Here is a 72,089-nt window from a genome sequence, read left to right as displayed (position 1 = left end):
CTTTAGAAGGATTGTACACACAGCCACAACACCCATACCAAACACAACAACAAAACACATATCAACATGCCCAGCCACAAACCCCACACCACCCACAACCACAAACTCTTCACGCACAACAACCTGCACAGCGACAACTTTCCAATGTAAGATGTTACACATGTAACCAGAGAAGACACCTAAGTAGACACTGTCAAGAGAGGTATTGGGGGACAAATAATAAGAAAATGCATAAATTCACACCACAAAAATACCCACAGAATGCTGGAGATTTTAAGCAATCACCTGCTCACATAGTGGCCGTGAATACTTTACTGGAGAATGATAGTCAGCTCTAGAGGTTAGGTCATACCTGTAGTCTACAGCCAGTCAGGTTACCAGAGAGTACTAGGGAAGAGCCTACAGTGACAGTGATGTAGCTGGTACTAAGCAAACTTTTCTTGTAGACACAGGGGCGACCAGATCTGTTCTAAATTCTCCATCAAATTTACAGGTGACCAACAAGACAGTACCAGCAATGGGAGTAAGGGGTAAAGTGCAGCATTATCCTTTAACCAAATCTGCAGAAGTTACTATCGGGCCGCTGCATACCAGGCATTCTTTTCACCTGGCAGCAGCAGCTCCTACTAACTTACTGGGAAGTGATTTGTTATGTAAAATGGGATGTGTCATTTACTGTACCCCTGATAGTATATTCCTAGCTATCCCAGAGAAGGTTGCACAGGTAAGGGATATATTGGACACTCCCCAAAAGTTAATGCTTCACTCTACAGTTTCAGAACAAAGCCCATCCCAAGTTAAAGAAATGTTATCCCAAATACCGGGTTCACTTTGGACCAAGGATGGACAGGACACTGGATTGATGGCAAATGTATCTCCTGTAGTTGTAAATTTAAAAAGTTGTAGGCAAGCTCCAAAAATCCCTCAGTACCCATTAAAACTAGAGGTAGAGTTAGGGGTTTATCCCATAATTGAGAGGTTGTTACAACAGGGGATTTTAATTCGTACAGCTAGCCCAGCAAATAGTAACATTTTTCCATTAAAGAAGGCTGGGGGGAGGGGCTATAGGTTAGTATAGGACCTTAGGGGTGTAAACAAAGTTGTTGAGAGCCAATTCCCCATAGTGCCAAATCCAGCTGTTATCCTTATGCAAATCCCACTATTTGCAACCCACTTCACTGTCATTGACCTGTGTTCTACATTCTTTTCTGTCCCTCTTCACCCTGACTGTCAGTACCTATTTGCATTTACATACAGAGGCGTACAATACACTTGTACACAATTGCCCCAGGGCTTCATCATAGACAGCCCCAGTATTTTCTCACAGGCCTTACACGACTGTTTACAATCTTTTCAACCTGCCAATGGATCTGTTCTAATACAATATGTGGATGATTTATTGTTATGTTCTGATTCATTTATGTCATGTTTGAATGATACTAAACTATTGTTGCTTCATCTCTCACAAACAGGGCACAAGATTGCAAAGGACAAATTACAGCCATGCCAGACTAAGGTTAAATACTTGGGACACTGTCTAACCCAGGGGCTACGACATTTGACAACTGACAGAATACAGGCCATACAGACTGTGAAAAAACTAAAACAAGAATTTAACCAATGGCGCTACAAAAATAACCTCAATCAATGTACAAAAATAAAAATGAAATAATATAATATTGGAATTGTATCTGCAAAAAATATTAATAAAATATATATACACACAATATATTTGTATATATATATATATGTATATATAATATATATATATATATGTATGAAGCAGGTGTTCCACGCTGCTGCTGTGGTAGCTAGCCTTGAGAAGAAACAAAAAAGAAGAAATAACAGCGCTGTGGGACACCTGCAACTGAATTGATAATAAATGGATACAATAATGTCAAATATAAATGTTATCTTTTATTTTACTAAAATGCATATTCACATATAAACACACATCATTGGCCAATGAAACACTACTAAAAAATACACATATTAATAATCCACAATGAATGATACTGTAACAAGTAAGCACAGAGACTAAATGTCAAATGGCAGCTGACTACTGATAAGAATCAGCTGTGCAAGCCCGTGCTGAATATCTCATAAGGAATCCAAATGGAAAAAATAAAAAATACTCATTGAATAAAATGTTCCTCTTTAAATATAAATCTAATAGATCAACACTGTCCAGATCTCTCTGTTATCCACACGGAAGATTCAGTGGCTCCGTATAATAAAAAATGTGAGCTCTTACCACCGACTTCCCAGTCCTGATTACTGTCTGGCAGGGACCTTCCACTCAAACACAGTCCCGGCTAGCAGCACCCTGTAATTCACCTCCTTATGTTTGGTGACCTGGGTGGTGCCTGTGTGGTTCCACAGTGGTGAGAGATAGACCCCAACTCCACTGGCTTTAAGTGTGGTGGTCACGCTCCATGCTACAGCTCACCCAATACCACTCAGTGCCACACTGCTTCTCCGCGTGGTGTCCGGGGATATCCGTGACGCCCGGCAAAGGCACAACTGCACATGTGCACGTTTTGATAAACAGCAAACCTCCGACCTGGACGGCCCTGTCTGCAGTGCCCACTCTCCATGTCGCTGCTCTCCCGATAATCACTGGCATGCACGGCCGTGGTTTTCCGGAGATGTGGGGAACTCTCAGCTGCGGTGTGTAATTATAGTAATAAAATCACAACCTCTCCATTAATCCAGGACTGGAAATAATGGCAAAATAGTTGTAAAAAGTCCTGCTGGACAATAAAGTCTCTTGTGCTGTAGCTCAATAGCCACCGATGTAAAACCTGACGCGTTTCTTCCCATCGGGATTTCCTCAGAGGGGTGTGTCCAATACAGTGTCTATTCACCCTTTATATACCAGGTTCAATTAGAATTTTAAAACACCTGTATATAGTTAAATCAATCAATTCAGCTCAAATGCGGAGAAATACTGACATAGCTGATACTATCATAGAGAATTAGACCATGTTTCTCTATACACTCGTACAAGTAGTAGCATGAAAACAGAAAAATAAAAAAAATATATAAAAATATATATGAACAATATATACACATAAATATGTGTGTTTGTGTATATAGGGATAATAGTACCAATGTAAACATAATGTAGATAATTAAATAAAGAGACGCCTGCACCTAACACAATGGTCTATGAGGATAATAGCCTTGTGAAATCTAATAAAGGAATAAATGAATGAATAAATAAATGAATAAATAAATAAATTACCTAAAAAATGAAAAAATATAAATGTGTTAAAAATAATAATATAATAATAAATAATAACTAATAAATCGTCCCACTGCCTCGGTATGCCCCGTCCTTCACCCATCCCCGTATGAAATTTATTTGTGTATGGAGTAACTATCACACACACAGCGATCGTTCCCTAGCCTCCCGCTGTCCCTCATAGTCTCCCGTGAGTGACCATCCTGTACCCGCCGCCATCTTGTTTTGCTCGGCGGCCATCTTAGTTTCAGTCGCAATATTGCTGTGTTTAACGTCCCGCTGCCACGGTATGCCCCGTCCTTCACCCATCCCCGTAGACGTTTATTTGTGTATGGAGTAACTATCACACAAACAGCGATCGTTCCCTAGCCTCCCGCTGCCCCTCATAGTCTCCCGTGAGTGACCGTCCTGTACCTGCCGCCATCTTGTTTTGCTCGGCAGCCATCTTAGTTTCAGTCGCAATATTGCTGTGTTTAACATCCCGCTGCCTCGGTATGCCCCGTCCTTCACCCATCCCCGTAGACGTTTATTTGTGTATGGAGTAACTATCACACACACACCGATCGTTCCCTAGCCTCCCGCTTCCCCTCATAGTCTCCCGTGAGTGACCGTTCTGTACCTGCCACCATCTTGTTTTGCTCAGCGGCCATCTTAGTTTCAGTGGCAATATTGCTGTGTTTAACGTCCCGCTGCCTCGGTATGCCCCGTCCTTCACCCATACCCGTAGACGTTTATTTGTGTATGGAGTAACTATCACACACACACCGATCATTCCCTAGCCTCCCGCTGCCCCTCATAGTCTCCCGTGAGTGACCGTCCTGTACCCGCCGCCATCTTGTTTTGCTCGGCGGCCATCTTAGTTTCAGTCGCAATATTGCTGTGTTTAACATCCCGCTGCCTCGGTATGCCCCGTCCTTCACCCATTCCCGTAGACGTTTATTTGTGTATGGAGTAACTATCACACACACACCGATCATTCCCTAGCCTCCCGCTGCCCCTCATAGTCTCCCGTGAGTGACATCCTGTACCCGCCGCCATCTTGTTTTGCTCGGCGGCAATCTTAGTTTCAGTAGCAATATTGCTGTGTTTATTGTCCTGTTTGTCTCCTTCATACGGTAGATGCATATTTGCGTATTAAGGGGCATACTGTATGAAAGCTTGGTGTGAGATTAAATTGGGAAATATATATCACTAATTAGCTCAAAACTATCATTTATTAAACACAGCCTGCAAAATGAAATTTACTAGCTGGTTATACTGTACAGTACAGTATATACCGGTGTACACATGTTACGGCTGATGTACAGTAACAATGTAATACCCCCCTATGTTTTTTAAGATACTGAACATTAAATTATATACTGTATACTGTACTCAGTCTGTATACTCAGCAACAGTACTGTACCGTATTTCTCTTGTTCTTTCCACAGATTTTGTCGTCAAACATGGCAAAAATCAGCAAAGCCATCAGCAAGATAATTGCAAGCATGAAAAAAGAACACAAAACAACATGACAGATCCAGGCCTGGCTGAAACAGTGTGGTGTTCTTGTTAGTTTACAGACTGTGCGCTATCATGCATTTGAGAGAACGCGGACCAGATATAGATTTCCTTCTAAATGCACATGGTAAGTACTTTACATCAACCTTTTTTTTATTATACTGTATGTTGCTAGATTGCTACTGTATTGTGTTCCAATTTCAACACTAACTGTCCAATAATTGCTATATGCTCTGTATGTGTTCTACCGTAGGAGCGTCAAAAAGATTGTGCACAAATTGACTTGTGAGGATGATGAGCGTACAGCTTTACAAATCAAACGTATTCTAAAAGCAGAATGTGACCTGGACATCTCCTGTTCCAGCATCAAACGGATGCATAAGGAACTGGGATGGACTTTTGGCCCTACAAGGTACTGTACATAAAATATATATATACTGTATATTAATAATGCATTGATTTTACATGACAGTAAACTAAAACTTGTTTTTATTCCACAGGATAAATCCCATGATAAGGGATGTTAATAAAGTAAAGAGAGTTGAACAAGCACGATGGTGGATAGAGTGGAGAGAATTTTAATGACGTAATTTTCACAGATGAAACTTCAGTTTCTCTCGAGAGGTTCTCAAGACTGTCCTTCCGACACCGTGCACATCTCTCACTTAAACCATGTCCGAAGCATCCGTTAAAGGTCCATGTATGGGGAAGTATATCTCGTTGGGGTGCTGGACCGATCTATATTTTTGAAGGTGCAGTACAGTAATGTTTGTTGTAAAAATTATTTACAGTCCTGTACAGTGTATGCTTGTTACTGACAATTTCTCATCTCTTTAGGCATCATGGATAAGACCTTCTTCCAAGAAAAAATAGTAGATTACTGTATGGTGCCATTTGTGAAAAAATGCTTTCCATCAGGACATCGATTATTCCAGGATAATGATCCAAAACATTCGGCTTCAGCAAAATTCATGGAAGAGAGAGGGATAAATTGGGAACGCACACCACCAGAGTGAGTGTTGTCCTATAGTACTGTATTAACTGTTTATTGTACCAAAAAGTATGTACAGTACCGAGCAGTAATTATTCTAGTACACTTTTTACTAAAGTACAGTAGTGTGACTGAATATTTGATTTTTTTTTTACTTTCCTGTAGGTCACCGGACATGAATCCCGTTGAATTGGTCTGGGCCCAGTTGAAGAGGTTCATCAGGTCTGATGTGAAACCAACAACTAAACAGGAACTTTTGGATGGGATAATGACGTTTTGGAGAACAGTATTGACACGTGCCCAGTGTAACAATTATATTGATCATCTCCATAGAGTCTTACCAGTTGTCATCGAAAGAAACGGTCAAGCAACTGCTATGTAGCTTATACTGTACTGTATATAATTAGTAATGTGGAGGAGGGGTTTAACTTCCTCTTTTCAGTTTGTGATCCGGACTGCTAAGTACTGTACACTGTCTCCATACTGTTTGTACAGTATTGTGGTTGTGCTTTCTGTCCCTACATTATACAGTATACAGTGTTTTCCTAATTTATTTTATAAGCTCTTTATTTACAATAACTTTCCCTTACTGTACCTTATGTACTATACTTCATACTTTTCCTCTTTTCCTTACACCTACTTTTACTGTACATTGCCCCCTGTTCCAAGGCACACATTGGCATCGTCACAGATTGTGCTGCAGCTGCCAGTTTCTGCTACTGCGCTTGATGTTGCCGTTTGTAATGCAGATGTTTCAAGTTTTCAGGTTCCTTTGGTTCATATACAGGACAGTAGTAGTGCCTGCTTCAACATGCACATCCATAGTTGCAGACATACAGTACTGTACAGTAGTGGGTGCACCGTGCATTGAGAGACAGGCTTCTACTGTACATCTACTGTATGATTGGAGTGGCGGTCCCTTCGACATCAGGATAAGGTGAGAAAAGCATTTTTGATAATGTTAGTGCTCTGTTATCGCATTCAGACGAATCTTCTGATACTTCTAGCTCCCTGCCAGTTTGTTCTTTGGGAAACCCAGGGCCCCCTGCTGCTACAGTAGGGGGGGAGGGTTGGAGTTATTTTCACTTTTGACCTCAAAATGACAGCTGGTGTTCACCCAAATACTGTCTTGTTTCATGTATTTTTTTTTTATCGTTATATGGGCTGTGGGCCTAGGGACACTGCTTACAGTATTTCACCACCAGGCTTAATTATAATACAAATTAGTTAATAGATTTGTTAGACTGGTTAGTTAGGGTATATATATACAGTATATATACAGTATATTAATGTGGAGAAGTGGATTAGTGTGACACTGTTAGAGCAGGGAAGGGCCCTGCACAGCGGATTTTCTCTCCTACAGTACAGGGTGTGTGGGATCAAGCAGGATGAAGAACAAGAGCATCTCCGGTGAGAACCTGTGTGTCTGTCTTTTACTGTCTGTTTGTCTCTGCCTATCCTCCTTTCTTCAGGGCGTACAGTGGACCTTACACTCCGATGCAAGGTAGAGTCTGCACCTGGTATAGGTGAAACTCTGGATCTGAGGCCAAAAGTGCCAGTGATGATTTTAACTTAAAAGCCTAATCTTTTTGTGTACTGTAGTCCTCGGTCCAGTAGGGTCGGCATTGAGGAAGGACTGTTCTCACATCATCTCCTTCCTCCTACTGTAGGTACTGTACAGTAGTCATGTCCGTGTCCAGCTTGGAATTCCAGGACATGCCAGCGGTAGAAGAAGCGTGGGACAGTAGAGGACTACGGGGGTGGAAAGCTAAAGAAGTCACCCCCCCCTCTGTACAGCATGTTACTGTAGGTTAAATAAAAATTGTCATTCATTTATACAATTGGTGTTTGTACTGTATGTACTGTAATTCAGTCTTTAAGTGCGCCTGAGACCCAACACGTGCATCTGTCATTAAAAAGGTGCTAAAAGTCAATAACACACAGAGGCAGGGGTGTATCGTCCTATTGGCCAGGATTTCACTCACCAGGGGTGCGCCGGCCGTTTTCAATTTAGGGGTGGTCAATTTACTATTTTTTAGCCGGTCTCGTCTTTTCACTCCAAGGGGTCTATTTACTGTACTAAGCAGTGTTAGGAGACAGAGTGAAAAGTGATAAAACAGTGATAAGGTGTCAGTCAATCAGCTCCCAACTGTCAGTTTTCAAACACAGCCTGTGAGATGACAGTTGGGAGCACATTGGTTGGCACTTTTTCACCCATTGGAGCAAAAACACGTGATTGGCTAAAAAAAGTTTAGCAGATTACGTCATTTCGCCAGGCGTAAAATTATCGCTTTATTCAATTTGAAAGCTTTTCCGCCTACCGTAGGCGGGAAGACAATGCAATGTACAGTAAGACTGTATGTGAAAAAGTTTCGCCTACTGTATGAATAGCAGGCGGAAAAAATTGGTGAATTGGGGTGCAACGTTGCGGGAAGCCTTCAACGTGCAGCCTTAAGACAGTCCCCTAAAGGTACTGTAAACTCCGTAACATGTAGGGGTAAATTTACTAAGATGGGAGTTCTATTTAAGAAGTAACTGTACTGTATGTTGCCCATAGCAACCAATCAGATTCTACTTCTTATTTATCTACAGTAGCACCTTCTAGAAGATACAGTAATATCTGGAATCTGATTGGTTGCTACACTTCTTAATAGAACTCCCATCTTAGTACATTTACCACCTAATATATAAAATGTACTGAGTTTAGTAAGGGTTGGATAACAATACTGAACAAAAATAGCGAAGACTTTTAAAAAAAAACAAAGCGCTACATGGGTATACTGTAGATCTGGGCATGCACCTGAGATACGATGACGTACAGTATTGTAGGAAACACTCAAGCCAGGTGCAACCTTGGTATTGCAGGCGGCTGTAGTGTAATGGTAAATAATGAAACCAATACATTACGTTGCCTGTACAACCCTTTTGCGGGTTCGAAACTTGAAAGGTTACACTTTTTATTTTTTATTATTATTACACAGTCAAGGTTACACTTTTTTGTCATAAAGTACTGTGGCATAGAAATACCAGAATTTCTGGATAATGTATTAGTGAAGATTTAAAACAAAATAAAATTACCGTATACAGTATACCTTAAAGGTTTCTAACCAGCGGGACAAGAAAATGGTAGATGCAGTAGGGCTAGGCATTAGCCCCCTAGACTACTGCATCTACTGTACTACACCTCCTCCTGTCACTCATATTAGCAGGCATTCGCTATTTAGCGAAAAAACGATTTTTGCCCGCACTGACTGGTTCGCGCATGCGTATTACGATCCGTACGCATGCGCAGTTGGGCAAACATCACTCGGAACGAACGAGCGGTCACTTATGAGCGGCTCTGAATCAGGCCCCTAAGTCCACTACTGTAGCACTTTCTGAAGTCATGAATTTACTATTGTGTATACTGTACAGTAAGTCTCGGACAGTGCAGAATGGCACAAGTGTTCAAATTCACCAGTACTGTAGCAATACAGACAACTGGGCATGCGCCATGGCATAGCGCTACTTAATGTATGGCTTGGCTCCACTGGATATGCGGCACACATTCCATTGTGATTGAAACCCGACCACTGGGCATGTGCTGACATTGACGCAATTTTGCGGTTTAAACGCGCAGTCAGTTTGTTATACAGAGACCAGTCTCTTTAACAGGGCCCATTGCCACTTGATGGTCATAAAAAAATCACTATAATGTCCACGTCTATGTCAGCGCCGGCATTAACGCAAGATTGCGTTCTAAGGTACAGTACTGTATGTACAATAATAAAAATCCTATTTTCGCTGTTTGACTCCCGAAGCACTGGGCAGGCATGCGCTCCACATGTACTGTATTGCATACTGAATATTTTAAGTGAAGATTTTAAAAATAATTAAAAAAAACATACCCACGGAACAAGAAGAGGGGAGAAGCAGTGAGACTAGGCATTAGACCGCTAGGCCACACGCTTCACCCATTACTAGAGTTCTGTACTTTGTAAAGTCTAATGTCTAAGCCTGGGACAGTGCCGACAGTATTTACATTTGCGCAAACACAGTATGATTTCAACCGCACAGTCAGTGGGTAATACAGAGCTTAATGATTTCAAACTGGATTAGACATTCTTCTACCGCTTTATTATACCGTACATTCCTGATTCCATGTGGAAAACGCTGTATTACTGTATAGTGTACCGAATCACCGCTTCTGTCAAACAATCATCGGGCGGTGATACAGAACATACCGTACAGTACATTGGAAGTCACACGCATGCGCTATGTAGTTTAGGAAAAGTGACACCTGGTGGGCAAAATGTTGCATTACACGTAATGAAATCAGACGCATGCGCTATGTAGTTTAGGAAAAGTGACATCTGGTGGGCAAAATGTTGTATTACACGTAATGAAATCAGACGCATGCGCTATGTAGTTTAGGAAAAGTGACATCTGGTGGGCAAAATGTTGTATTACACGTAATGATTTTTTTCATTACTAAACTTTTTTGTGGTGCGACTCATGGCGTGGTGTGTGGCGCACCATGCGTGGCGTGAGAGATAACGCTGTGATGCCACGTTATAGCTGGGCATATCGGTATATGATATTTAAGGTATACAACATGGTAGACATGGCATGTTTGGTACTATACTGACACCCTGTTTATTTCCAGATATTCTAATCTATCAGCGAGGGAGTCGCATCCTGCGTTCAATGGTTATGGATTATAGGAAATTATTGGTTAGAATGTATACTCTGTATGTAGTGTCTTAAACCAGTTAAAGAAAGACAATGTCATCTCAAGACATTGTTGGAGAATTGGGACATACCCCTAGTGACAACATATGAACTGTCCTATGAACTACAGCGTACTACAAAGACCAAGAGCAAGAACCAAAGGAATTATGTTTGTCTGTCTACATTGTTGTTATCATGATCTGTAGGGTATATAACCTGTGCACTGGTCCCAGGGCGTGATTCAGAGCCGGACGCTATTTGTGCTCGCTCGGTCAGAAAAAGGGGCCGGCTATTTAAATTGAGCGCTCGCTCTTTGCGGTCTGTTGATGTCTCTATGTCTGAGCGAGTGCACAAAACATGCGCTCGCTATTTTGTAAAGACGCCCCCTGGCCGCTCGCATCATGCGTCATCTCCACTATTTATTTGATTAATCGAGTACATCGAAAGGCATCTGAACTGCTCTCAGTGCTTGTGGTAGGTTTATCCTACCGCAATCATGCGAACAGTTCAGGCTAAGAGACAACCAAGTGACGTGGTCGATGACGCTACTTTGTTAATTATGCACACCCTTAAAACGCCCGTTTTGACCGTTTGGCACGCCTGCGTTCGGATCTCCACTCCCCGTTCACAAGCACCTTCCCCTGTTACCACCCACAAACGCCTCATCCTGTCACTCAAATTAGCAGGCATTCGCTATTTGGCGAGCACTCGATTTCCGATCGCACTGACTGGTTGGCGCATGCACATTACGACCCATATGCATGCGCAGTTGTGCGAACATCGCTCAGAGCGAACGAGCGGCCGCTTACGAGCGGCTCTGAATCAGGCCCCCAGTCAGTAGCCATTCTTCTTGGATGAACACAGGCTTCTGGAGAGACGACTGTATACTGGGACCGATGCGCATGCGTCTGTATCAAGCTGTACCTTTTGTATTTAATTGTCTTTGCGCTAATTGTAATAGATCAAAGCATGTAACTTACTTTTTGTTGCAATAAGAACTTTTTGTGCTTTGGAACCACAATCAAAGTCTGGAAAGCAATCATTTCTCTCTAGCGATTTAGGGGTATTAATACTAACATTCCCCAATTTCCCGCCTATTGTGGATCTTCTCCCTTCTCTAGTTATGCTGTTCTTCCCCAACCTTTATAAAAATTGCTGGGTATTACCTGCTTTTCTAACCGGAGGTATATTCATCCAATATTTATATTATCTGTATTTTTGGTTTTATGCCAATTTGTATGGGCTTATTTTTATATGTCCACAGCTGTACCTTATATTATGTACTCGTTGAAAATTTCATAAATATTTTTCTCATAAAAAAAAAAGTGAAGCTTTCAAAGAAAAGAACACCATATAGTACCTACTGTGAAACATAAAGAAAGTTTGGTTATGTTTTGGGGCTGCTTTGCTGCTCGTATGAGGTGTCTGGAATCTATGCAGGGCACAACACAATGTCAAAACTATCAATGTATTCTGGAGTGAAACCTACTGCCAAGTGTCAAAAAGCTTTTTTCAGTCACAGGACATGGGTCCTCCAACAGGATAATGACCCAAAACACACAACTAAAAGCACCCAAGAATAGATAACACAAAACATTGTACTATTCTGTAGTGGCCTTCTATGAGTCCTGATATGAATCCTACAAACATCTATGGAAAGAACTGAAACAGTCTAGAGAAGGTACCCATCAAACCTAAGACAGCTGGAACAGTTTGCTCAGGAAGAATGGACCAAACTACAATACTTGTTGATAGCTGCAGACGTCTCATTAAAAGCTACAGAAATCACTTGATTGCAGAGATTGCCTCTAAAGGTTGTGCAGCAAAATATTAACTTAGGGTCCCATCTCTTTTGTCTATGCAATTATCACTTGTTTTATTACTTAAAAAAATAATTCATTATTATCAAAAATCAAATCCAAAGTCTGATTTATATTAAATATCGAATAAACAATGATGGATACTAATTACTTTGGTCAGTTTCAAGTCATTTCAGAAAAAAATATGGGTTCTTCTATTTTCTTGGAAGAGAACGAACAAATTTGTCCATGTCTGTATGTCTGATGTATGTATTACATAAACCTGGTGCATATGCAGCAAGTGTAGAGCTGGACGAACACCTTAGCATCTGTAAGCAAATATGCAACTTTTACCTTGTCATGTTTTAGCATAAATGTTGACCCTCTATGTATCCAACTCACAATCCGGTCCTTTTTGAATACCCAACAGGGTCTGTGAAGTATGCTACTAAATTCTGTAGTGTATTTGGCTTACAAGAAATAAGCTGTTTTCTGATGTGATTAGTCCCATTATACACAGTGAACAAAAAATTAAACCTTTTTGTTATAAATGTTTTTGAATGTGTAGTAAAGGCCTGAATAACCAGTGTGGAACTACGCATCCCAGCATACCCTGCTAGTTATCATTTGGCATTGTATGTTTCACAACATTTGGGGGGGCCTATTCATGATGTTAATTATCGGGGGGCCAAACGGACCCTGATAATTAACATTCTAATTCGCCACGGCCACCAGCGCGCTTCAGCATTGATCTGGTGCGGTGGCAGCTGATGTCAAATTAGCTGCCCCCGTGAACGGCTTCACTGCTCCTTTTCGGAGCAGTGAATCTTTTCACTGCTCCTGTCGGAGCAGTGACGGTGGTGTGCATGTGCGACCTACAGGTCACGCATGCGCACAAGAGCCCGACATCCGGCGGAAGGAGCCAGACAGGGGCGCAGGGATACGAAAGGATCCCTTCTTGCAACCCGGACCTACTTCCTATAGGGAAGAGCAGGTTGCGAACCCCAAGCGGGGGTATTCGCCATCTGAAGATGGCGAATGCCCCCGCAGTCAAGCTCCGAAAATATAATATAATATATAATATATATAATAGCTCAGCTACTGTGGCAAGAAAAGTAGTATATATATATATATAATCTACTTTTATTGCCACAGCAGCTAAGCTATAATATACTATATTAAAAAAATAATATATATATATATATCTGAGATTGTATATATACACACACACACGTCCAGTGCCGCCCAGTCATCTGAGATATATATATATACACACACGCACACACACATACGGCCCCCCTCCACAGAACCCGCCCCCTCAACAAACCCGCCCCCGGTAGGGCGGCTACCGGAAATTTCACAAGCTGGTTTTCGACCCCTATCCGCCCCCGACTTGGACCATTTGTTATATTTTATAGAGTGATTACGGGTAAGGTTTTTGGTGCAGTCCAGAGGTTTCCAAACACGGTCCTCAAGGCTCCCCAACAGTTCAGGTGTTAGAGATATCCATGGTTGAGCACAGGTGGTTAAATTAAATCGCCAACGGGGAATCATCCAGTAGATGTATGGTCGGAATAAGTACTAAATTATTGATTGTGCTATAGTATACATGCCTACACTCCCGGTTTTCACGAGAGGCTCGCGATTTTTTGGGTAACCCCCCCGCACTCCCGGAAGGGTAGGCATTTCTCCCTCATTCTGCCCACTTCCTAGTGAAGTGGGCAGAATGAGAATTCCCGTGGCTATAGCGGGTCTCCGTGTAGGGGGCAGGGTTTAATATGTGATTCTATGTAAATTCTAGCCAATCGCAGAAATTTTACCGCAAGGTGGCAGGGCTTAATGACGCGAATCATCAGGCCTACAACTATCAGTGTATTCCTATACCTTGTTCTGGTATGCAGGTTTATATTGTATTTACTTACATTAAATGATTTCTAAAAAAAAAAAAAATTGTATTACCAGAGCTGCACAAAGTATTTCTTAAGGGCCCTTAATCATTCTGATACTGGAATAAAAGTGGTATGTGAATGACAAAGGGTTAATTCATGCCACTAAACAATAGGCCTAATTCATTACGGATCGCTAATGCGATCGCAGCTGCAATTACGCACGCAGCAGCAGCTAAGCTGCAAAAATATGATTGCAATCACAATGCCGTCGCAGCCTAACATTAGGACGCCCACATCCCCTTACTCACATCCGTAATACTTAGCAAAATAGCAAAACCATCGGTAACATCGAGTATCATCGCATCCTCACGCACAGTTGCACAAGCTCTGACCTTACTCAGAAATTGCTAACCTCTATGAACGCAGTGAAAGCCCAAGCTGCGTATGGCATCGCAGTGGATAATTTATGCACGCTCCTGTAATGGCGTTCAAACGCACTGACACGCCTGCGTCTCTCCGACCACCCCGTCATCACCCCCAAACGCTCACTTACTGTCAATCACTCTGCAATGGGTCTGCGTGGTCACTGCAATCGCAGTCCGATCGCGTCAGACCTTCGCGCACTGCGATGCATGCTCATGTGCAGAACTCAACAGCCGGCTGTCTGCGTGCGTAATCACAGTTGTGATCGGTAATGAATCAGGCCCAATATCATCAAGATGAAATCATATCTTAATTTGTGTATTGCGCTTCTTATTCACTCTGCTACAAAAGGCAGAAATGCTAAATTTTATGGCACATACGGTCTCTCAATATCAAGTAGAATAAGTGATTTATGTGCTTCATGAAGACATTTTTTATTTTACTCCTTTTGTAGAGCGAACACTCCAAGGCAGTTACTGCTATTTACTACAGCAGCTGAAAAACATTATTGCTAGATACATTTACGCTGAGAGCTAATCTCATTCATAATACAGCAGCTCGTGTAAATGTAAAGGTTACAATATTGCACACATTGCCATATATGGGCAAAGATAATGTTTTTCAATTATATATTTCCTAGCTAAATGTTACACATATTGGGGGAAATGGCAGCTGTCCCTTCCCTTACACTTATTTTTAATCATACAGAATCCTCCCTGGTGGACACCGACAGCAAAGATGATTGCTTAAAATCACAGATAGATTAATATTACAAAGCTCTGCACACAAGCATTAGAAATTGCTTTTAATGTTTCAACAATACCTAAATTGTTGAGGTTTCCTGTCTCCACCCCACACGTTCTATCTTCTCTTTCCAAATGTTCCACACCTCTGTGATACCCCTTTTCAAATCTCAATGCCGGGTCGCACCCGGGATTTTGGTCACGCATCCATCTCGGGTGCGTCCCTGCTGAGACTGGCAGCCTGACTCGGCTTATTGTCGGGTCGATGTGTCACAACCATCACATGCAGAGCTGGTGCTTGAAAATGAGATTATCTCCAAGCGCCGGCTCTTCCTATGCAGTGAACGGGGCCTGGGTCGCATCGACCCTGGTAACACATTCACACTGCACCGCGAGCTGGGTTGAACACTTGTTCAACACTGCTCGTTACCAGGGTTGAAATGCCGGGTTAATTCAACTTGGCCTTTTCAAACTACAGAGTAACCCAGGTTGCTGCGCGTTCACGTGCAATAACCAGGGCTATTGCAGCAAGCGTGAAAGGGGTATGAGCTGCACAGAAATGCCACTCGTCACAATTGTTACCTTATGCATCAAGTGTTCCCACAGCACACCTCCTAGATTATGGGTTTATTTGGGTACAGCCATTTTTACCTTCTGAGTCTGTCATTGTATGATACATCACTATATATTGCTGTGTAAAATATCAACATTTTATAAATAAATTATAATAATTATTGCTTATTTCAGTCATGCATAGAAGCATATTTTTTTTTGAAACATCTCCCTACAAATTCCAAATAACTTCACAAGGTAATGCGAGACACCTGCTATCTCCTCCCACCCGGTGTGCTGGACTCACCTGTTATAACCTGCCCGGTGTGCTGTACTCACCTGCTATCTCTTCCTGCCTGGTGTGCTGGGCTCACCTGCTATCTCCTCCCGCCCGGTGTGCTGAACTCACCTGCTATCTCCTCCTGCCTGGTGTGCTGGACTCACCTGCTATCTCCTCCTGCCAGGTGTGCTGGACACACCTGCTATCTCCTCCAGGCTGGCGTGCTGGACTCACCTGCTGTCTCCTCCTGCCTGGTGTGCTGGACTCACCTGCTATCTCCTCCTGCCTGGTGTGCTGGACTCACCTGCTATTTCCTCCTGCCTGGTGTGCTGGACTCACCTGCTATCTCCTCCTGCCTGGTGTGCTGGACTCACCTGCTATCTCCTCCCAGTGGGCGTACTGGACTCACCTATCTCCTCCTGCCTGGTGTGCTGGACTCACCTGCTATCTCCTCCTGCCTGGTGTGCTGGACTCACCTGCTATCTCCTCCTGCCTGGTGTGCCTGGACTCATCTATCTTATCCTGCCTGGTGTACTGGACTCACCTGCTATCTCCTCCCAGTGGGCGTGCTGGACTCACCTGCTATCTCCTCCTGCCTGGTGTGCTGGACTCACCTGCTATCTCCTCCAGGCTGGTGTGCTGGACGCACCTGCTATCTCCTCCTGCCTGGTGTGCTGGACTCACCTGCTATCTCCTCCTGCCTGGTGTGCTGGACACACTTGCTATCTCCTCCTGCCTGGTGTGCTGGACTCACCTGCTATCTCCTCCTGCCTGGTGTGCTGGACTTACCTGCTATCTTCTCCTGCCTGGTGTGCTGGACTCACCTGCTATCTCCTCCTGCCTGGTGTGCTGGACTCACCTGCTATATCCTTCTGCCTGGTTAGCTGGACTCACCAGCTATCTCCTCCTGTCTGGTGTGCTGGACTCACTTGCTATCTCCTCCTGCCTGGTGTGCTGGACTCACCTGCTATCTCCTCCTGCCTAGTGTGCTGGACTCACCTGCTATCTCCTCCTGCCTGGTGTGCTGGACTCATCTGCTATCTCCTCCTGCCTGGTGTGCTGGACTCACCTGCTATCTCCTTCCAGTGGGTGTGCTGGACTCACCTGCTATCTCCTCCTGCCTGGTGTGCTGGACTCACCTGCTATCTCCTCCTGCCTGGTGTGCCGGATTCACCTACTACAGTATCTCCTCCTGCCCGGTGTGCTGGACTCACCTGCTATCTCCTCCTGCCTGGTGTGCTGGACACACCTGCTATCTCCTCCAGGCTGGCGTGCTGGACTCACCTGCTATCTCCTCCTGCCTGGTGTGCTGGACTCACCTGCTATCTCCTCCTGCCTGGTGTACTGGACTCACCTGCTATTTCCTCCTGCCTGGTGTGCTGGACTCACCTGCTATCTCCTCCTGCCTGGTGTGCTGGACTCACCTGCTATGTCCTCCTGCCTGGTGTGCTGGACACACCAGCTATCTCCTCCAGGCTGGCGTGCTGGACTCACCTGCTATCTCCTCCTGCCTGGTGTGCTGGACTTACCTGCTATCTCCTCCTGCCTGGTTAGCTGGACTCACCTGCTATCTCCTCCTGTCTGGTGTGCTGGACTCACTTGCTATCTCCTCCTGCCTGGTGTGCTGGACTCACCTGCTATCTCCTCCTGCCTGGTGTGCCTGGACTCATCTGCTATCTTATCCTGCCTGGTGTGCTGGACTCACCTGCTATCTCCTCCCAGTGGGTGTGCTGGACTCACCTGCTATCTCCTCCTGCCTGGTGTGCTGGACTCACCTGCTATCTCCTCCTGCCTGGTGTGCCGGATTCACCTGCTACAGTATCTACTCCTGCCCGGTGTGCTGGACTCGTACATTTGGGGGATACTTAGTATCTGTCCCGCAAATGTTAATTGATAAATGGGTCCCTTAGTATGTAAAACAGCCAATCAGCCTGTTTCATCCACAGTATCATTTATGTCCCAACTCTCCCCTATTACTTCTCATTGCTTGCTCTCATCTCTGTGTTGCTTTGATCTATGGGTCCAATTCAGACTCGCTCGCTAGATGCATTTGCACGCAGCCGTCAGCTGCCAAAGTATGCAAATCCCACGATCACAGAGCAAGACATTAGCATGGCCACTATGTCTTGGCGTGCGATAGTGGTATGTATTTAGACGCCCACCAGCCTGTCTTAAGATGCCCACACGTCATCTCCAGGAAGTGTATTCAACAATCGGTAATATCGAGTAACATCGGACCTATACGTAGCACTTGTGGCTGACCATACCCTACCGCGAGTACTGCGAGTGCTTCAGTGTGTAATTCAGCCATGTGAGGTTTATTATGACGCTGCATCTTAATTATGCACGCCTCTGAAATGGCGTTAAGACGCACAGACATGCCTGCGTTCGTACCACCACACCCCCGCTTCCATCGACCAGCCCCTGTCACCACCCACAAATGGCTTGTCCTGTCACTCATTCTAGCAAGGCATCTATGTACAGGGTGCGAACGCTTCCCGATAGCATGGACTAGTTTGCGCACACACGCACTGTGTCTTATACGCATGTGCACATTGCAAACATCGGCAGGCTATGTGCGAACGCAGCCTAGCGAGAATGTCTGAATCGGGCCCTAAGTCCTCTCACATCCCTATATCCACTTTATCTTCTACCTTATCTCTGTGATATCATCTATGTGCCTATTTATCAAGCCATCTGTGACCGGATGACCTCGACATAGACACTCCCAATCACAGATTGGGGTTTGATCCCCACTGGGTCTTGGGGTATCAGATATTCCTACTTACCGTCAGTGACCGCCTGTCACTGACTCCGCCCACTGCTCCGTGGGCATGTAACGATGCTGCCACCACCAAACTCTACAATTGGCGTTCGGAACTGCTTCTTATGTACTCAGGCTCCTACCTCTGGCACCTGGGAGCGCATCTGCTGCATATGCATCGACTAGCTGCAGCCACACCTCCTGATTGGTGCTGGCTGTTTCCTCCTGATCCCTCGCAATGGACCCAGCTCTGCACGGTAGCTGGCAGAGGGCTTGAGCTTTGGAGATGCTTGGCTCAATCCAGAACAGCAGGTGAACGGAATAGAGTTTTGTGCAATTCTGTTGGTCACAGGATGCAGATGCAGTCGAATAGGCAAAGGTGTTTATTGCACATGGTCTTTATAAAAAAAACCTTCCCTCAGCTTTAAGGGATACAGCATACAGAAATCAGTACAGCAGTCTTGATCTTTAATAGATATACAAGGATGTCCACTTTTACCAGGCATGCAGCCTTCTTTTATGCCACTCCAATACACATTACCACAGGGGGTAAGTCCGCCCTGTGGTTTGTAACCAATCACCTTAAGTGCCTGTGCTGTGCAGGTGCTGCCCACATGCATGTTTAACATTGTCCCCTATGGACAGTGGGGAGTGGTCACTCTCCTGTGCCCGAACCCACCCACAGAGCTCGGCACACCCTCGGCTCCGTCCTGTCTTCAAGGGAAAAAGTTTTCCCACCAATATGGACTTCCAGGAATCTGCTAAGGGACCAAGCTTGCCATCTCTGCCTGAATCTGAGCTCCAGAGGTGGGCAAGCAGGGTCCCCGGGCAGGGTTTCCTGGCCACGGAAGGGAAACCTGTTCGGAGCTCCCTGAAAACAATTAGCTGACTGCATTGACCAGCTTCATATGCACCTCCTCATACCACTATCAGGCATGAGGCTGCATAGGAGGGAAATATATTTCTCTGGAAGGGGTTGGGGGATCCAGCAGCCCACTGAGGACTCTGGCTCCCCTGGCCATCCAGAGAAATCACAGGTAAGTGCATTTTACATTTAAAATACATTTCTTCATACAGTTTATATACATGGAAACATTTTATTGTACATTATGTACCTGTGTGTGTGTTTTTACACTGTGTGCCCAGCGCTCATTGTTGGGCTTAACCAGCCCTGCAGTGCTGGGACACTGGGAGCCAAGCTCCCAGTCCCCAGCATAGGGCTTGTGGCTCTGCAACCTGGGACCATGCACTGGCTGCAGTAGCTTTACGTTACACCCAGCAGTGCTCAGCTGCTGGTCCCCTCTCTCTGCACAGGGGTTTTGGGAGCCATCTCTCTCAACCCCCCATGTGTGGCCAATCTACCTAGTAAGGCTGAGGTGCCGGGAGCTAAGCCTCTGTCCCCAGTGGTCAGGGCACACTCCCTTCCGCCGTGCTGCACTGGGAGCTGGCTTCCCTGGTCTCCCAGTGTGCGACCACTCAGCACTGCCCTCTGCTGCCTGGCCGCAGTAAGCAGCCAGCATGGAGGGACCAGTTGCGACCCTGTGGAGCTGGGGTGCCAGGCTCCCGGTCCCCAGCATGGAGCCCTCACTGCCGCACCGCCGCAGCCGCCGGAGATGATTCGGGGTTGCAGTGCCCACATAAAGTCTCCCGTTGCAGAGCACTGAGAGTTTGCCACACAGTACTGCCGCAGCCACTGGAGAGGGTACGGCTGCGGTAGATGAAACATATTAGAATTAATTCAACAATCGGTGCCTAGCGCCAGTAACATGGTGCCTAGTGCCTCTAATACATTTAAAATGGGCGCCTAGAACCTACAACAGTTCAAATATGGTGCCACGGAACTTGGTTATCCCCTTCAGTGCCGCGGCCGCCATTACCCACGAGGAGGCAGAGGCGGAGGGGACTGGCTGTGGGACTGGGACCTGGCCACACCATCCATCCCAGTGTCCTTTCTACATCTCTTTTATATATCATCCTGACTTTTGCTTCCTTTTGCTCAATCACTGGAGTTTTCCTTCTTCTGGCTGATAATAACGTATGTGACAAGGAGCTAGAATTTAATAGCTCACTGAAGGGGATGTAGTCAGAATACCGGCTCCAGAATCCCGATGGTCATCAGAATACCGACTCCGTAATACCGGCAGTCACAATCCTGACGGTGAGTATTAGGATCCGGGTTAGTACTAATACAAACAGAAAATGTACAAACCCTTTGGCTATCTAATAGCACATAACAAAACAAATCATCCTCACTTGCGCTCTGGTTTGTTCCAACAAGTCAACAATAAGTCCATCAAAGGAATTGTCCCACGTCCTCCAGTCAGTTGCGTAACTACAGCCCCCGCAGACCCCGCGGTGGCTTGGGGGCGTGGGGGCTTGTGGGGCGAGGTGGCCGCAGATTCCATGTGGACTAGCCGTCCACATGGAATCTGCAGAAAATGGCCTTCCAAAAATGGCCGCCGCCTAGGAGGAGACAGATGCTAGAGGTCCTACTGGACCTCTAGCATCTGTTAGTCAAGCAGGCAGGGCTGTAGTGCGGACCGCACATAAGTGCCGTGCGCACTACACTAGTATAACAAACACACAGCCGCCGGCACCGGCAGCAGTGTGTTTGTTTTAGCAGCCGATGAGTCAGACAGACTCATCGGCTGCTTGTCTTGTGCCCACTGCCGGAGCCGGGCTCTTCTGGTTCCACAGTGGGCGATGATGGGAGAGATGTCATGACGTCTCTCCCATCATGCAGAGTGGGCCTGCCCAGGAGGACGCCGTACGGAGGAGCCGATGCCGGAGCGTTGATCAAGGTAAGTGGATTTTGTGTGTCTGTCTGGCGGGGGGGGTTGTTTACTACTACTGGGGGCATTGCTGGGGGGGTTGTTTACTACTACTACTGGGGGCATTGCTAGGGGGGGTTGTTTACTACTACTACTGGGGGCATTGCTGGGAGGGGGGACTACTACTGGGGGCATTGCTGGGGTTGTTTACTACTACTACTACTGGGGGCATTGCTGGGGGGGTTATTTACTACTACTACTACTGGGGGCATTGCTGTGGGGGGTTGTTTACTACTACTGGGGGCATTGCTGGGGGGGTTGCTTACTACTACTGGGGGCATTGCTGGGAGGGAGGACTACTACTGGGGCCATTGCTGGGAGGGAGGACTACTACTGGGGGCATTGCTGGGGGGGACTACTACTGGGGGCATTGCTGGGAGGGAGGACTACTACTGGGGGCATTGCTGGGGGGGACTACTACTGGGGGTATTGCAGGGGTGGAACTACTACTGGGGACATTGCTGGTGGGGGGACTACTACTGGGGGCATTGCTGGTGTGGACTACTACTGGAGGCACTGGTGGGACCACTACTGGGGGCACTGCACTGGTGGGACCACTACTGGGGGCACTGCACTGGTGGGACCACTACTACTGGGGGCATTGCTGGGGGAGGACTACTACTACTGGGGGCACTGCTGGGGGGTTAGTACTGGGGTCACTATTTAAGGGGGTCTACTACTGAGGGCATTATATAAGGGGCACTGCATAGGGGGATGACTACCTGGGGCACTGATAGGGGGACCACTTCTGGGGGCACTGTATAAGGGCACTACTGTATACTGTAAACTGTCTAGGGGGGGTGGGAGCAAATTTTTTACTTTTGCACTGGGGGCCAAATTGCTTATAAATGGCCCTGTAATTATTTAATTATTTTACCAAAATGCCGAGGGGGGGTTATATGGGGGGGGGGCAACAGAAAAAATATTGGCAGGGGGGAGCAAAATTTATAGTTATGCCACTGCCTCCAGTTATGGTAATTCTCCATTATATAAAATAAATGGGAAGCACAATATAGTGTAATAACATCACTGTATGATGTAGCCACCCGGGGATGTGAATATGAGGAGAATATGGTGGTCTATGAAGATCTTCTCCCGGCTTTATATGATCCCAACTCAGAATCACCCAGGTGTGAATGAGGATAAATCTTGTGTGGAGTTTCTTACATGTATGCTTACTTGTATTGGCGATGTATGGGCACATAAAGGTATATTTGGCTTCAAAATCCTCGGCCTGTGGTCGGGACTTTCAAGTCATGATAGGACAAGGTAAAAGAAAAGGCCGCCATCCAGTACCATGAAAAATAGCTATTTATTATAAATAAAAATGTATAAAAACATATATAAAATAAATAGCAGTAAGCCCATACCTCCAGGTGGTAATATTATGCAGATTCCTATTGTCCTGCAAAAGATGGGCCCGGGTCACTAAGGGCAAATGGATAGCATATAGAATGGATGGGATACTGCATACAATGTGTGAGGCGCCTTTTTTCAAGATGAGTGTTCTTTCACTCCCTGATGCAAGCTCTGTTTGTTTGTTAGGTTTAGGGTTATTGAAGATAGCAGCCATAAATCTATTGGAGGTCACACAATGCTTTTCATCCTGCAATAAAACCGAGGAGTCTATTTATGAACCTTCCCAAATTAGCTTAATGCAGTTATATGACAACAATAATATATGTATAATATATGTATTAACATTATTATTCTGATAGAGTGGCTACAAAATAAGAAAGTCCTGTTGAAGAGTGAAAGTAAGGTGATAGCTTACACAATCACATTACTGCTGGGTTCAAAACCAACTTACTTACAGTATTTTGCATGTGTGGCCTCACATGTGCAAATATAGGCTAGCAAGTAGGGATCCCAAGATCCCTCTCCAACAAAAAAAATTGTAAAGAGATATCCTATAGGCTATAATGGCTACCACCTTCTAGATGGATTTTGATATCAGGTGTCAGCTCTGAAAGGCTAAGGTTTCATAACTTGTTAAATTGACCATTTTCACAGTTCACATAGAAAAGCTATGGGGACTGCTTACAAAAATATCTGATATCTGTAGTACCCATATGGTAAATGGACAAAATAGTTAATAATGATCCAAAAACTGCTACAGTATTTCCTGAGATTTGACCACAATTCTACATTAATTAAGTTTGTTACCAAACTGTATCTTCACCATAATAAAGGGCCCCTGACAGTATCTCCACCATAAAACACAAAGGTTAAGGAACAACATTGATTAAACTAATTTATATGAGCTTTGTTTCCTATAGAGGTACGTTTAACACCACAGTGTTCTTGAAACAGCCTGACAGGGGGGCTAATTCAGCATTGCACACAAGTGTGATGCTGAACGCAGATTCCCGATTATCGGGAATCTGCGCATGTGCAAAACCCATTTGGGGAATGTGCAGAACAGGTCCTGCATAATCGCACGCAGCCCCTTCTATGCCTCTGTTTGATTGACAGGCAGAGGCAGTGATATAATGAGGGTATTTGGAGCCCAGAGCAAGATAAAAAATCGAGTGCTTTCCCCACCCCAATGTGCGTGTGCTTTACATAGTGCCCTTGTATAGTGCCCCCTATGCAGTGTCCAATATACAGTGCCCCCAGTAGTAGTGCCTTTTACACATAAAAAACGCAGGCACACACAGACAGACAAAATTACACTTACCTGAATCCCCACTCCTGTGCCCGCCACTGTCCACTCCTCTGTCCTTCTGTTTGGCACTATGGGAGAGAAAACATGACGTCTCTCCCTTCACGCAGTGCGGGAGCCGGCCCTGGGTGTAGCAGCCAATGAGAGTTTGTCTGACTCTCATTGGCTGCTAAAACATAAAAACCGCCGCTGGGTAGTACCCGGTGCCGGCAGCAGTGTGTTTGTTTTACTGTGTAATGCGGATTGCACTCACTGTGGTCCACACTACACACTTACCACAGACCTAGGGTCCAACAGCGCCCAGGGCATGTAGCCCATCCATCCAACCCCCCCTTAGTTATGACACTGGGCAGGGGCGTTTAAAGGGCGGGGTGGGGGCGGGTCTTCCCCATTTCCTGGGAGTGGCAAGGCCAGGGGCTATGCCCACAGGCACAGTTTCCTGACCATGCAAGCCGGCCAGCCTGAGTAAGCTGAGGCTTACTTGGCTGGCTGGTGACCCGGCACCGTCCACAGATGGTTGCGATGGTTAGGGTATCATACACCTCCTCCTACATTTGCATATTTGCAAGGTCGGAATTGCAAGGCCGCTTGCGTGCAGCTTTGCAAATCCGTCCCAAGCTGAATCACCCCCAGAGTCTGCACATTACAGATTTGCCCTCAGAGGAACTTGCATAGAACTCAGTCTGTGACCCCGCGTCCCCCCCCCCATTTGCTTCTAGCACCATCATCCCTCTGCTAATATAGACAACCACTCCCACTGGATCAGTACACCCGTGTCCTTATATTCTGGGCTGTAAGTGTTCAGAATTTGGCTACACTTTGCTCTATGCCACCCACTTAATGTAGGTTACCAGAACATGCAAAAAACAGAAGAATGAGAAGAATTAAGTAGAATTTTTGCTGAATGTAATAAAGCCAGTAAGCAAGTTTGGCCTTCCTCATATGATATATTTTAAAAATATTTACTGAAGTCCACAAGTGTCAGGGCTGAATAATGTGTGGGAATATGTACTGCAGATGCTAAAGATTGTTGCAGCTGATGATTAGCTATTCAAGAACTCATCTAATACAAATGAACAATTCTGTGAGAATACAGGAAATGAATATCACACAACAAATGACAATGGCAGGGCAGCTGTATTGTCAGCCCCATCTACTCTTCTATTCAGAAAAAAAATATGTGTTTTTGTCTAAACTCTACATCAGGACAAAATCCAAACGGATGCTAACTGCTTAGTGCTTTACCAAAATGGTGTCACTAAGGACACATAATGATCATGCAAAAAACTCTGCTCCCACATACCTATTTTTGTGCAGAAGTGCCTGCTTTATGGAACATATGGATCTGCATTTGTAGATGTCAACATCTGCAGATGGAAAATGTGTGCAAAGTCTTGTACTGTATGTCATTATATGAGGAGTTGGACAGATCAGGCTTGGTGTACTAACACATGCAATAATAATTTGGTTTTGTCACACAACATATTTAAATGTTTTTGAATAGGTGGAGGAAGCGCATCCCCAGGGGTACTTCCTGGTTTGTTGTGTGGCCAAAGACCTCATACTGTAAAATAACTACTATATTAGCAGGGGTGTGTCTTTCATGGAAGGTAAAGCAGGCTCGAGCACTAGTCGTTGGCATGAAATAGGGTGGTCTACATTTTTTCAAATACCACAGTTATGCAAGCTCTCAAAAGCCGGGGTATTCAATTTTTTAAAAATGGCGGTAAAAAATTATAAATTCAACCTGCTGCCCGCGATTACCGGCTGCACTGCCCCACTCCCCAGCTCTCATAACCTCCCTCAGACATAGCTCATATGCTCTGCACAAAGGGGGAACTGGGGGGAGAGGGCAAGTCTAGGTACAGTCAATAGGTGGTCACACATTAGCAGCACCCCAAACACACACAGAAGCAGCACCCCACACACAGACACTAGCAGCAAATACAGAGTCACCAGCATCAAACACACAGTCACCAGCAGCACACACAAACAACAGCAGCAAGCAAACAGACAACAGCAGCAAACACACAGTCACCAGCATCAAACACACAGTCACCAGCAGCACACACACAAACAACAGCAGCAAACAAACAGACAACAGCAGCAAACACACAGTCACCAGCATCAAACACACAGTCACCAGCAGCACACACACAAACAACAGCAGCAAACAGACAACAGCAGCAAACACACAGACAGCAGAAAACACACAGCCAACAGCAGCACACACACAGAAGTACTTACAGAGTCATGGGTGCTCAGGAAGAAGATATAGGAAGACTTAAACATGTTGGGGTGGTGGAGGAGGAGGAGGGGTTGGGTACGGCATGCTGGCGGTCGGGATCCCGGTGGTCAGAATCCCAACACTGGCATCCCAACAGGGTTAGGATACAGACACCTGTTGGTATCCTAACCCTCTCCCTAACTCTACCTCTCCGCTGCCTAAATCTAACCTCCCCCTAGTACCTAAAACTAAACTCTCCCCCCCCCGCACCCTAAACCCAATCCTCCCCCTAGTGCCTAACCCTAAACCTCTCCCTAACCCCAGTACTTACTTTCGGGATGCTGGCGGTCAGGATGCCGGCGCTGGGATTCTGACAGGTGTCGGAATTCTAGGGCCGGCATCCCGACAGTCGGTATTATGACCACATCCTGAGGAGGACAGGGCTGCCAGAACATAAGTCATTATGGACTAATTAAGCTAATTGGAATCTTCTCAAAAGCTGCGCAAAAAAAACCTCACACCCCGAGGGAAAAATAAAACACTTAATAATCTTGTGGCGTGAGGTTTTTGAAAATCTCATGGACAATTTAATATGGCCCTATGTGTAGTCCACCTTCATGGTTTGGGTGCCCCAAAACCTGGGCGATGTCTTCAAATTTCCATTTTTCAACACCAAGAGATAATGAATATGGTATTCTTCACCGCCGAATTGATGTTTCGCCATCCGATACAATTCTCTAACTTGTGTTTCCTGCGTGTTTATTACAGCACCAATATTAGAATTCAGCCACAATTTAAAAAAGACAGTTTTCAAGGGGCACCATTTTTTTTTACTAGGACTTAAGGCCCTCATTCAGAGCCGTTCGTTAACAGCAGTACACTTGTTGCGTTCCGATGTTGTGACACCGCGCAAGCGCCGGTGTAACACTGCACATGTGCGTACGGCAGATTGTGAGGTTTTTTTCACTCGTTCGGCAAATTGCGAACAGGAAGTGACATGTCAAATGTGATTGACAGAACAGGCCGTTTTTGGGCGGTGACGGGGGTGGAGATGGAAAAACGCAGGCGTGGCGAGGCGTTTTTGGGGCGTACATAAATTAGCTCATGCGAACGTCCAATGTGTTCGTACCAACTCATACGTCACTGGCTGATCCTCTTTCCGTTCAAACTGCTCGCACAGCTTAGGGTCTGGATTACTCGACCACAATGGCGATGGCCTTGTCCTTTTGCCCGGGCCTCCACGATGTTTCATCGATTTATCACGGCTTGTCAGATAAACAATCAAATTTGGATTGAAAACCAGCTTGTTTTGTTTTTTCCACTTTGTAATAGCACAAAACCGTACGCAGCTGAAAAACTCGGCTGCTAATTTCAGGATTACACAATCAATTAGCGTTTTTTGGTAGTAATGTATTTTACAATTTGGTTAGTATTTTTGCATTTTGTAACAATATTGTATTCATCTTTGTGTGTATTGTAACCTTTTGCATTGGTATTTCTTTTTTTAACATTTATTCCAAAGTGTTTTTTAAAGTAACATTTTGTTTTAACCCTTGATTTTTTGAAAGTCCCAAACTCATATTTCGTTTTTCCCTTGTGGGCCAGAATTAACTATAAAACAATTGTCAATTAATGTCACAATACAGTTGAGAACAATTGTAGGTTTTATTTGCCAAACACATTTTTAAACAAATCATGTGCATTGTCATGTACATTTTTGGGGTCCTTGTTACCCACTAATATTTGACACATATTTTTGGATTAAATTATATTTTTTGCACACAAACGAAAAAAAAATTAAAAACAATTCACAAGAAAGGAGAGGGAAGTTTTGGCCAGAAAGGAATATGAGGCAAGCACAGAAGGTGTGTGGGCAAAGTAGCCAGTGCTGTCATCGTTTCTTTATCAGTTTGGCTGGGGTAGGGTGGGCGCCAGACCGGCTCCGGGATGTCCTCTGGCTGGCCTGTCCAGAGGCAGATGTTGTGGCCTCTGGACTAGGCACAGGGCTAGGCACATTTGGAGGAATGGCTGTTGTTGTGCCAGAGATGGAGGATCCTGATGTTCCGGCAGGAAGGGAGGTCGGCTCCACCATGTGCTGACGAACGAGCTGCTCCAGGGCATTGGCGATTCTGATGTTGGCCCTGGTATTTTCAGCCAGGGCCTGACCAATGGTCACGTTGGCCGCCGCATTTTGCTCCAGGGCCTCAGCCACCCGTAGCAGACTGGCGTCCATCCTCTGCAGAATCTCCGTATGTGAATCCGATTTAAAATTGAGTTCTGTGAGGAGTGCCACTGCCTGCGAGGGGGATTGCCCAGGACTGGCTTCTGCAGGGTCCTTAGCCGGATGTACTGGTTCCTCCCCTGCAGAGCCAGCAGAAATTCTGCGGCCAAGGCTCCCCTCTGGAGCAGACTCATCCGCCTGTGTCTCTGTGAGAAAAAAGGAACATTACAATCTACATATTGTCACAATAACATTTCCGAGTTGGTTACATCACAACATTTACCTGGGACAACATGAGGAGCCGCAAAGTCTGGCATGTCCGTATCCATGTTGGACACACCAAACACCTCCACATCCTGCACACACCCCTGTGCCAGCTCTTCCAAATCATTAAACTCCAATGACACAGGGGTGGGACCCCCACCTGTCCCCCTTGCATGCCTAGCCGTGTGCGCCATTTTTTGTTTCAGGCGATATTTGAAGTCTTGCCATCTGTGGGTGAAAAAGTAGCCATTATTCCTGCATTATTTCATTATTTTTTTTTTAGGGGGGTCAAGTTTTTACTTACCGCCGTTTGACAACCCGGGCTAGATGGACATAATCACCCACCCTATTGACAGCACTGGCTATTTCCTCCCACATTCTCCACTTCTGGCTTGCACCCATATTCCTGTCTGCCTGTGGCAGGATGTCCACACACTTCTGAACCAAAACCTCCATCTCCTTTCTTGTGAATTGTGGCTGCCTTTTCTTTTTCCCTGCTTTGCCCGGAATACTGGGCCCAGCAGCCTCTTCCATGTCATCCTCCACACCTATTTTCAAAAAAATTGAGAAATTGTAGCGTGCAAACTTTCACTATATTATGTTTCAAAATAATCCTTGTTTGGAAATGCCTGAAAAACTTACCGGCCGCCTCTTGGCCATTGTTTGGCTGGTCTGTAGCCATTTCTTATATCAAAACAAAAAATACACCAGACCATTTTTTTTTGGTCGTGACGTATTTATACATGCGTCCTTATTTTTCGGCCGCATCATTGATTGTGCGTTCCTATGATCCCTCCTTAATTTGAGTGGGAAAATAAACACTGTTTATGGCTTTGGCCGTCTCGAGTCTAGGTGGCGGGTGTTGGTTGTTGGAGGTTACGTTGGTCGGAGTGGATTGTTGGCGGGAATTTTATTTGGCGGTGTTTGGCGTTTTTTTCTGTGCGTTTTTTTGGAGTTTATCTTTCCGTTCGCTTTTTTTGGTGTGGTTCTTTTATTTGTCGTGTATTTTTTTGGAAAGTTTTTTGCCGTCTTCCTTTTGTTCAATTTGGCTATGCTTCTTTTTTTAAAATTTTGTTCTCTAATTTTTTCACAATTATCCTTTGGTAGGTTTCTTTTGGCTCTGCCCCAACGACCTTTTTCTCCGGTGACTTGTATATCCTGTATTGGTAAGTTTGGATTTTCACTTGTTTATTAAATGTTCATGTCATTTTTTTCGCAACTTTTGTTCACCTTACAGTTTTTACCTTTGGTTTTGTGTTTCCTAAATGTCTGAACTAATTAGCGCATTTTTGTCTGCTTCTTTTCTGTATTTTAATTGCGAACTAATTAGCGCATTTTTGTCTGCTTCTTTTCTGTATTGTAATTGCGAACTAATTAGCGCATTTTTGTCTGCTTCTTTTCTGTAGTTAAATTGGTTGAGATTTACCGTTAGCAATCTTCTTTGTTTTTTGGGTCCCAAATTGTGGAAGTCTGCGCACTGTCGTTTTGATCTTTGGAGAAATGTGTGTTTATCCCCTTTTATGTTTTGTCTTTTACCCAATTTTGAATCCTAAATGGCCACCCAAAATTTTTTCATTGTTCGGGTTTTTATTTTTTTAGGCTTGGTAAATCACGACAATACCCCGTCATGTAAGCATCATTGGATTGTATCGCAAAAATAAGTATTTTTGAGGTTTTTTGGGGGCAAACAAACCTTACATTCAATTCTTGCCATTTCAGGTTGATCTTGGTCGGATTGTTGTGGCCATGCTCCCGGAAGCCGACCAACCTCAATCTCGTCCCAGGCGTAGGCATCGTAGGCGTGCAAGGCCCCAGATATATCGAGCACGTGTCACCCTTTTTGGAATGCCCGATGATGAGGTGTTAAGACGCTACCGTCTTCCGCCCAAAATCATCATAGACACTCTCTCATTAATAGAGAGTGATCTTGAGCGGCAAATTGACAGTCCTACAGCAATACCACCACTTACGCAATTTATGGCGGTGTTACATTTCTGTGCCTCAGGATCCTTTCAAACCACGGTGGGAATAGTTGCGAGAATCTCCCAATCCTCCTTTTCCAGGATCCTGAGGGCAGTGATGGAGGCCCTTTTCAAGCACCTCCATCATTTTATTAAAATGCCTTTGGATATGGGTGCCCTTAGTGTGGCGAAGGCCAATTTTTACCAAATAGCTGGCTTCCCACACATCATGGGGGTTGTGGATGGTACTCACATACCACTTCAGCCTCCAGCATGGCTGGAGGCCATTTTTAGGAACCGCAAACACTATCACTCAATATATGTAATGGTGGTATGTGATGCCTCCCTCCAGATCCTGTCCCTGAATGCAAAATTACCCGGGAGTGCACATGACTCATTCGTCATCCGGCAATCAGGGATATGGCAAAAATTAGACAACCTACAAGCTGGTGATGCGTGGCTTCTGGGTAAGTGGAGATATTTAGTACATAACAATGTTAAGCTTGATACACAGTGTTCCTGATGTTGTCACTTCTTTTTCACAGGAGACAGTGGCTACCCTTGCACGCCCTGGCTGCTCACTCCTTATTTGGCTCCCACACCAGGGCCACAAAGTAATTTTAATTCCGCACTTACAGCCACCAGGCAAGTGGTGGAGCGCTGTATCGGCCTTTTAAAAGGCCGATTCAGATGCCTCCACCGCTCTGGTGGCGAGCTCATGTATTTGCCGGATATGGTTTCGAAAATTGTGGTCCTGTGTGGGATATTTCACAATATCGCCATAAGGAGTGGTGTCCCAATGCAGCCAGAGGATGCCTTGCCTGAGGATGGCCCCCCCCGAGGTTGGTCGGAGGTCAGTATGTGGGGGGGCCATACGCGATGATGTGGTGGCCAGATATTTTAGGTAATTATTGGCACAAAAGAAGTTCTTTGACACAATGTGGTATGGATTTTTGGAGACCATCTAATTAATTTGTTTATTATTTCCCATCTTCTGTTTGATTTCATAATCTTTTGGACTTTTGCTACCCAAAACAAACCTTCATGGGGACACATTGGATATATATTCTGGACCCAATATTGAAACGCAACATTTGTGGAATCATGGTGGAATGCTCATTCGTCAACCAGTTTTTGATTTATCTTTAATTTTTTCTTATGATGTTTGATGGTTTTTACATTTTGTTATCACTGTGTGTATTGTTTGTGAGCCAACACTTTGGTTTTTTATTTATGTGGTGAATAAATTCTTTGCTTTTGTAATTCCAAAAATTTTCTTGAACATTACAAGTGTAACCAGGTTCACCCACGTTAAATTTGCTTAAGGGTTAATCCTGTAATGTCGCAATTTGCACATTATTAAACTATGCTTTCTGGGTCCAAACCAACACCAAAATGTATTATGTAGAATCAGTATGCTTTGGAATCTCGACCTAAGCAGGTTTCCCCCAAAATTGGAACATGTAAAATTTACAAAGTGAAAAAAGGAAAACCAAAAAAATGCCCCAAACCGATTGTTAGTGTTAGCTGTTTCATGTGCCTGTTTTCTAAAAATCAACAACACACAATCTTAGTGACATTAGTTGAAAATACTTGCTGCAAGAGTCTACTTATGTAAGTGTAAACAATCTAAGATTTGGAGACAAGGAATGAGACTGAACTCAAAATGTAACTTTTTAATTATGAAAACTAATTTGCGTATAAAATTAAAAAATTAGGGACGCAGGATCCCTGCCATACGATCCAGGACCACCAGCAGGCCGATCACGTGGCCCCGCATCACTTGTACGCACCCGGCTAGGTCCGCCAAACGCCTCTGGTCCTCTGTGGGTTAGAAAATTGTGGGGCTTACTACATAATTTAAGAATCTCCCAAAAAACACAAGCAAAAGAGAGTTATCAAAAAATGACAATAGTGTGACCAAAAGCACATTTTTAACAAAACCCAGAAGCCCAAAAAAATGGACACACAAAAAACCATAAAAAAAAAAAAAAAAACAGACAGACAAGTTTGACTGTTTTGCCATGTGGGATATGTGTATGGGGAAATCAGCTGTAAAATGTAAATACAAACAGATATATAACAAAACTATTGGCAAACCAAAAAAAGGAAAAGGGTCAGACACAGGATTAGATCAACATATTTTAAACAACAAAAAAGGATAAAAGGGAAACATACCATTCTGAATGACGGCTGGCCCCGAAACAACTCCCTCGTCCTCCTCGGAGGTGGCCAAATTTCCCAAGGAGGTGGGAGGGGTGATGACCGATTCCGGGGATGGGGTGGTCAAGAGAGGGGTGGTTTGAGGGGAGGGGGAATTGGGATGGAGGGGAAGTAGCACAGAGGGATGGGCGACAGGGTCTGGGCAGGCTGGAGAGGAGGGGGAATTCTGGGTATTTTTTGGGAGAGGAGGTTTGGCTGGGGGTTGGGGAGAGGGGACGAGAGCGCCGTCTTTGATGGCGATGACGCCGTAGTCTTCGCTCTGCCCCTAAATGATGGAAAACAAATTGAGGTTAGTTTAGAACATCACCTTGTTAAACGCTAATTGTTGAACCCCAAAAAATGAAAACATGCACATGCAGATATGAGTACAAAGAATAAACAGGCCATACATGAAAACATGCACATGCAGATATGAGTACAAAGAATAAACAGGCCATACATGAAAACATGCACATGCAGATATGAGTACAAAGAATAAACAGGCCATACATGAAAACATGCACATGCAGATATGAGTACAAAGAATAAACAGGCCATACATGAAAACATGCACATGCAGATATGAGTACAAAGAATAAACAGGCCATACATGAAAACATGCACATGCAGATATGAGTACAAAGAATAAACAGGCCATACATGAAAACATGCACATGCAGATATGAGTACAAAGAATAAACAGGCCATACATGAAAACATGCACATGCAGATATGAGTACAAAGAATAAACAGGCCATACAAGAAAACATGCACATGCAGATATGAGTACAAAGAATAAACAGGCCATACATGAAAACTTACTTTCTATCTGCATGCGAAAGCATGCCAGCAAGCGGGGCGTCCGCCGTTGAAGGTCGGACCACCTGCGCTCCAGCTGGCCGATCTGGCGGCGTGAGCCGAAAGAACGCAGGCGTCCACGTACCTCCGCATATGCGGAACGCTTTTCACAATTGGTGATGGGGGGAGGCTGGCTGGTGATCCGCCTGTCCATCACCTCTGTTAATACCAGGAGCTCGTGCTTGGTGAATTCAGAGGCTCTCATGATGGCAATGGTGTATTTTTAATAAAACAGTTTTAATAAAGACCAGAAAATAATTTTGATTGGCTAATGTATTTGGGTAATTAACAGGACCCATTCTATTGGTTAGTATATGAGTCATGTGTTCGACAGGGCCAAAAATCTATTGAGAGTTATGATAGGCTTGATGCAGTGACATGCGTAAGCTAATTTAAATAAAGAAATGAACCCAGTAAAATATGCGTGGGTAAAAACACAGAAAGCAAATGGATAATTGGCTCAAACATGTATTTTGACAATTGAAAGCGAATGTTTAAGCCGTACGTATTCTGCGGGTAAACACAAACACGGACAAGAGTAAAGTTTATTGCATGTCAAAAAAAAAAAAAAAAACATGTGAAGAGCAATTAAGCTCATTGATATATTGATTGCCATGATACGATTGAGGGAGGTAGGCAGAATAAACGAGCAGGTAATCGGAATCTGACAGGCCCTCTTCCGGTTTGTACTTGTGCGTGCGTTCCCTGCAGGCCACATTGGGGGATGTACGCTCACTATTTGGCTCGCTCGTTAGGTAGAGGAGGGGTCAGTAGTCTTTGGGGTGGATTTTTTGGTGCGTTCGAAATTACGTGCGAGCGCTTAAATTTACATATTTCGGCACCTACGCCGAACGTATGATCGGCCATTTGCGTCCGGCTCTGAATAAGGCCCTAAGTGCCATCAACTCTAGTTACATCTCTGACTGTATTTTAGACTTTTGAGTAAAATCTCAATATTTAAAAATTTTAATTTCAAATATTTTAATAAAATTACACATAGAATAAAATGCTTTATGTAAGTAAAGAATTTTTTCTTTCACTGTCTTGCTATCACCATCTTGAAATGGAGATAGCGAAATGAGCATTGCTGCTATTGAGGGATGGGTGATCCCCAAAAGCACGAGTGTACCGGGCCCGAAGATTTATGCTCCCGGGCCTGGGAGATGGCAGACAGGTTATTAGCATGGGGCCATGATCCTCATGGCGGCCATGAAACACTGCCTTCCTCTTCTTTAATTGTACTCACAATAGCTCATTGCAAGTACTGTAAAAGTGCTGGAAGCAGATGTCCTTTTTGACAGCTCTCATAACCCATTATTTTCCTACCACCATCAGCCCATTAATTTCTATATGGTACATTGAGAGCTATATTCTAGTCATTAATTTTTAAACTGTATCTCTAATGGTCCAAGAAAACATCATAGCCGCCCAGTGCTGCCTGCAATAATCCCAACTCATTGCAGAGTAGTTTGGCAGCTCTAATATACTGTATGTATCAAACTCGTTGGGTTCACAGAATAAGTTCTATTCTAGTTTGACAGCTTAGGAGGGGTGGGTCAGAATGGAAGGAATTTAAATTTAGAGCATAGGAGCTCTGACAAACATATTTGTTAAAAGAATTCTCTAAACATATTATTGAAGCAGCATGTAAGAGGGCAAATTAATTGGTATCAGGCCAAATGAGAACTAAAAATAAGCGGATTGAATCAACGGATAATTTATGTCAACTTATTGCTGATTATTCTGTTGATTACAATGACATCTGTAATAATGTGCTATAACATTACCCTTTGTTAAAAACAGACAAGATATCCCATTACATGATGCCCCAATGCCAGCTAATGCTCAGCACGTGCAAAGCCCGAAATCTCCCTAACTATTATTAATACCACAATGTTTTCAGATATTATTACTAATAATTATATATAATATACATATTTATATATATATATATATATATATATATATAAGAAATAAGTTTGCTTGTTGGCAAATATCTTCCACAGCTCTCAAGGTAAAGCTGCCAAATCTTACATAGTAATTTAGTATTGAAAAAGTGAGTTATTAGACTACATAGCAGCAACGCGACAGAGCAACAAATCTTATATATAAAATTAACTGGTCTGCTTGTGTGTATGTTTGTCTGTCCAGTTATGCATTCGGATACCCCTGCACTGATTGGGATGAAACCAACGCGAAGCGGTCCAGTTGGATCCTGGCTAGGTTTTAGTGGGATTAGGGTCCTGGTCGGACCGCTCTGTGTACGCTGGGCAGAACCTTGACCCAGGGAGCCTGTTTCTGAGCCTTCCACTGGATGGATTTGGATGAAAACTCCACAGATTGGTAACATTGAATCCCAGAAGACATTCTAGAGGGTTAAGGCAACGGGAGGTCCGACCAGGACCCTAACCCCTCTAAAACCTGGCCAGGATCTAACTGGACCACCTCGCGTTGGTTTCATCTCAATCTGTGCAGGGGTGTCCGAATGCATAACCGGACAGACAAACATACAAACAAACAAATGAAATTTATATATAAGATTTGTCACTCTGTCGCTATGTGATCTAATAGCTTACTTTTTCTATACTAAATAACTATGTAAGAATTGGCAGCTTTATCTTGAGAGTTGTGTAAGACATTCGCCAACAAACAAACTTCTTCTTTTATATATATAGATATGTATTTCTGTTTTGTATGTGTGTGTGGAGAGAGATAGAGATGTAATAGATATGTTAAAATGGGGACAAATTAATCACAATATTGTGTCCTCTGCCAGACTCCTAAAAGAAGAAAGAAGAGGAAGAAAGAGATGGGAGGAACACCTAAGGGGTAAGTGAAAATTGAGTATCATATATGAAGAGGTGGGAGAAAGTGTCTGTAGAGACGCTTATGACCATGGGTGTAACTATAGTCGGTGCAGGGGGTGTCACTGCTATGGGGCCCAGAGGTTTAGGGTCCCCAGACCACAGCATATAATTGTCTACCATATTCTAATGCAGCAGCGGCCGAGACTTGTGCTGAGACACCCACCTGAGCCTTTGAAGTTGTCTGCAACAGTGACACGTCCCTGAAATCGTTGAGGCACACGTGCATTTTAAGTTGACACTTCCTGTTGCCTCCTCAAATGCTCCCTGCCTGTCAAGCGCATTCCTATTAAAGACTCGCAGTGTGCGACTACAGTAAAGTACCTTGACACATGCGCAGTGGAAACAGATTGCTCCATTTGGGAAAACATCAGTGTTGCATAAAACTCTGAATCAAGCACTCCTATGGGTCATAAACAACTATCATATGATGTTGTGATAAATTACTTTGCTGCAAGAAATCCAAGGGGAGTAAGGCTGTAAAACAAAACTACAGTAAATCAACATCATGGGGCATATTCATCATCACTTCATTTTTACAAAAGCAGGTGAAAATGAACATTTTCACCTGCAATTGTACAAATTAGGTTTTCAGACCATTCATCACAAAGGTACAGAAGGAGATATCACAGATATCTCCTGCTTACCTTCCTCTGGCAGAGCCCGCTGTTCCCATACACTGTTATGAAGACAGAATTCACCAAGCTCCAAAAATATAATATTTTTGGAGTTTGAGTGCGGGGGCATTCGCCATCTGCAGATGGCGAATGCTCCTGATACCTACTACTTCCCTAAGGGGTCGCAAAGAGGGATCCTTTCAGATCCCTCTGCCCCTGTCCGGCTCTTCCGCCAGACCTTTGTGCGCAGGCGTGACCTGTAGGTCGCGCATGCGCACTCCCATCACTGCTCCGAAAAGGAGCAGTGAAAAGATTCACTGCTCCGAAAAGGAGCAGTGAAGCCGCTCGCGGGACAGCTGTCACCGCGCCGGAGCAATGATGAATTGCTCTGGAATCCACAGTGAGTTGGAATGTGGACCCCCTAAGTATTTTACTCAAGTTTTGCACTACATTTGTTTAACATTTTGATTGAAATTTGCACAATTCTTTTATTTATATTGTATAGTTCGGTGATATTTTTTATTGCTGTTCGGTTCCTTTATATTTATACTAGAGATGTGCCGGCTCAGTTTTCTGAAAACTGAGACCACCCGAACCTCGACGATCCGAGTGAATCAGAGTGGCAGCTCTGATTCCAAATGGAGGCAAAAAATCATCATCCCAAAGTCGGATTCTCACGGGTTTTGGATTCTATATAAGAAACTTCCGTGGTGATTCGGGCGCCATTTCACACTGACTCCAGTCTATGTTAATGTGTCCAGTGGCTTCTGTGCAGTGATCATCCTCTCCACCTCCAGTGGCTGCTGCTGTGCTGTGTCCACTCCCTGTGTCCAGAGGCTGCTGCTGTGTCATTCCACTCCCTGTGTCCAGAGGCTGCTCCTTTGTCCATCCACTCCCTGCAACCAGTAGCTGCTGTGTCCAGCCTCTCCACCTCCAGTGGCTGCTGCTGTGCTGTGTCCAGTCCAGTCCCCTTAGTGTTAAACACTGAATGTAGTGTTAACATTGGCCAAGCTAGATATACAGTACAGGCAGATAGCAAATCATTGATTATTATTTTTATAGTGCAAGAATTATTATAGTAGACACACAGTGGTGCTGCCTACCCTCCAACATGACCCCTCCCATCAGGTACACAATGCTCTGCTCCTGGACTTCTCACCTAATTTATGATTGCAGTCACCTGTGTTGAACTAGTTAACTGATGAGAAGGGTGTTTCAACACAGGTGGCTGCAAACATAAATTATGAGGCAAGTCCAGGAGCAGAGCATTTTGTACCTAATGGAAAGGGTTAGAAGATTGTAGCACCTACAAGAACAGTTTCATTTACCTTGCCATCACCTGAAGCAAGGAGGGAGTAACAAGGTGGAATTCCACCCTTTATATGCTTCAGCGGAAGGAGGAACAGCAAAAAAGCCATTCAAAGCTACACAACTAGTCATGACATAGGGAGAATACTTTCCGTGTTGTGCAAAGTGCTGAAACCCTTCGAAGTAGTCACCTGTGAAGTGAGTTCAGACACTGCCAGCTTGAGTCAGGTGATTCCCCTAATTAGACTATTGGAAAAGCAGCTTGAGAAACTTTAGGAGAACCTGAAATGAAGCGATTCCGCTAAGAACAAGACAAAGGAATACTCACAGCGCTGTCAACAATATTGTATGAATTGAAAGAATGTACTGAAACAAACGTGCAATTCAGTAACAATTTATTAAAAGTAACTAATCATGCAATTAATAAGTAACCACAGGGCTGTGTATATCTGCAGATGTCAAAGCATAATTTGCAAGTCAGTAAATTCAATCTATATATAATGTAGCAACAAAACCAGCATACTGTATATTTACCGGCAGTCCAATAGAAAATGGTGCATTAATAAGGCACACTCCTATCTGATGAAAGTGGATAATATATGGAAATCCTGAATGACTGGCCAGTAAATGTGTTAATTAGACTAATTAGTATCTTTCCTAGATGTGCCATGTTGGATGTTGAACTGCCACGTGTTTGTGCTGCCCACTGCTGTCGCTTAGCTTAGTCAACCAGCTAGCTTGGTGCAACCTTTTGGCCTAAACTGAATGAAAAAAATACTGTGAGCTGGTCAAAATTAACTAGAAATGACTGGAAATAATTATTAATAATAATACTGTAGGAACAAAAACAGGCCCATATTATGAGATTTTAGCAATTTTATCATTTAAAAAAAAAATAGATCCAAAATCAAAACTCGTAAGGGCGGTTTTGCCAAAACCAAAGCACGAAGTTAACACAGATCCAAACTAAAACCAAAACACGGGGTCAGCGCACATCTCTAATTTATACTGTAGTTGTATATTTTGAGTGTTTAGCAGGTGTTTCTTTACCAATAAAAAATAAGTCAAAAACCAATGTGTTAATTTTGGTGTCCGCGTATAAACATTAAGATTGTTGGTGGGATTATTTGCTATAGGATACCAGCCAAAATCTTGCCTGGGGCACCAAATTAGTTAGGTCCGGCTCTGACCATAGCAGACCCAGGCCAACAGAGGAAAGAAAATCATATCAGTAACATGCTACACGCTACAACAAGATCGTTCATGGTTTGATGCACTAATGGAGATAATTAATATCCAGGATAGGATCAAGAATATTCAGGATCATATGTAAAAACACAAGTTTTGATATGTGCATGTAAGACCACACCCTCTCCTCAACAATATTATATCTATCTATATAGATAGATATATTAACATAATTCACCACAAGATCAAATGTCCAAATCAATCCTCTATTTATCAATGCTATGCAGCTATAATCCATTGCCCTTTCAGACCCCTAAATCAGGAAGGTCATATACTAAACAATACAGTATATTTTTGTTAATCAGATTATACATATTCACACAGCAAGGGGGAACTTAGGGCTCCTGGACTCCTCCATGTTATAATTAAACAACCAGTTACTCATGCACTTCTGGTAGCAACTTAACAATCCAACTTGACATTTAAGTTAGGATAAATAGCATTAAAGGAGGAATATTACAAATAAAAACTTTAGCTATGATTGGGTTTAAATGACGGGTTAATGTTTCTTGTATTGTGGTCAGGAGTATACTAACTATATTGTGTTGCTGTCACTGGGATGTTCTCTGTTTTGTATGGTATACAATAGGATGCCATCTGCACTGTATGAAGGACAATAGGATTTTATCTGTATTGTATGGCAGTCATTGAGATGCTTTCTGTATTGTATGTTTTTCACTAGGATGAAGACAGCTCACTGTATTACATATAGGTCATTATGGTACCTTTAAGTCAAAGCTTCTCAACTCCAGTCCTAAAGTACCACCAACATGTCATGTTTTGTGGATTTTTTTAATCATGCACCGGTAAATTAATCTATTTTGCTGGATCAATAATTATCTCACCAGCTTTCACAGACAGAAATCCTCAAAACACAACCTGTTGGGAGTTGAGTTTAAGAACCACTGCTCTGAGGTTTGGCTACAGTTAAGCAGTGGCAATGTCATTATTTCTTTATTTTACACTGTCAAAAATTGATTTTAACTATTGTTTTGAATTAGCTCCATCTATAGTTGATCTGTTTGCGCCTTTACGTGGCCACTTTCCTAATTTGTTTCTCAATCCACCTATTGGCCTTATAATATAGTTAGGAGAACAGGGTTCTCTAACAAAATAGTTAATGCTCCTTCTTGCAATGCTTCACTTCAACCCATGTGAGAATATCGATGTGTGAAACAAGCATTTTAATGAAACCAACTTGTTTATATTCATGGTAATATACCCCTTTTTAAGTGGCGATTTTTACAACAGTTACAATAGGTAAAGTCGCAATAATTTTTTATCTTGTGGACAATAAGAAACCTGACAGGTCTCTTAAAATCTTTTTGAAACTTGTTTATTTTAGGTGAAGGTTGAACAATGATTTAGTAGATTGTAATAAATAATAACAATGAATGTGTCATTTAGCCAATTATGTGTATTTCTGGTACTATGCATTAAATTAGCTATAAAAATTTTATTGTTATGATGTTCCAGGGTCAAACAATAGCACAGAGACTGCTTGTTTCATTATTCACTGTCATTTAAAGAAAGGGGACATTAAGAAATAGCTGTCAGCACATTCACTTGTCACTTATTTTAATCAGAATGATATAGTATTTATTTAAAATAGCCCGATTTCTGCATTAGATATATTTAAAGCCCAGATAATAGACACTAAACTGTGTAACTTTAATCGCTTGACAATTTTATTTAAATATACTCCATTGCTCAGGTCATCACTGAGCCAACCATCAATGTAGACGCTAATGAACACAGGCCCTGATTCAGAGCCGGACACTCTGACAGAGCGCTCACTCTGAATCAGGGCCGTCCCTCCAGTTTTGGAGCGGCCTCCTGGCCGCTCGCATAGCTGTGGGTGACCACCCACAGCTATAGCGAGCGGCCAAAATGATGGTCGCGATGGTCAAGACCATCGCGACCATCAGGCTTGCGACGAGACCCTTGCGGTAGGGTCTCGCTGCCACAAGACCTGGAGTGCTTTTGGCTCTATCAGAGCCAAAAGAACTCCCACTGACATAACAAGTGATGTCAGTGGGGCCGGACCCAGACGGTAGGCATTCCCATGGGAACGTCTCCGTCTGGGCAGCCACGCCCCTGGCACACCCACCAAAGGGGGCGTGCTGTCAATCACCATCGACAGCACGCCCCCTTTGGTGCGAGACCCATAACGACTGCTTGGCCATCGTTATTCGGGTCTTGCGCATGCGCACGACGGAGCCGCATCCATCGTGCGCATGCGCACTTGGGCAACATCGACCCGCTTGGTCTGAATTGGGCCCACAGGCCCTCATTCATCATTGCACACAAGTGTACCGCTGAACACAGATTCCAGATGATCGAAAATCTGCGCAGGCGTCTGATCCCGCACATACAGTAGAGTGGCAGCAGACTGTCATTGATTGACAGTCTGCTGTCGTTTGTGGGCGGGGAGGGGGCGGCGATGGCCTCCATTTCCTGAAACTGAGACGTGTCGCCGCCGTTGGGGGGGAGGGAAGAGGCCAGGATCTACGTTGGCTGGCGGAGATTTCCTGGCTTCTTCCTCTCATCTGCAGTGATCGGCTGCGTGACCCCATGGGTCACCTTAGCCGGCCAATGTCCCGCAGATTATCCGATGCTGCGTGATGCCTCCTGCTGCATTACCATATCTGCACAGATGGAATTGTAAAGCGCTGACATCAGCGCCGAGCATGCTGAAGAAGAGAGACTGTCAGTGAGGAGCTGTCAACCACCATTAGGAGGAAGAGAAGATTCAGGCATCTTCTGGACCATAGGCACCTTCCGGCCTACATGAAGGGGGAATACAGACTGAAGCTATCGTCTGGCCAGGGAGGATCAGATTCTTCATAGGTTCCCCATTGCAAACAACCACCATATAGAATTCACAAACAAACATCGGACTATGACGGACTAGCACCTTCCGAGTTATTATTCTGAAGTGGAGAACTTCGTTACAGAGACTAAGGAGCTATTGGTTATACGCATTTTATAATAAGCTATGTGGTACACGCATTTTATTATTGTTTCCATACTCCATATAATCATATGATTATTACACTATGAGGCGCTGTGGGTATGTATATATAAATTTGTAGAACAGAAGAGCGCACTCACCAGAACTTTTAGAAAAATCAAAGAGGGATTTATTCCAATAGTCACATCATATCCATAGAATAATACGACATTTCGGTCTACAGGAGACCACCTTCAGGTGAAGACAATCAGCCAAATAACTGTATAGCCACCACAGTGACAATTTACTACTATATATACCCAGACCACTTACCAGAGTTACCGACAGGTGATGCCACCGGAAATGATGTCATCGTGGGTCCATCCTACCAGTCTAGCTCACAGGGAATCATAACAAATCATTCAATAGCGTAGGAGGCCCCAAACTGCTGCTGAACATATCAGTATGGGGTGAGGCAGATGTGCCACATACCAATAGGAGCGATCGCCTGCTGCTACTTGAGACCCCTGGGGCTGCGAGCTGAAATGGAGCGTTGGCAGCTGATCGTGCCGTCAGAAGAGCAACAATTGAATAGCTCCTGTCAGGCACGTAAGAGGGCGATACAATTTAATACCGCCCATAATGTTTGATGGTGTACACATTTCTGAATGTTGCATTTGAGAGGATTGTTGTTTATTGCTCTCTTCACTCTCATCTCCCTGTTGTGCATATCCTACCATGTTGCTAATACAACGAGCACCATACAAAGTTGGTTGCTCAATCAAAGGACCTCAGCAGTTTGCATTTACCATCCTTCGCTTGCCATTGCCATTTTTAACACATTTTGGATTGGATTGCATAGACATGGATATATTATCTTTGCACAAGTCATAGTTAATATATAGGCAAGGTAGAATGCAATCTGGTTGGAAGATGACATCAGCAGATGTTGTGGGAAATGATTGCATCTATTAAAGATTGTGGTCCTGATTCAGACGCAAAGTGCCGCCATATGTGGACATCAGATGTACTACTATATGCTAAAGTGAGTATTTGTCCATCTTCATACATATGAATCGCTCCCCCACTGTTTTCCCAGCCACAGCTGTATTCATCTTTAGTATTAGCATTTACACTCATCTCATGCTGGATGCAAAAGATCTATCAGAAAAAGCTGTCCCATCTCTGTATGCACGTCCCAAATGAGCATAAAAGTTAGGCAGCATGGACAACACTCCGAAGACGGATCTTTGCACACAGTAGCTACCCATTTACAGCCCAGAAACACACATTTCACGAACAGAACGATCCGACCACACATGAAGCGAACTCTCCGTGCTCTTATCCTCTGTGAAGGAGCGTTTGCATGGAGCAGCGCAGTCTGCGCCTGCTTTTTGTGGCACATGCACAGTCTGCTGATAAATGCGCAAAGTATTCGCCTTTTGGACTTGCATATATCGCAGAACCAGGCTTCTGTATAAGTGAGTCTTGAAAAATGTCTTTTACAGGCAGGTATTACACTACAAGAGCTGTAAACATACTGTGTAAAGTGTCAGACATGTACAGTATGGGTTGGATACAGTAAACCGGCACTAGGGATCCCGTTGGGCAGAATCCCAATGCGACATTCCGACAGGGTTAGGATACAAACACTTGTCGGTCAGTATCCTAACTCTCCCCCTCTCCCTACCCTAACCTACCCTCCCCAGGTGCCTGAACCTGACCTCCCCCCCTAGTGCCTAAACCTAACCTCCCCGCACCATAAACCTAGCCCTAACCCTCCCTCTAGTGCCTAACCTTGCCCCTAACCCCAGTACTTACCATCGGGATGCCGATGCCGGGACTCTGACAGGTTTTGGGATTCCGGCGCTGGCATTCTAAGCACCGGCATCCCGACTTTCAGGATATTGACCAGATCCCGTACAATATACAGACAGATAGCTCTAGGAATGTAGCAGTAAACTAGATTAATAGGTAGATACTGTATGTGTAGGAGTATAGACTGACTACATACACAGTTTTCCGAGCACTATGGTCCTGTTTCAGATTTGGACGCTATTGCTGCCTCAGCTGAAGATTTTCGAAAATATGCTAATAGAACAGGCGCCGAGACTTGTACTGGGACGCCTACGGGAACCATCTCAGCTGTCCGCAACTGGGTACACATACGCAGCATCGGACACAGATCATGCAAACATCGACTCCTGAGTGAGTCTATGGTCACTTAGATTGGCTGCCGGATCCATATTATCTGCGTATAGGATCACAGACACAGCTGGAAACATGCCCCGAAAACGTCCGGAACATTCCTACGTTTTAGCCAACACTCCCCGATACCTCCCACAAAACGTTTGCTTCCTGTCAATCTCTTGCGAATGAATCCTCACTGCAACTGTAATCACAATCCATTCGCTATGCGTTGCATTGCGACTGTGACACATGCGCAGGCCACCGATAAGCGCTCAATTGTGAGAACATCAGAATAGCGTACAACTCTGAATCAAGCCCTGTGTGCACTAATGTAAAGCAGCTTACTTATGTTATCCAGACTCTCTCTTGGCCCTGTCAGCAGCAAGACTAAGAGAATTTAGTGCAACCAGGTGACCATAATAATCATATTAATCTTTTAAGGGTTTTAAATATGTAATTTGTCATAGGCTTTCGATCCACCTCCAAATTTGCATCTATAGTATGATCTTTGATTGAATATTAGTGCAGTTTAAGCATACCTCCCAACTGTCCCACTTCCAGCGGGACTGTCCCTCTGTCCCGCCCGTGGGCCGCAGTGTCCCGCGGTGGGGGGGGGGGGGGGGGGAGTTGGGTAGAGCATAAACCACAGAGCAGCGGGTGTGCAGGAGGAGAACAGATGCCGGCATCTGTTCTCTTGTGTAGGGGCTAACCAGCGTCTCGGAGAGTCTTGGAGAGTGCAGGGCGCGCCCCCAAAGTGGCGAAAACGGGGGTAGCCGCTCAGTTTTCCGTAGACTCCGACCATTTTACTCAAGCCTCACCCCCTTTTTGGCCGCACACGCCTTTGGCGCGCGACCTGTCCCTCCTTAACTAGTTTAAATGTTGGGAGGCATGGTTTAAGCAGTTTGCGAGAGATGCACTAAGCCTTGGAGAGAGATAAAGTCGAGCTATATAAAGTACCAACCAATCAGCTACTAACTGTCATGTTTCAAACACATCCTTTAAAGTGACATTTAAGAGCTGATTGGTTGGTACTGTATCACTCTCCACTTTAGCACATCTCCCCCTTAATAATGATAATTCTCTGTATTCTCTGGTCTGTAGGGAATGGTTTAGTTAGTGAAGCCATTTGACAGAAAGACTTGGATTGTTTTGGCCCTTGTGGGCTACATTTGCAGTCCCCTCCCTCTTCCTCCTATATGCAACTAAGATGCACATCCGAGCGAAACAGACACGAAAAAGACGCTCGGCCCAAGCCAGGGCGCACAGGGCCTGCTGCGTCAAACAGGAGTGCTTAGCGCAACTGCTGCAATAATGTATGAGGACACATCTGTACATCTGTATCTGCACACTATATATTCTTGTTGGAGTACGGATGTATTCATTGCTGACTGATACATTTTATAAGATCCAGAGATGGTTCTAGAGGTGGTATGTGATAGGGAGCTGTACTAAGCTCTGAAAAGTGATAAATTGGAGAGTGATAAACTGCCAGCCACTCAGCTCCCTCCTGTCATGTTACAGGCTGTGTTTGAAAAATGACAGTTAGCAGCTGATTGGCTGGTGGTTTATCACTCTCCAATTTATCACTTTTCAAAGCTTAGTACATCTGGCCCAGAGGAAACCTGGAAAACATGCACTGTTAGCTTGCCATGCGGACTGCATTTGGTGTATTGTGTATATTATTTATGTTTGTCACTATTTCTCACCCTCTGTGCAGCATTGTGAAATGCATGTTTTCCTAGTAATGATAATAACACAAGGCTGTCTTTCCTTTTGTTACATAGCCCTTAGGCCGTCAATGCCCTCCTCTTCACATCATAGTTAATTATACACCATTTCAGTTGAGCTAAATTAGTACTGGCTTACTGTATCTGTAAACCTCTGCGTGGGAGATTTTATTTCATTTTCAAATTTTCTGTACAAATGCAGTGTCTAGTAACTGATTCTAATTGCTAGTAATATCTAACAAAACACTGGGAGCTTGTACAACACCCGTAAAGCACCCACGCCCTATACTTTTTAAAAGACGAGTGCACAGAAAATGTGTTTATTCACCCATATGCAACTAGAGATGCAGCTGCATGCACACCTGTATGTATTACTCTAGTCATTATCATCAGTGAAGACAAACCCTACACTCAGTGGTATCACTAGAGTTGGTATCATCCAGTGCGCTTACTCTCCCTGTCACCCCCATATCCAGACTCCTCTGGAACTCGAAAGGGGGTGCAGCCTCATGTCAGTGAAGCCACGCTACTGTTGTATGCCATTTGGGGGGCATGACCGTGTTTCCCACACCTGTTCTCATTACAATGGGGGCTTGCCCAGCACTCCAGGACAGCCCCCAGCCTTTCGGGCACAGTGTGGATGAGGCGTGCATGCACGTATTATCCATCACTGCTGCTTGGTGACAGCATCCAAGGGGTTGATCCCAAAATAGCAGAGCAGCTGCTCACTCTTCATAGAGGTACACACTTGCCTCTCGCTCTCACTGGGACCCTCACTCAATGCACACGTAAAGCTATACAGTAGACTAGAGTGCAGGATGAGGAGAGGATAGAACCGCTATCAACTGTGGCCAGGGCCGGCCCAAGGTCCACTTGTGAACTGTGCTCCACTGCCACCGCCCCTTCCTTCTCGCTCTCCCTCCTCCTGAGGTCAAACCATAAACACAAGCCTGTGGGTGGAGGGCCGGGTATTTGTGCACCGTGAGACACCTCTGGAGCCAGGCAGGTTGCAGCAGCTGGCGGATTCTACCCTGTGGCTTATTTGAATGGCCTTCAAGCCAGCCCTGCCCATGTCTACCCCAGTCACACTGCAGCACTTTTTTCCCCCCTCCTGTCTTCCCTGTCTGTTTGGCTGTGAGATGGGCAGGATCCTCCTCAGATGGCTGCGATCAGAACTAGGGAGTACTGCTGCTGCTGCCACCGCATCTCTGGGTCTCATCCTGCTGCAGAAACCCCCCTCCTGAACAGCGGCTGCACAATCTGACCCAGAGTTACTAGGGCAAGGTCACCAGGGCAGTGACGTTGCAGCAGGCATGGGGAAGAGGGGCGGTTGGTACACACTCTTCAGCACTGTGTGGCTGGGGTGCTCCATCCATGAGGAGCCCCTTGATGTGTGGGAGGAGGGGGGGAGCAATCGCACTGATCGCAGCTCTGCCTCCACCCCAGTCCTGACCCCTATGTGGTGCTACAATTAATATTTATCATAGTTTTTGTAAGGGACATGACCACACTGCGCAATTAGGCCACACACCCTACAGTACCCCGGCCCAACACCTCTCTTTACGGCCTGTCAGTAGTATCATGCTTACCTACTTTTTCTCCTCTCACTGGGAGAAGCCCATAGCTGAGCCGGGCTTTTATATGTCATTAGGCCCTGCCCCATCACATAAAATACTGCGAATCATGGGAGCGGGGGAAGGGGGCAGGGTCGTAATATGTCCTTGCTCCAGGTATCATGGCCATAGGCGAAACTGGACATTTGGTAATGGGTGGTCCCAGTTCCAACCTATTACAAGTACGTATGTTACCTCGGAAGCTTGGCACTGTGTTTTGTGATCATTATTTAGGCAGCAAAGATTTCTATTGTTATTCTTATTACTGTTCATGCAGACATGGGGTAGGGCAGGGTGCTGAGGTGCAAGCAGAGTCTTCATGTGCGCGCCATAGGCGCGCACGCTCCCAGAAAGGGGGCGTGGCTGACTGGGAGGGGACATGTCCTTATGACACTTCCCCAATTAGTCCCTCTTGAGGACAGAGAAACTCAGGTGAAGTTACGAGGAGGGCGAGGCTAGGGATACTGAGGTGAAGTTACTGGGATGGTGAATGTAGAGACACTGAGGGGGAGTTACAAGGAGGGTGAGGGTCAGGCAGGGGGGTGCAAAGGGGACACTTGTACCGGGCCCCAAGGTTCTGAGGGGCCCCGGACCCTCAAGAATTTCGGGAGCCCAGTTCACATGTCCCCCTTGCCTTTGCCACCTGCTGTTTAAGCTGGGGCTAGAGTCGCTAGAATAGATTCTTCCTCCCAAGTACCGGCATTGACAGGCAGGCCGAGACGGCGCAGCGTGCATGATGTCATGATGCCGCGTCGCTGAATCAGAGAGGAGCCGCCAGGTCTGACGTCTTCCAGGGAAGACTGAGGAACTCATTCAGCGCAGCAGGTAAGCGTTGGTCAGAGCCAGGCTGGGAGCTCAAGAGTCACGGGGGTGAGTGGTGGGGAGCTGCAGATAAAGGGGGTGGCAGACACAGGGGCTTGGAAAGAGATGTGTGACAGACAGGGGCTGTGGAAGAGGGGGAGAGAGTGACAGACATGGGGGCTGGGGAAGAGGGAGAAAGTGAGACAGACACAGGGGCTGGGGAAGAGGGGGAGAGTGTGACATACACAGGGGCTTGGGAAGAGGGAGAGAGTGTGAAAGATACAGGGGGCTGGGGAAGAGGGGGAGAGTGTGACAGACACAGGGGGCTGGGGAAGAGGGGAGAGTGTGACAGACACAGGGGCTGGGGAAGAGGGGAGAGTGTGACAGACACAGGGGCTGGTGTAGAGGGGGAGAGTGTGACAGACACAGGGGCTGGTGTAGAGGGGGAGAGTGTGACAGACACGGGGGCTGGGGAAGAGGGAGAAAGTGAGACAGATACAGGGGCTGGGGAAGAGGGAGAGAGTGTGACAGACACAGGGGCTGGGGAAGAGGGGGAGAGTGTGACAGACACGGGGGCTGGGGAAGAGGGAGAAAGTGTGACAGACATGGGGGCTGGGGAAGAGGAGGGGAGTGTGACAGACACAGGGGCTGGGGAAGAGGGAGAGAGTGTGACAGACACAGGGGCTGGGGAAGAGGAGGAGAGTGTGACCCACAGGGGCTGGGGAAGAGGGGGAGAGTGTGACAGACACAGGGGCTGGGGAAGAGGGAGAGAGTGTGACAGACACAGGGGCTGGGGAAGAGGGGGAGAGTGTGACAGACATGGGCTGGGGAAGAGGGAGAGAGTGTGAAAGATAAAGGGGGCTGGGGAAGAGGGGGAGAGTGTGACAGACACAGGGGCTGGGGCAGAGTGTGACAGACACAGGGGCTGGGGCAGAGGGGGAGAGTGTGACAGACACAGGGGCTGGGGCAGAGGGGGAGAGTGTGACAGACACAGGGGCTGGGGAAGAGGGGGAGAGTGTGACAGACATGGGCTGGGGAAGAGGGAGAGAGTGTGACAGACACAGGGGGCTGGGGAAGACGGAGAGAGTGTGACAGACACAGGGGCTGGGGAAGAGGGAGAGAGTGTGACAGACACAGGGGCTGGGGAAGAGAAGGAGAGTGTGATAGACACAGGGGCTGGGTAAGAGGAGAGTGTGACAGACACAGGGGCTGGGGAAGAGGGGGAGAGTGTGACAGACACAGGGGCTGGGGAAGAGGGGGAGAGTTTGACAGATACAGGGGGCTGGGGAAGAGGGGGAGAGTGTGACAGACACGGGGGCTGGGGAAGAGGAGGAGAGTGTGACAGACACGGGGGCTGGGGAAGAGGGAGAAAGTGAGACAGACATGGGCTGGGGAAGAGGGGGAGAGTGTGACAGACACAGGGGCTGGGGAAGAGGGGGAGTGTGACGGCCAGGAGAGGGGATAAGGGCCTCAAAAATATGAGTGTACCGGGCCCAAAATTTATGTTGCCGGCCCTGAAGAGGGTAGGGACACTGAGGGGGAGTTACAAGGAGGATTAGGATAGGCACACTGAGGGGGAGTTACAAGGAGGATGAGGATAGGGACATGGTGGGGGACTTACAGGGAGAGTGATGGCAGGGACACTGATGTCAAGTTACAGGGAGGGTGAGTGTAGAGACACAGGGTCTGATTCAGAGCCGGACACTCTGACCAGAGTGCTCGCTCTGAATCAGGGCCCTCCTACCTATTCTTGGAGCGGCCTCTTGGACGCTCGCATAGCTGTGGGTTACCACCCACAGCTTATGCGAGCGTCCATGATGATGGACCAACGGGCTTGCGACGAGACCCTGCGGTAGGGTCTCGCTGCCGCCAGCCCTGGAGTGATTTTGGCTCTATCAGAGCCAAAATCACTCCCAGTGACATCACTAGTGATGTCAGTGGGGCCTGACCCAGGCGGTAGGCGTTCCCATGGGAACGCCTCCTTCTGACAGCCACGCCATGGCACGCCCATCAAAGGGGGCATGCTGTCACTCACTCACCATCAACAGCACGCCCCCTTTGGTGCGAGACCCCGAGCGACGGCTACCCCGTCGCTCGTCGGGTCTCGCGCATGCGCAAGACGGAGCTCCCTCCATCGTGTGCATGTGCATTTGGGTACCATCGACCTGCTTGCGAGCGTCCTGCGCTCGCGAGCGGGTCTAAATGAGACCCACTGAGTGGGAGTTACAAGGAGGGTGAAGGCAGAAGCACTAAGGTGAAGGTACAGGAATGGAGAGTGCAGAGACACTGAGGGGGAGTTACAAGGTGGGTGAGTATAGGGACACTGTGGGGGACACAGGGAGGGTGAGGGCAGGGACACTGAGGGATACCTACAGGGAGGGTGAAGGCAGAGGCACTGAAGTGAAGTTACAGGGAGTGTGAGGGCAGAGGCACTGAGGTGAAGTTACAGGGAGGAGAGTGAGGGCATGGACACTTAGTGGGAGTTACAGGGAGGATACTCAACCCATATATACATATACACATACACACTAGTCCACGGTTCTGCCGGCACTCATTCCAACATAACAACTCGCTCCTGTTTCCAAATAACCATATACACCACTCCATAAAAAACGGCACTAGAGAGCATTATTTAAATGTAGCAAAAAGTTGTATTGACAAGGACATCAACGTTTTTGAGCTGACACCCCCGTCGTCAGGACCAAACAGATAATACAAATGAACAACATAACACTCACATATATAGTATACCAACATCAAACACCTCCCATCACTGCTCCGACGCTGGTGTCCTGCTTCCGGAAGAGTCATCAACAAGCAGACTTCTGGTCACTCACCCGGCCATAACCAGAAGAACCGCAAGCTTGCGTTCCATTTTGACAACCCGAGCAGGTTCCAGATTGCTCCCCCAACTCCACCCAAACAGGAAATCCCAGCTCAAAAATTAGAACAACAAGTAAATACTATCTGTTTGGTCCTGACGACAGGGCGACAGCTCCGAAACATTGATGTCCTTGTCAATACAACTTTTTGCTACATTTAAATAATCCTCTCTAGTGCAGTTTTGTGTGGAGTGGTAATATATATATATAATGAGGAAGGATTGTCCCTTTGGGACCTTACCTGCTCTGATGACCTTGGCGGACACAGAAGGGTACTCTCTGCGCCAGCCCTTCCCCACAGGGGTCAGCGCCACTCCTCAGCTTGCTAAGCGCTGGATCCTCATTTGTCTCTTGCTTCGTAGTAGCTTGACTTCACCGACTACTTGACTCCCGACGGATTTAACTTGAACAGCAAAGAAGCCGTTATAAGCACGCTCTCTCTCTCTCTCTCTCTACACACACACACACACCTACTCATACACATGTAAAAATACATGTTATGATTGTATTAGTATGTTAGTATAATGTAAATCAGTCCCCATTTTTATTCTTTACAAGATATTTTGAGGTTTATATACAGCCTTTATACTAACATTAATATTGCCATCATAACATATATTATTTTTACATTATGCTTCCATTTTCTTTTTCCTTGTCTTGTCCTTTCATATATCTGTATGTATGTGTCTCCCCCTATATGTTCTGCATTGTGCCCCCTATGTTCTGTATTGTGCCTCCCCTTCTCTGTATCCCACTGTGCTCCACATCCAGCATTGTACTTTCCTTTCCCTATCCCGCACTGTGTGCCCCCTTCCCTCATCTCACCCACACTGTGCCCCCCTCTTCCCACCCACACTATGCCCCCCTCTTCCCTCATCTCACCCACTGTGCCCCCCTCTTCCCTCATCTCACCCACACTGTGCTCCCCTCTTCCCACCCACACTGTGGCCCCTTCTTCCCTCATCTCACCCACACTGTGCCCCCTCTTCCCTCATCTCACCCACACTGTGCCCCCCTCTTCCCTCATCTCACCCACACTGTGCCTCCCTCTTCCCACCCACACTATGCCCCCTCATCTCACCCACACTGTGCCCCCCTCTTCCCAACCATACTATGCCCCTCTCATCTCACCCACACTATGCCCCCCTTCCCTCATCTCACCCACACGGTGCCCTCCTTGCCTCATCTCACCCACACCATGCCCCCTTTCCCTCATCTCACCCACACCGTGCCCCCCTTCCCTCATCTTACCCACACCGTGCCCTCCTTGCCTCATCTCACCCACACTGTGCCCCCCCTTCCCTCATCTCACCCACACGGTGCCCTCCTTGCCTCATCTCACCCACACTGTGCTCCCCTTCCCTCATCTCACCCACACCATGCCCTCCTTGCCTCATCTCACCCACAGTGCCCCCACTTCCCTCATCTCACCCACACGGTGCCCTCCTTGCCTCATCTCACCCACACTGTGCTCCCCTTCCCTCATCTCACCCACATGGTGCCCTCCTTGCCTCATCTCACCCACACTGTGCCCCCCTTCCCTCATCTCACCCACACTGTGCTCCCCTTCCCTCATCTCACCCACACCGTGCCCCCCTTCCCTCATCTCACCCACACTATGCCCCCCTTCCCTCATCTCACCAACAATATGCCCTCCTTGTCTCATCTCACCCACACTTGTCTCCCCTCATCCACATTCTGCCCCCCCTTCCCTCATCTTACCTTCACTCTGCCCCCCCTTCCCTCATCTTACCTACACTCTACCCCTACTTCCCTCATCTCACCCACACTGTGCTCCCCTTCCCTCATCTCACCCACACGGTGCCCTCCTTACCTCATCTCACCCACACTGTACTCCCCTTCCCTCATTTCACCCACACAGTGCCCTCCTTACCTCATCTCACCCACACTGTGCTCCCACTTCCCTCATCTCACCCACACTGTGCTCCCCTTCCCTCATCTCACCCACACCGTGCCCCCCTTCCCTCATCTCACCCACACTATGCCCCCCTTCCCTCATCTCACCAACAATATGCCCTCCTTGTCTCATCTCACCCACACTTGTCTCCCCTCATCCACATTCTGCCCCCCCTTCCCTCATTTTACCTTCACTCTGCCCCCCCCCCTCATCTTACCTTCACTCTGCCCCCCCTTCCCTCATCTTACCTACACTCTACCCCTACTTCCCTCATCTCACCCCCCTCCCTTCCCCCTCACTTACCTATAACAACGCTGGGCAGAGAGGGAACTTCTTAGTCCTGCTCCACTGAGCCTGGCTGCTGCAGCAGCTATCAGGCAGCCGGGCCCCGCCCCCACTCCAATGCTGCTCTGCTCAGCTTCTCCAGGACACCGACACACAGCGCTGCTGATGCTGGCCTCTACTCTCTTGGCCGGGTCCAGGCAGCCTCTGGGGGTAGTGGTGGGCGGCTGCAAGAACCCCGCGAGTGTCCGGCCACTGGTCTAAGTAGGCAGAGCGGGACTGCGCCCTTCAAGTATCCATCCGGAAAACCCCCATTAATGGCGGCCCCGAGTGGCTGCCATTCCGCTCCTCACATAAATATGATCGCGCACGGTCGGACGTCATGACGTCACCGTGCGCTTGTGCATCAACAGGATCAGATGACTGATCCTATTGGTGCCGAATGCCTATGTAGGGGAGGCAGAGCTGGAGAAGGTCATCTCGGTCAGGCGCGGAGGTAACGCGTTCCTGACCGGGCTCTCATTATTTATGGATAAAAAAATAAACATGTCGAATCGGCGGCGGAGGCTAATGGGTGGTCCGGTGCACCCCCGGACCACCCATTAGTTTCGCCTATGATCATGGTTCATGCTACACACCTGGGATTACCTGATGATTTGAAATAAATAAAGGTAAGTTTTCTGCATCCCAACAAAATGTAGACAATGTGAAGGACATTATGAATTTGACAGAGGCATATATATTTCCAGCTGCAGCCAATATGCTGATCAAATAATGGTTAGGTTTGCGCTCACCTTGATGGGTCTGCTTGTGCTATATGCAGAATAAATGGAGATGGATGGATCCCTCTTCTCCTTGTAATGAATCACAATTATGGGTATGGCTCTGCACCAAGGTCCTCAAATGATCTCTATTGTGAAGTAAGGATCACAATACCAGCTGTATGTTTCTACTTTGTAAGCATAAAGCTGACACATAAAAGTATTGCCAGACTAAAACCCAGAAGAAGTCTTGCGAATACTGAGGAGAACGCCAAGGCACCACACCGGTGAGTGCTAATAGCACATAGCGGAATACAGGCACCAGGATTCAGGGACTGAACAAGTTCCTAATCTGTTCCCACCAGCACTCCAGGGGCTCCGGTAGAGAGTGAGAGATGAAGAGGACCAGAAGGACTTAATGAAACCAGCAGTGGGGAAGGAGGAGGGCTTCAGAAGTCGAGAACGCCACTCTCTGATAGACCCAGACCACTTCCTATCCTACACAAAACAGTTATATCTACACTACTGGTGGGCAGGTTACTAACACTGATACTAACATTACCAACAACAGTCCCTTAGACTTATATTGCCAGTTTTGTCTGCGACAAAGTTTGCTATATGTGTGTACACAAGTTTTATGACATTAGTAAAACTTATTCTATAACATTTTGGGTGTCAGCTTTATGCTTAGACAGTAGAAACATACACAGCTGGTAACACGACCCTTACTTCACACTAGAGATCATTTAGGAACCTTAGAGCAGAGCGCACGATATATCCATAGTAGGCTGATCAGGCTGCAGCTTACATCATCAAGATATGGCGGGTGCCACTCAGAGGTGGATTTAGACCGCATGGGGCCCTAAGCAAACACCGATTTGGGGCCCCCCTTCCTCTAACAATCCATAACACTATATTTTTGTTCCTGATTTATTCCCCTTACATTATTGTTCGTTTTTCCCACTGCCCCCTCCACCCACCTTCCCCCCCTTTCAAGAAACTGCATAGATGATGGCAGACGATCAGAAATATGTGCTAAGTCTGTATTTCATAGCAATCTGTGTCACAGAGCTAGCGCTCTAAATAATATAATCATTGATAGTAAATTTCCAGTAGGAGTGATTGCCATCCATGGACTATTATACAGTATAAGTGCATTAATTGCTGCAATGATCATAATAAAATTACTTGATTTATTAGCAATATAATGGGAATATAACCCAGTTTTTATAAGGATGTTACAGTGCAGAGGGATTGCTGATAGCATTAGACAGTAAGGCAAATTCACTATGAGCAGTTATATAGTAACCTATGCTCAGTACTGCTGTGTATTAGATGTTAGGAGTGGTTGAGAGATGGATATGCATCAACTTTGTTATATTTGATTTAGAAGTCAATGTATACAGCAGCTCAATAGTTTGTTGATTATACTGCAGCCTTAGGTCACACATGATTATTGGTTCCTCACTACCTCTCCTTACGTTTGCACTAATGGTAGAGTGCAGCTGAAAACACGATGCACATACCCCCTACTATGATGGTGGTCTTCTTAATTTAACAGCACCCCAGACACACTCCCTGATTGCAGCAAGCAGGCAGTCCTCGAGTCCAGTCAAAGTGAGAGGCCTCCCCCTCCGCTGACCCCCACCCCGATCGTAGCAGATGGATGTTGGTGAGTGTAAATACAGTGGCAGGTGCACCTCACCTTCAAATCTTTTATCCTCTCTGGCCAGCGGCAGCTCACCTCACCTTCGTCTACAGCTGCCGGGTGCCGGCTCCAGCACATACCGCTCTGTCTCCTCTCCTGCTGCTGCATGTGACCAGTCACGTCACACGCACAGAGAGAGGAGCTGAGACGGGTCAAAAGGCAGCAGTAGGAGTGGAGACAGAGTGAAATGCGCTGGAGCTGGCATCCAGCAGTTGTCTCATGCGCTGACAGCCTGCCGGGGCACAAAAATATTCAACAAGCCCAGCACAACTAAAAATGGCCTCAATAATACAGACCTGTCAGCGGGCACCCTGGGATCTGCTGGGCCCTAAATGGATGCCTATGTTGCCTAGCGGTAAATCCGCTACTGGTGCCACCATGGTAACCATAATCCTTACTGCCACTTTGCCTAGTAAGGTCTCCTGATTTTTTTTATTTATTTGCTTTTCAGTGGAGGACTGCAGGAGGCGGGGGTAATGCAAGTGATAGGTTGCTCTCTGTATTGTATAAAGGTCACTAGAATGCTCTCTGTACTGTATTATGGTCATCAGAATGCCCTTTACTGTATAGTGGTCATAATGTGAGAATGGCTGGTAACAGTCAAACATCCAAGCCAAACATTTGTTGGTAAACTACCCTCTCTTAGAAGCAAGTTTTGGTATAACTGTGCACAACCAGGGGCATATCTATAATGATTGCTGGGTGTGCGGTGCACCACCCACCCTACCAAGGGGTTGGCTGGAAACTTTTAGCCTGGGGTGCAAATGCATGCAGGCGGCCCTGACAGAGGAGTAGCGTTTAGCCAGGGTGCCCGAAGAACATGTGTGCTACGGCGCCCCCCCCCTCAAGTAAGCCAGGGAGGAGGCGGGTCCATATGGGATTAATGTAAAGTAAAAATAAAGATTAGGGACAGCCCCATCATGGTGCCCATATGCAGTGCCCCAGGAGAGGACCCCCTTATGCAGGCCTCCAGTAGTGCACCCAGTAGTGATCCCCCTATGCAGTGCCCCTTATACAGTGCCCCCAGTAGTGGTGCCCCCAGTAGTAAGCCCCTTATATAATGCCCCCAGTAGTGGTACCCCCTATGCAGTGCTCCCTATATAGTGTCCCAAGTAGCAGTCCACACCCCATGCAGTGCCCCCAATAGTGGTAACCCTTATACAGTGCCCCTTAAATAGTGGCCCCAGTTGTAGTCTCCCCCCTATGCAGTACCCCCGGTATTGCCCTTTTTAAAGAGCCCCCAGCAGTGGTCCCTCGATGCAGAGCCCCCAGTGGTAGTCCCCTCCCCCCTATGTAGTGCCCCTTGCAGTAGTCCCCACCCCCCTATGCAGTGTCCCTAGTAGTTGTCCCCTCCCCTTGTAGTGCCCATAGTAGTAGTAGTTCCCCCCTGTAGTAGTAGTCCCCCCCCTTGTAGTGCCCCCAGTAGTAGTCCCCCCCCTTGAAGTGCCCCCAGTTATAATCCGCAGTAGTGGTTCCCCCTTGTAGTGCCCCCCCGTAGTGCCCCCAGTAGTGATCTCCCCCTTGTAGTACCCCCAGTAGTAGTCCCTCCCTCTTGTAGTGCCCCCAGTACTAGTCCCCCAAGTTGTAGTCCCCCCCCCTTGAAGTGCCCCAAGTTATAATCCCCTGTAGTGGTCCCCCCTTGTAGTGCCCCCAATAGTGATCTCCCTCTTGTAGTACCCCCAGTAGTAGTCCCTCCCTCTTGTAGTGCCCCCAGTAGTGGTTCCCCCTTTGTAGTGCCCCCAGTAGTCTCCCCCTTGTAGTGCCCCCAGTAGTATTAGTCCCCCCTTTGTATTGCCCCCATTAGTAGTAGTCCCACCCTTGCAGTGCCTCCAGTAGTGGTTCCCCCAGTAGTGGTGCCCCCAGTAGTAGTCTCCCCCTTGTAGTGCCAGCCTCCCCCCCAGTAGACACACGTAGTAAAAAAAAAAAACACTTACCTGAATCCCCGCTCCCGCCGTCGCCATCCGCTCCTCCGTCTGTCCTTCCCGGGCCGGCTGCTCTGCATTATGGGAGACACGTCATATGACGTTATGACGCCTCTCCCATTGCCCACTGCGGGAGCCGGAAGATGGAGCGGCTCCTGCAGTGGGCGCAGCAGCAGCTAATGAGAGTCTGACAGATTCATTGGCTGCTGATCAAAACAAACACACAGCTGCCGGTGCCGGCGGCTGTGTGCTTGTCACTTGTGTAGCGCTGACCGAACTCCGTCCGGTCAGCGCTACACACGCGGTGCAGTCTGTGTCACAGTGACACAGACTGCACGCGGCCGGCGGCCCGCATGACGCTGCGGCCCGGGGGGCACATGGCACCCTGCCTCCCGGCCCAGCCCGCCACTGCACCCTGCACGCAATTCTCTAATACCTCTCCAAAGTCCTTCCTCAGCTGTAGCAGCAAAACTCCTGGAAAATGGGCGGGAAAATGGCGGCTGCACCATTTTCCTGGTAACCTGCACATGGGGAGTAGACTCTGGGCACAGACTAGTGCCCAGAGTCTACTGCTGCGATCAGGGCCGGCTCCAGGGTTCGGAGCACCCTGTGCTGGCCCTTGAGAAGGCTCCCTAACATCGCGCGTGGCTACGACCGAATTTGGGGGCGTGGCCTAATTACCATAGGCCACATCCCCTGTGTGACGTTATTTGGAGGCGTGCCCGCATGGCATGCCTCCAAATAGCGTCAGGCTGGGGGTAAAGCCCAGCACTCCGTCGCTGGCTGGGCTTCACCCAGCCCTCTCCTGTCAGTGAATGGTTGCCGCACGCATGCGCGCGGCATCCATTCACACTCCGGGGGTCCGGCACCGCCGCACAGCTGTGGTGGTGGGGGTCCACAACCTCCCGATTTGACCACCTGCGGGCCACTTTGGCCCACGGGTGGAAAAGCGGGACAGTACTGTCCCACTGAAATTGGGATGCTGGGGAGGGGTGCCGCCCCTCTATGGGAGGCGTCCCTGTGCGACCGCACTGGTCGAACACCCCTAGAGCCGGCCCTGGCTGCGATCAGTCCACTGCCGGGCGCCGGGAGAGAAGAAGGGACACCGGACGGGGAATGAATACGGGCCCCCTTCTCTCTTAATAGGCCCCTGTGCAGAACGACAGTATTGCCAAACCCATTTATGGCCATCAAGATAAAGCATTTCAAAACCACACTACCACAACCCATGCTTTCTCTCAGATTAAGGGGTCTATTCATCATGATAAAAAAATCAATAGCGATATTTTAGTCTTGAACTCGCAACGAGTTAATTGTTAAATTTAATGCCATCATTCCTCTGTTACAAAAGTATCACTTCCAAAAAGATGCTATTTCTGTGAAGACATCTTTTCGGAAATGTGATACTTTTCCCCTGTCAGTGTCCCCTCTCTGCATGCATCCTCTCCACACAGAGCCCCCCTCCTCTCTACGGCATCCCCCCGACCCCTGCTGCCAGCTCCTCTGTATTGTGTCTCCGGTGCTCACCCCATCGCTGTGATCTGTCATTAACCCCCTCCTTCATGGCTGCTGGTGTCAGTGCTGGCTCGCCCCTCACCCCGCGGCCGCCGGTGTCAGTCCCAGCTCCCCGCAGCTGATGATGTCCGTGCAGCCCCTCTTCCTCTGGCCACCAGTGTCAGCAACTGCTCCCTCTCCCCCCTGTGGCTGCCGGTGTCAGTCCCGTTCCCCGCGGCTTTAGATGTCCGTGCATCCTCCACCTCCCGCCGCCAGTCTCAGTGCCGGCCCCCTCTCCCCCGTGGCTCCCAGTGTCAGTCTCGGCTCCCTGCGGCTTTAGATGTCTATGCAGCCTCCCCCTCCAGCTGCCAGTCTCAGTGGTGGCCCCCCATCTCCCCGAGCCACCAGTGTCTGTAGCCAATCCCTTCTCTCTCAATGTAACCCACCGCTGGAGTCTGACCCCGGACCCCCCCACCCCTGCAGCCGCTCATAGTCATTCCCCAGAGCTCCTGTAACACAAGCTCTTACAAGAAGAAGAGCACAGGAGGGAGCCAGAGATGCCAGAGGTAAGTAGAAACAGCTGGAGGGATCTGAATAGATCCTTCTGCTGCACAAGCTGTCATGTAAACAGCAGCTTGTAGGAAAGATTCCTGGACTGCACACCCTGAATATATGTAATGGGAGGTGCTACCTGTTGAGACTTAGGACCTCATTCAGAGTCGGTCGTTGCGGCCGCACGGTCGTACGGCCAACAACCGCAAATTCCGATCGTACGGAAGGTCGATCGTAAACAAAGTGACGCCCATTCGTTAGCACTGCACCTCCTCTAGCTACCGACTGATCTGATCGAACGAAAAGAAACAATCGTAGTCAGGCGCTGTCAGTCGTTATGCTAATTATGTTCTGATGTTTGCGGCCGTATGTGTTGTTTTGATGGTCACATGTCATGTTTTCATGGACTATCGATCAGCTTGTTATGAGCTTGTTGTCAATTATCTAATTAAGAGTGTTTAACTCTTGCTGTTCTTTAAAACGAGTTTTTTAACATGTGTCAATAAACTTTATTGTTCATTTTGTGGGTGTTTTCTCCGTTCTCTTTTTTTTAACACAATTTAAAACACAAAGTAAGATTTATTATCTGTGAATGTACTGTTGATAAGTGTGTTATCTTTAAAAATACATGTGCATTTTGCGTTAGGATCATTTGCACTCTTATGTTTGCAATTGCACACTGCGTGTTGTAGCCAATCAAATGTAACCTTATTTTTTGGGCGACATGATTAAAGGATTGGCCAATAGTGGAGTTTTTTTTGGAAACTGTGTAAATATTTTAGCCAATCATCTTTTTTGTACCCCATGTATATTTCATGTTTTCTGAAAAATCGGCCATTGCCATCATGAGAGCCGCGGCCTTTAAAAGGAGAGAATAGCTGGTCCTGGTGAATATCCTGGACAGGCGGATTACGTCCGCAGAGCCGCCCATTTCCAACCGCATAAAGTGGGCGGCCTATGCGAAGGTGAGGCGAGCCCTGAGATGTGCGGGATACAGGAGCAATATTGCGCAATTAGAGAGGCACTGGTCTGATCTGCGCCGCCGGTCGCCTGTACTCCTGATGAATTTGCGGGCGCAACTACGCAGACATAAGTATGCGTTTCTTTAAAAGTAATAATTAGTGGACTGTTAAAAATGTATGTTCCTTTGCCAATTATTTTAGTCAATGTTAAAAAACCCTCCTGTATGTTGTCCCTATTGTCCTGAATGTGTAAAGTGTACTTGTATTGTGTAGCCGAAATTCAAAACTAATATATTTTTATTTTTTTATGTTTACATTTTAGAAGCACAGCGGAGTCAGAGAAGGGCACGCAGAATGCAAAAAAATGCAGGTGCAAACAGGCAGCCCTCACCCTCCCATTCACCATCTCCTCAACCCAGCCCTCCCTCCCCACCACCATACTCCCCCAGTAACCCTCCCTCCCTCTTCCAATACTCCGCGAGTATTCCTCCCTCCCCTGCCTACTCATCCCAAATATCCTCTCCCTAGGATATTTCTTGCTCCATTTCCCCTCCCACCATTCCCCCAACTCCAGATTATTCCCCATCTCCTGCAGCATCTCCGGCACCATCGACATCTGGGGTTGTGCCACACCAGTCTGACGGTATGTGTTTAGTTTTTGTTTTGTTTTTTGCTGTTGTTGTTATCCATGTATTTGTAAACATTTTTGACCGTTGGTATTTTTTTTGTAATTTCAGTATGGGTGTCAAAATCATTGCGCAGTAATGCTGTTTTTCAAAATTGCAACCTTATGTTTTGTGCCCGGGCCTTTTTTTTGGGGGGGGGGACAAAAAAATGTAGGTCTTTTGGGCTTTTAAAAATGTTTTGTATTTTTTTGAAAAAATGATTACATTAGGCTTAGTATTTTAGAATGTTAAAAAACATGTCACACAACTTGGCAAGGTGGTAGGAACCAGACTACCCTTGTTAATGTTGTGGACACTGTGTTTAAAATGTACTAAGATGTAACTTCATTAGGAAAAGTGATGTTTGCCATAGCAAACAAACACATTGTATTTTAGGATTCTCCAGAACATTCTAGAAGTGAATATGTGCATTGTGTTTTAAGGATATGGCCATCATGACTTAAGAATACACCTCCCGTTATTTTTAACATCATCATAGGGGTTTTTGGCTTTTGCCACATAGTTAGGGTTTCCAATTATTTTTACACCATAAAAGTATAAACCTATTAATAATGTTGTGTGTCATAAACTTTCAAACACACCCTAACATCATTGTGTTTACCCACTTTTTTGTACATTGAATAATGTGTAATGTTCAAATGTTTGTAATTTTTATTATTGTTTTTAAACAAAAAAAAAATGTGTTTCTGTCCACAGATCTAACCCACATCCTGAGGCAAATAAGGGAGGAGCTGCGAAGCACAAGTGGCTATTAAATGCAGGCCTACTGCTGCCTCCAAAGAATTGTGGGGAGTTTGGAGGATTTTTAGTTTTTTTTTATCATATTTGTTCATTTTTCTAAATAATATCTTACATTAAAGTTTTTGTTGTTCAAACATTTGTCCTCTTTTTTTAAAGAAATTAAAGGGTGTAATTCTGCATTTCAATTACTTTGTGAACAAAGCTAGGTGCCTTTCCATAGTGTAATAAATGCAAAAATGTATTAGTATACCTTAAGAACATTTGCAGTAATGTAGTATTTTTTTTTTAGGGGTTGGTATACATTATCCACCTAAAATGGCTTTCATTAAACAAACATTTGTATTTAATTTAAAAAATTTATTAAATAACAAACATGTTTCCAACAGGCTTTTACTCGTAAAAAGAATTTCTGAACAGAATCACACATAACAAATGTCCTCAGGGTTTTGCCAAAGAAAACAAACAGATTTTTGATTGGAAAACATACAAATTAATAAAACAAAAGGCAAATTACCTAAACATGTTGGGGTATATCCATGCTAAATTTGTTAGTTGTCCACAAACATACAGGGTATGGCCAATGGGTTCAATTAGTTTTGCAGTTTTGGGAAGTGTTGTGATTTTGTTGGTAGGAAAAGAAAAAAAAATTAGGTACACATTAAAATACATTTGCACTTAAAATGTGGCCCGGGGGGCCATCCTCTGGCAAGGCATCCTCTGGCTGCATGGGTACTTGACTCCTTATTGCAATGTTGTGTAAAATCCCACACAAGACCACAATGCGAGAAACCATATCCGGCGAGTACATGAGTGTACCACCAGAGTGATGGAGACACCGGAACCAGCCCTTTAAAAGGCCGATATAGCACTCCACCACCTGCCTGGTGGCAGTAAACGCGGCATTATATTGAGTTTGTGGCCCTGGTTTGGGAGTCAAATAAGGAGTCAGCAGCCAGGGCGTCCAAGGATATCCACTGTCACCTGAAGGAAATGGGACACCAAAAAATAAATAAATTGACCATGAACACATGTTTACACTATTACTTTAGCTACATACTGGATTTTTACTTACCAAGAAGCCACGCGTCACCAGCTTGCTGTGTGCTTAATTTTTGCCAAATCCCTGAATTGCTGGATCACTTACGCATCATGGCTGTAGCCTGGGAATTTGGCATTCCGGGAGAGGATCTGGAGGGAGGCATCACATATCACGATTACATTTAGGGAATGGAAATGTTTGCGGTTCCTATATATTTGTTCCCTGCATGCAGGGGGCTGAAGTGTTATGTGAGTGCCATCCACTACCCCTATGACATGTGGAAAGCCTGCAATTTAAAAAACTTCTGCTTTACCACATCAAGGGCTTCCGTATCCAAAGGTATACTAATAAAATGTGCTATATGATTGAAGAATGCATTGAGCACACGCCTCGGGATCCGTGAAAATGAGGGATGGGAGAGGCCACCCACCAGCCCCACAGTGGTTTGGAAGGACCCTGAGGCGCAGAAATGTAACACAGCCAACAACTGTGTAAGTGGTGAGACTGCTGTTGGAATGTGAATCTGACTTTCTAGATCATTCTTTATTATTGAAAGAGTCTAGGATAATATTTGGAGGCAGGCGATAAGTGGTTACAACCACATCATCAGGAATTCCAAAAAGGGTGACACATGTTCTATATATCTTGGCCCTTGCACACCTCCTATGCCCAGGAGGAGGCTGAGGAAGGTTGGTGGTGGCAACATGGCCACTATTAGCTGTCCCACATCGCTCTGTAAAGTTAAAAAAAAAATTAAAATTGGTTCTAGAGAATGGTTTTTAATTATTTGTTCAAAAATACTTAGCTTTATAATAATGGTGCATATTCTTACAGGATTGGGCACTGCCATCTTCGGAATCCCTACAGGTGTATTTGTTGTACCGTTGATTTTTTAAGGGAAGAAAAAACTTTAAATTTTTTATTCAAAACCACTATTACTACTATTATTGTTAAAACAAACCTTAACTTTTAAATTGGTCAATATGAATTGTTGTTAAATTTTGGAATTTACATTTCCCAAATACAAACAAAAGCATTATTAAATGTTAAAAAAACGACACAAAAAAAACCATCAACTAAAAAAACTAAATTGTAGGTTTGTATAAATAGACACTTACTTGATTCAAGTACAAAATGGACTGTTAAACACCAAAAAAAAGGTACAAAAAAACCCACCACCAAAAACAAAATTAAAAAAAAAACACACAAGCAACACTCAAACAACACACACAAGCAACACTCCAAAAACAAACACAAGCAACACTCAACTCACACAAGCACCTCTCAAACAAAACACGCAAGCAACACTCCAAAAACACACACAAGCAACACTCAAACAACACACACAAGCAACACTCCAAAAACACACACAAGCAACACTCAAACAACTCACACAAGCACCTCTCAAACAACTCACACAAGCACCTCTCAAACAACACAAGCAACACTCCAAAACACACACAAGCACCTCTCAAACAACTCACACAAGCAACACTCCAAAAACACACACAAGCAACACTCAAACAACTCACACAAGCACCTCTCAAACAACTCACACAAGCACGTCTCAAACAACTCACACAAGCAACACTCCAAAAACACACAAGCAACACTCAAACAACTCACACAAGCACCTCTCAAACAACTCACACAAGCACGTCTCAAACAACTCACACAAGCATCCCTGAATTGCTGGATCACTTACGCATCATGGCTGTAGCCTGGGAATTTGGCATTCCGGGAGAGGATCTGGAGGGAGGCATCACATATCACCATTACATTTAGGGAATGGAAATGTTTGCGGTTCCTATATATTTGTTCCCTGCATGCAGGGGGCTGAAGTGTTATGTGAGTGCCATCCACTACCCCTATGACATGTGGAAAGCCTGCAATTTAAAAAACTTCTGCTTTACCACATCAAGGGCTTCCGTATCCAAAGGTATACTAATAAAATGTGCTATATGATTGAAGAATGCATTGAGCACACGCCTCGGGATCCGTGAAAATGAGGGATGGGAGAGGCCACCCACTAGCCCCACAGTGGTTTGGAAGGACCCTGAGGCGCAGAAATGTAACACAGCCAACAACTGTGTAAGTGGTGAGACTGCTGTTGGAATGTGAATCTGACTTTCTAGATCATTCTTTATTATTGAAAGAGTGTCTAGGATAATATTTGGAGGCAGGCGATAAGTGGTTACAACCACATCATCAGGCATTCCAAAAAGGGTGACACATGTTCTATATATCTTGGCCCTTGCACACCTCCTATGCCCAGGAGGAGGCTGAGGAAGGTTGGTGGGGGCAACATGGCCACTATTAGCTGTCCCACATCGCTCTGTAAAGTTAAAAAAAAAATTAAAATTGGTTCTAGAGAATGGTTTTTAATTATTTGTTCAAAAATACTTAGCTTTATAATAATGGTGCATATTCTTACAGGATTGGGCACTGCCATCTTCGGAAATCCCTACAGGTGTATTTGTTGTACCGTTGATTTTTTAAGGGAAGAAAAAACTTTTAATTTTTTATTCAAAACCACTATTACTACTATTATTGTTAAAACAAACCTTAACTTTTAAATTGGTCAATATGAATTGTTGTTAAATTTTGGAATTTACATTTCCCAAATACAAACAAAAGCATTATTAAATGTTAAAAAAACGACACAAAAAAAACCATCAACTAAAAAAACTAAATTGTAGGTTTGTATAAATAGACACTTACTTGATTCAAGTACAAAATGGACTGTTAAACACCAAAGAAAAGGTACAAAAAAACCCACCACCAAAAACAAAATTAAAAAAAAAACACACAAGCAACACTCAAACAACACACACAAGCAACACTCAAACAACACACACAAGCAACACTCCAAAAACAAACACAAGCAACACTCAACTCACACAAGCACCTCTCAAACAAAACACGCAAGCAACACTCCAAAAACACACACAAGCAACACTCAAACAACACACACAAGCAACACTCCAAAAACACACAAGCAACACTCAAACAACTCACACAAGCACCTCTCAAACAACTCACACAAGCACCTCTCAAACAACACAAGCAACACTCCAAAACACACACAAGCACCTCTCAAACAACTCACACAAGCAACACTCCAAAAACACACACAAGCAACACTCAAACAACTCACACAAGCACCTCTCAAACAACTCACACAAGCACGTCTCAAACAACTCACACAAGCAACACTCCAAAAACACACAAGCAACACTCAAACAACTCACACAAGCACCTCTCAAACAACTCACACAAGCACGTCTCAAACAACTCACACAAGCATCCCTGAATTGCTGGATCACTTACGCATCATGGCTGTAGCCTGGGAATTTGGCATTCCGGGAGAGGATCTGGAGGGAGGCATCACATATCACCATTACATTTAGGGAATGGAAATGTTTGCGGTTCCTATATATTTGTTCCCTGCATGCAGGGGGCTGAAGTGTTATGTGAGTGCCATCCACTACCCCTATGACATGTGGAAAGCCTGCAATTTAAAAAACTTCTGCTTTACCACATCAAGGGCTTCCGTATCCAAAGGTATACTAATAAAATGTGCTATATGATTGAAGAATGCATTGAGCACACGCCTCGGGATCCGTGAAAATGAGGGATGGGAGAGGCCACCCACCAGCCCCACAGTGGTTTGGAAGGACCCTGAGGCGCAGAAATGTAACACAGCCAACAACTGTGTAAGTGGTGAGACTGCTGTTGGAATGTGAATCTGACTTTCTAGATCATTCTTTATTATTGAAAGAGTGTCTAGGATAATATTTGGAGGCAGGCGATAAGTGGTTACAACCACATCATCAGGCATTCCAAAAAGGGTGACACATGTTCTATATATCTTGGCCCTTGCACACCTCCTATGCCCAGGAGGAGGCTGAGGAAGGTTGGTGGGGGCAACATGGCCACTATTAGCTGTCCCACATCGCTCTGTAAAGTTAAAAAAAAAATTCAAATTGGTTCTAGAGAATGGTTTTTAATTATTTGTTCAAAAATACTTAGCTTTATAATAATGGTGCATATTCTTACAGGATTGGGCACTGCCATCTTCGGAAATCCCTACAGGTGTATTTGTTGTACCGTTGATTTTTTAAGGGAAGAAAAAACTTTTAATTTTTTATTCAAAACCACTATTACTACTATTATTGTTAAAACAAACCTTAACTTTTAAATTGGTCAATATGAATTGTTGTTAAATTTTGGAATTTACATTTCCCAAATACAAACAAAAGCATTATTAAATGTTAAAAAAACGACACAAAAAAAACCATCAACTAAAAAAACTAAATTGTAGGTTTGTATAAATAGACACTTACTTGATTCAAGTACAAAATGGACTGTTAAACACCAAAAAAAAGGTACAAAAAAACCCACCACCAAAAACAAAATTAAAAAAAAAACACACAAGCAACACTCAAGCAACACACACAAGCAACACTCAAACAACACACACAAGCAACACTCCAAAAACAAACACAAGCAACACTCAACTCACACAAGCACCTCTCAAACAAAACACGCAAGCAACACTCCAAAAACACACACAAGCAACACTCAAACAACACACACAAGCAACACTCCAAAAACACACACAAGCAACACTCAAACAAGCACCTCTCAAACAACTCACACAAGCACCTCTCAAACAACACAAGCAACACTCCAAAACACACACAAGCACCTCTCAAACAACTCACACAAGCAACACTCCAAAAACACACACAAGCAACACTCAAACAACTCACACAAGCACCTCTCAAACAACTCACACAAGCACGTCTCAACTCACACAAGCAACACTCCAAAAACACACAAGCAACACTCAAGCAACACACACAAGCAACACTCAAACAACACACACAAGCAACACTCCAAAAACACACACAAGCAACACTCAAACAAGCACCTCTCAAACAACTCACACAAGCACCTCTCAAACAACTCACACAAGCACGTCTCAAACAACTCACACAAGCACCTCTCAAACAACACACACAAGCAACACTCCAAAAACACACACAAGCAACACTCAAACAACTCACACAAGCACCTCTCAAACAACTCCAGGGCAACAATCAGACCGAGCAGTGCCTCCTCACCAGGTTGGTCTCCCAAACTCAGGAGAACACATGTGTTCTTCTGAGGATGGAGACCACTCTGGTGAGGGTGGCGGTGGCCCTGGAGACCATTGCTGGGGCCCTAGATCGTTTAGCCAATACCCAGGAGCAGGCCAACCCACCTGCCATGATGGAGCGAGACTCCCTTCCTCCCAGGACCACCACCTCTGGCAGCCCAACAGCCACCCCTGCAAGTATGGAGAGCCCTATGCCTAGGGCAGAGGAAATCCCATCTACCTCTGGCCAGGCCAGTCGGCGTGTTACACGCCAGTCGGCTGTCCGTAGCTTACCTCTTCCTCCGAGCTGGCCCAAACAACGAAAGAAGCCCTGGATATCTCCTCCCTCACCTGTTGTCCAGTCCCCATATTTCTTGTCACCAATGTCTCAAGCTCTTTTTTATTTTAAAAAACAATTTTATTTTTTTTATTATTATTTTAATTATATGCAAATGTTGCGGTAACAATTAATATTTAATTTGTGCTGAAAGGCAAATTTCAAATAAAAAAATATTTTTTACACCAAAAATTTCTATCTTTAACAATATCAATGTATACACGGTTTTATCAAGTATGGTATCTGAAAAGGCTGCTACGCAAAACACAATGCTAGATGTTTTAAAAACTGTTTTACAAAAAAAATGTTTAAAAAAGCACAAATAAACATTTGTGTTACGAATTCCCTAATGCACACGCAAGTGAAATGAGTTACAAGGTAATTAGCAGTGTTAATAGTTACAATGCAGCAATCTTAGGCCCTCATTCAGAGCCGTTCGCTATTTGCGGTCGTTCGTTCAAAAACAAGGGGTGGCTATTCAAATGATCCGTTCGCACATTGCAGTCTGTTCACACCTCTAAGTCTGAATGAGCGAGCAAAACATACGCTCGTTTATTTTATAAAAACGCCCCCTGGCCGCTCGCACCATACATCATGTCCGCTATTTATTAGATTAATCGAGTACATCGTACAGCGTATGAACTGCTCGCTATTCTTGTGGTTGGTTTTTTCAACCGCTATTTTGCGAGCAGTTCTGAGTTAAAAAAAAACAAGTGACGTGGTCAATGACGCTGCTGGATTAATTATGCACACCCTTAAAATGCCGGTTTTGACCTTTAAGCACGCCTGCGTTCGAATTCCACTCCCCCGTTTTCAAGCACCTTCCCCTGTTACCACCCACATACGCCTCATTCTGTCACTTAAAATTGCAGGCACTCGCTATATAGCGTACAAACGATTTTCGGCCGCACTGACTGGTTCGCGCATGCATACTAAAAACCGTACGCATGCGCAGATGTGCGAACATCGCTCGGAACGAGCGTACTGCCGCTAACGAGCGGCTCTGAATGAGGGCCTTAGCTGCTTGGTTTGTGTGGTTCCAAATAGAAACATCGCAGGTAACATCAGATTAACGATTGTACTGTTGTGGCTTACGGACACTTCTTGCCTACCTTAGCCTGGACGATCATCCTGTTCGTAGAGAGACGTTGTCATGCATCCGCAATTCTTGGTCGTACGAAGTAGGTAATTTATGCACTCCCCTAAAACGCCTGGAAATGCGTTTTAGGGGAGCACTAGCCGTGCGCAGGCGCAGAAAGAAAAACATCGAATGCGTACGACCGTGCGGCCGCAACGACCGACTCTGAATGAGGTCCTTATTGCATGCACAGCAACAGAAAAAACAGGTGAACAAATCCAAATTACTGATTATATATAAATACTTTATGCAATAAAATTTTGCAATCAATAGAGGTTTTTAGCATAATCATGGTCAAGGTTATGGACCTACCCACCATTTCCAGGTAACCTCTGTAGGGTAGGTCTCTAACATACTAGGGTTCAAATCCAGAGCGCAGGACACCCCTAAATCGGCGCAGCCGAGCCTTCCCAGGGCTGCTGGTAAACACACACATAGATGCCGCGCTGGCGGCGATGTGTATGTAAATACACCAGCCGGAGCCCGCCTCCTACCCTCTGCCTGGCGCTATTGGGTGAGCGCTCAGGGGGAGGGAAGGGGCTCAGCTGTGTGTGCAGTACAGGACTGGCGCTGGGCGCAGGGAAGCTTAGCGCCGGTCCTGAGTAAATGTGTAGCACTGACCGCAGTGCACTGGCTATCTAGGACAGGCTGGTACCGTGGCCAGCAGCACCCCCCTGCGCCACCGGTCCCACTGCGCCCAGGGCATGAGCCCCGACGGCCCTGCCCTAGTTACGCCACTGTTGTGAACAAAGCTTGGAATCGGAGTCTTATGTAACCAGGAAAGAACTAATGAAGCTATATCCCTGGTACAGCTCTGACGCAAGACCTGGACCATAATCCGGAAGGGGAACTCAGGATAGAGAGACACTTCAGGCACACACAGTACTGAACACCTCGATGCTAAAAGACTGTGACCCAATCATGGAACCCCAACATTGACTGTCAGCCCAAGACTAGAGCACACAGTACAGGATAACCAAAGTAGTCAGTCTAGAGTATGCAGTAACCCACTATAGCCACAGAGTGCAGTGATACTTGCAACAAATTCCAGATGATGCCCGCACCACGCAAAGTAG

At 45.7% G+C, this 72,089-nt stretch overlaps 1 long non-coding RNA gene across 1 annotated transcript; it reads right to left on the bottom strand.

The window, feature by feature from the left end:
• Positions 1-23,107: 23,107 nt before the first annotated feature.
• On the bottom strand, positions 23,108-54,870 carry LOC148512101 (uncharacterized). The gene is made up of 3 exons (XR_015880192.1): positions 54,552-54,870; positions 52,572-52,733; positions 23,108-23,335 (listed from the first exon to the last, which is right to left on the bottom strand). It is a non-coding gene; the product is annotated as an uncharacterized LOC148512101 (long non-coding RNA).
• Positions 54,871-72,089: the final 17,219 nt, after the last annotated feature.

The sequence above is a fragment of the Taudactylus pleione genome, unplaced genomic scaffold (assembly GCF_031769625.1).
Source record: "Taudactylus pleione unplaced genomic scaffold, aTauple2 ptg000282l, whole genome shotgun sequence".
In the NCBI taxonomy this organism is placed as follows: domain Eukaryota; kingdom Metazoa; phylum Chordata; class Amphibia; order Anura; family Myobatrachidae; genus Taudactylus; species Taudactylus pleione.
This window is presented reverse-complemented; position numbering and strand designations above follow the sequence as displayed.